Here is a 72,089-nt window from a genome sequence, read left to right as displayed (position 1 = left end):
CTAAGAGCACCATAGTGAGAACCATATTCCATGGAGATCTTTCTATCAGCAACCAGCTCATTTCTTCCAAAATAAAGATTTGAATTAAATGGAGACTCATCAGACATATTCAAAGACAGGAGTGTACAATGTAAAGAAACAGCACTCTCAATGCTGCGGCTCTCTACTTCTAAATGGCACATGGAATATAAACACAATGCTTCAGGCTTGGTTCATTGTTTTAGTGGTCACTGGAATTCCCTGAAGACTATATGAAGAGACAGAAATAATCCTATTTCATCTGGTAATTAGAGAGGAGATAATCACTTACTCAGAGATAAAAGTTCCCTGAGACATTTCAGGAAGGAGGAAAAATAGCATGTTATTCCCTATCTCAGCAGAAATCTTATTTAGCCATCCTCGACAGGCATGTACGCAGTGCCAAACGGCTTTAAAAAAAACGAGGCCTTAAGAATAAGGCAAAAGAAGAATCACATTTTAAGTTATTTATTTCTAGGGGGGGTGCAATTTAATATCTTTATACCCAACAAAATATCATATACAGTGCCATTCATCAGACACATTTGAAACTTTTGAATAATGTTTTCCAATATCTTTATTATTCCTATTATTATTTATTAAATTTGTTTACCACCCTTCATCCAAAAATCCCAGGGCGGTTCACAAAAGAAAAGTACAAAATTCAAATACATAATAAAGCAGAAACCAAACCAAACAAACCAATAACCACCCCTCCAACAAACACATTAAAAAGTCATAGAGTGTTAATTGGCCGAAAGTCTGGTTGAAGGCAAACATTTTCACCTGGTGCCTAAATATATCTTCTTCTTTGGTGATCCTTCATAGCCGATTAAGATTGTCTTCCATAAACATGGTTTGAACAATGAGTTCGTAAGTGACTGTGGAGGCCAATTCTGGACCCGCACGTCTTTCCACAGTGGGGACATTGGTTCCCGGGCGGGAGTTGATCACGGTGTGGATTTGCCAAGTGTGCCTTCCTCTTAGCACATTTCTCCCTTGTGTTCTGATTGTCTTCAAAGTCCATGACACCTGGAGAACATCCTAAATATATATAATGAACATGTTAGGTGGGCCTCCACAACTGGGTAGCACCACAGAAGAGGCCCATTCTTGTGAGCCTCTCATGGAGGAAGCACTCAAAGAAGGGTCTCAGATGATGATTGTCAGATCCAGGTCACTTCATATACAGTAGAGAGAGGCAGTCCTTGATGCATTGTGGTCCGGAGCTGTTTAAGGTAATATAGGTCAAGACTAGCACTTTCAACTGGGCCCAGAGCATAATTGGCAGCCAGTGCAGTCAGGCTAGTATAGGTGCAATATGCTCAAATCATCTTGCCCCAGTGAGCAACCTGGGCGCTGAATTCTGCATCATCTCCAGAACCGAATTCAGAGGCAACCCTGTGTATAATGCATTTGTCACCTACGTTCCTTCACTGACAGGGAATAAGAACGCTGGCATAGACAGAGAGAGCAGATAAGAATGGAATGCAGAGGGAAGGGAGAAGTGGCAGGGAGCAGCCGTAACTTGATCTCTGGGCACAGGGATAATGGAAGGGAGAACCAGAGTGAAAGAATGCAGCTTGTCAGCCCAGACAGTGACTCAGACCCAGGAATACCAGCAGTGCCCTCTCCAAAATCTTGTACAATCACGAGACTTTATGAGAAGCCCCTTTTCCTGTTGGGGGAAAAGGGGACCGAGCTTAGTTCCGACAACTGTGCTACCTGAGAATGAAGAAGATTAGATGAGCTCCGACCGGGGCTTGTTATTTGGCTAATAAATCCAAAATAATTAACGGACGGGGCTTGTTATTTGGCTAATAAATCCAAAATAATTAAATGACGGAGTTGTCTTGCATGTGTAGGAGAGACCCAAGCCATTACAGCATTACAGTAATCTAACATATAGGTTGCCAGAGCACAGCCAATCTTAGTTAGGCTATCTCTGTCCAGAAAGAGGAGCAACTGCCCACCAACCTAAGTTTATGTAAGGCACTCTGTGCCACTAAGGCCACCTGAGCAAAGGATCCAGAAGTACCCCCAAGCTACATATTCTCTCCTTCTTATGGAGTGTAACCCCATCAAGAGCATGTAACCTCCCAAACATCTAGTCTAGGGACACACTCACTAGCAGTTCCTCAGTTTTATCTGGATTGCGTTTATTGGATCTCATCCAGTCCATTACTCAAACACGACTTTGGTCCAGCACTTCCACTGCCTCACCTGCAGATGTAAAGGAAAAGTAGAGTTGTGGATCACCAGCATATTGCTGACAATGTACTCCAAAACTCTAGATGACTCCACTCAGTGGTTTCATGTAGATGTTAAACAGTCTGGGAGATAAAATTGAACCCTGAGGAACCCCACATGGAAGGCTCCACAGGGCTGAAGAGTAGTCCTCAAGCATTAACCTATGGAAATGACCCTCCAAGTAGGCCCAGAACAACTGCAAAGTGGCACCACCTGCTCCTAACTCGGACAGCTGCTCCAGAAGGATACCAAGGTCACTGTTATCAGAAGCTACTAAGAGGTCAAGGGGTATTAACAGGGACACATTTTCCCTGTCTGTCTCTGGACAGAGGTCATCATGCAGGGCAACCAAAGATGTTTCTGTGACAAAATCAGAGATTGATCTGGAAAACCAGTTTCCTCCAAGTCACCTGGATCCGGTCCATGACACCGACTCAAGAACCTTGCCCAAGAAATGGAGATTGGCAACTGGCTGGTAGTTACTTAGATTTTCTAACTCCATGGCCACAGGTTGTACACCCCTGGCCTGGAAGTATGCCCTGCAATCCTGTACCTCACTATGCCCTGAAATAAGTACCATCAGGCTGTGACCTAAACCAGTCAATGGATATACTTTTCTTTTATTAAATCCCAAACCTTATTCAGATCCACCTGGAGGAGGAAGAGGAGGAGTTTGGATATGATACCCTGGTTTATCACTACCCTGAGGAATCTCAAAGCGGCTAACAATCTCCTTTTCCCTTCCTCCCCCACAACAAACACTCTGTGAGGTGAGTGAGGCTGAGAGACTTCAAAGAAGTGTGACTAGCCCAAGGTCGCCCAGCAGCTGCATGTGGAGAAGCAGGGAATCAAACCCAGGTCAGCAGATTATGAGTCCTCTGCTCTTAACCACTACACCACACTGGAGAGTTCCTTGACCAAACAAAAAATATTTGACAGAAGTCCCTCTTCTCTGATTCATGCAGATCAATTGAAGAAGATTATTAATCCCTCTCCATTCATCAAATGACTGACCAGATGACTGGGGAAGGAGAAGCTGTGTGCATCCCAGGGTTGTCTTATTTAAGCTGGTGTCAAAATGGTGGGTTCTTGGAAGAGGGGGGGATTAAAATACTGTGGGCTGGGTAGGCAGGTACTGAGCTAACAATGAAAGAAAGATCAGGAAGAAAGGGCCATGCTTATAAGCCACTCTGTTCATCACCCTCTTCTCCCGTATTATGGGCTCCCAGGACCAGTTCGTCTATGAGGCACTGTGAGGTGGTTGCCTCAGGGCAGCAGGCTCCCAAATATGCCAGGTGCTTTGTTCCTCTGCTAGAGCAGTGGTGCCCCCCTACCATGGCCATGTCTTACATTGCAGCTTGCCTGTTGCTTGCCTGTTGCCTGTAGCAAATTGGCGATGGCAGGCAGGCCATGGTGCAGCCTGCAGGAGTGATAAGGCCTAGAAGCAGTGGGTGTGGGGTTCCACAATGGCCGAAGAGCAGAAAGAGGTGGCAAGCACTAGGTAGAGGCAAAGACCCACTAGTGGTGGGTGTTGGAGACTCAGAAGCAGGTGTCTGCTGGAGGCAAGGAAGCAGACGTGGCAGCAGAATCAGGGGTTGGGGGCACTGCCACAAGTTTTGTCTCAAGTGGCAAAATGCCCCTGCCTGACACTGCATACTCCTATACAAGGGGATAGCTGCCCCTGCTCCATGACAACTGAAGTTCCCATTTGGATTTGGATTCTTTCTCACTTTTTAAATTCAGCCCAAGATCGAAAAAACTAATGATCTAACAATTCTTTCCCTCCCTTCCTTCTTGCCTTATTTTTCTGTTGACCACATCTTGCTCTTTCTTAGCTCACCTGTCTCTTGACCACAGGTGGCTTCTATTGAGCTGTAATAACTACATTTTCCTCTGTACTAGCCCAGAGAAACTACAACAGTATTGACTCATGCGGCCCATAATCATCAAAATTGCCATGGTTAATGCTACTTCTTCTCAAGTCCCTATAGATTTCCTGTGAACATGGAAAAACAATGAAGTCTGAATAATGTTGTTAATATTTCTTGCTCACTCTGGAGCTGGGTCTTCAGACAGATTTATAGCCTTCCACCCACCTGATTTTTTTTACAGACAGGGCTTCCAAGCCAACCTATGGTGTGATTGTTCCTGCCACTTCAGTAATCATGTTAGAAGAATCAAATTGGTGGCTGGAAGGTAGATTTTCATTCAGTGTGGTACTGTTTGTGCTCTCATTATTTGTGTTCCTGCCCGATTTGGTATGTGACACTCCTATTGCCACATGCACTGTTGGTACTCCTCTTTCTATTACGCACAAGTATTATCATTCTGGAGATCTCATCATTGCTGGAATTATTTCTCAGATCTACATGACATTTGATGAAATGGATTTCATAGGACATCCATCTGAGGCACTGATTGCTGCTCTCTTGTATGAAGTAGCTGTTTTTAACCCTATTGTAATATCCACAGGCATGGTGATCTGATGTCTTTGGGCTTATATGGGTAGGAAGTGATTGTTGAAAAGACAGCCGATCTGCTCTTAGAGTCTTGTTGGATGAGGCTGTATCTCAATTTTTTATGTTAGCTCTTTCCATGCAATTTCATTGTAGGGCTCAGGATTTCCATGCCACATGTTATAGTTGATGGAGGTTGACTGGAATGATACATTAGTGAGGTGTAGATAGGCAAAACTTTGATCAGATTTTATTGCTGTTTGAAGTATTTAATTTAACAATGGAATTCTGTTGTTGTTGTTGTTAAATTAATTTATACACTGCCCTATACCCAGAAGTATTAGTAGTAGCAGTAACAGGAGTAGCAGTAGCTCAGCAGCAGCAACAGCTGATATAATATTCAATTTGATAGCAAAATCAAAAGCAAAAATTCTTACTAGTCATCTACCCTTACCCCAAGGCTCTTCCCAGCACAGGAACTCTGACGGTTCATCATTCCATTACCAATGACAATTTTCTTGCTTTCTGTTGGAGTGCTGTCCTTTGCTACACAATACGCTATAAATCCTTCTCAAACTTTTAGAAAAATCTGGATGCAATAAGCTACCCTTGTACCAAATTAAATATTTAAAGTAAAAAAAAGTACAGGTGCTAGCGAATTAAAATTATTAAAACATTACCTGTTCCAGTAAACTGGAAATTTCAGGCTTGTTTGCATTTGACCCAATATTATTCACGGAGGCCTAGAGTGTACTGTGTTCCTTATATTTAATGAATTGTGTGATATACAGCATATGTAAACCCTATAGGTACAGTAGGTAGGCAACTATATAAATATATATGTATATATGAATAGCACTTTCTAAAATTACAGCAAGATGAATCTCCAATACAGGATTGATTACGAATGGTATCTTCACAATTCTCTTCACTGGAAATATATTATCTTTGTTTGTGTTTCTTTGTGTCTGAACCTGCAAGCAATGTTATTAGCAAGCATATATTGAAATTGAATGTTACACGTTTCATATTCAGAAGCAGACACACTTTGACACAGAATACCAATCTCATTGCAGACCATTCTTCCAAAACTATCAGCATATCATGGCTTTGGTATATGCTGTAAAGGAGATAAATGAAAATCCACAAATGTTGCCTAATGTTACCCTGGGCACGCACATCTATAATAGCTATTTCAGAGCAAGCTGGACCTACCTTGCTTCAATGGACCTTCTCTCCACCCAGGGAAGATTTATCCCTAACTTCAAGTGTGATGCCCAAGACAATGCAATAGCTGTTATCACAGGACCAAATTCTCACATCTGTCATTTCATGGCGCACATTCTTAACATCTACAAGATGCCACAGGTATGATATGCATATAAAACTAGGATTTATGAATAATTTACTCCTCAGTGCTCTTGTACATGAATTTTTGTGTTTGGAGATAGAAAGCACCAGGATTGAAGGGAATAAAGACATCACCTTGCCAGCTGTTCAGAGGTCAAAATGAATGTAATCAAGGAAAATGATTCTTCTCATTATTTCATTGGGGTGTGTGTGTGTGTGTTGATATTATAATTGATGAATATTTATTCCTCTTGATTAGGTAGTTCCTAACCAGCTCCAGACACTCGTGGATATGATTAATTTTCTAGATCTTAGTTAAGGGTTCAGATGCAGTTGTGATACTGAAATTGTATATTAGACACAAACGCTCCTATCTCCCAATTTTCTTTATTGTTCTAAGCTTGTATATGGCTCTGCTCCAATGACCAATGGCAACCCTGAAGCTGTTTTCTTCAACCGGATGTTCCCAAATGAGGACCATCAAACCTGGGGAATTCTTCAGTTGCTGTTGCATTTTAAGTGGACATGGATTGGGGTGGCTTATATAAGCACTGAGAGTGGAGAGAAATTTATACAGAGTGTGCTCCCCGTGTTTTCACAAAGAGGTATATGCTTTGATTTCATAGAAGAACTGCCAAAAGAATCCTTTTCCAGCAAGTTTGATGAAATAATGAATGGCTTTTCTCGAGTATTCAGAATTATGCTGAGGAGCAGTGCCAGCATTGTAATCGCACATGGTGATGTTCAGCTCATAGTAATTCTTAGATCAAGTCTAATGTTTGCTGAATGTGAGGGAATACAAATGAATAGTAAAGGTAAAGTGTGGATTATGACAGCCCAGATGGAATTCACATCAGTTCCCTTTCAAAAAACGATGGGTTTAGAGGTCTTCCATGGAGCTTTATCCTTTGCAGTTCCTTCCAAGCAGGTAATAGGATTCCTGGAATATCTTCAGATGAAAAACCCTACCTTGGAAAAGGAAGATGGTTTTATCAGGGTCTTTTGGGAAAATGCATTTGACTGTTCTTTCCCCATGAATGACACCACAGATGAAGAAATGTGTACTGGAGAAGAGAAGTTGGAGACTCTTCCTACCTCTGTTTTTGAAATGAGCATGACTGGGCATAGCTACAGTGTCTACAGTGCTGTCTATGCTGTGGCGCATGCTTTGCAAGCCATGCATTCATCCAAATTTGGACACAGAGCAATGGCATATGATGGGAGAGGGATTCTTCTGAAGCAGCAGTTGGGGCAGGTAATATTCTGAGAGCCTTTCAGTGTTGTTCCCCAACACCACAATATTTGTTAAAAAAATACAGAAGTCAGCACTGGGAAGGTTAAGCTTGAGAATCGGCATACTGTTTGAAATGAGGATGACTGGGCAAAGCCACAATGTCAGTAATGCTGTCTACACCCTGGCGTATGATTTGTCAGCCATACCTTTATTTATCAAAATTCTAAAGAACAGTAATGGATGGGAAGAGGTGGATACTTCTGACTCTACAGCCATGGCAGCTAATGTCCTGAGTACATTACTACAGAGGAATCCATCATAAATCCATCTTCAACAGAAGGCCATTAAATGTCTATCTATGTCTTAAAGCTAGAGTGTTGACATCTAAATGCTATTTTTTATGCCATAGTTTTCCTTCTGAGCCAATTTGATACTGCTCCCCTGCATTCAGTTCCTAGTGAAGACTATGAAACCAATCACCATTGTCAGACTTATAATCTTATTTGCCAGTGATGTGTAAAAGAGAGCTGTATTTTCCATTCTTCCAATTCACTTTGCTTGTTCCTTAGATTTGTTTTCTATTGCCAAGACCACTAACCATAGTTTCCAAAAGGTCATTTGTTATCAGTATATTTGCCTATCATTGTGCATTCTTGATGGTGTTCCTGTGCTTCCATTTAGATCCACCACTATCTGAGAAGTGTCTCGTTTAACAACAGTGCTGGGGAACAAGTTACTTTTGATCAAAGTGGACAAGCTGTCGCTGGGTTTGATATTGTAAACTGGGTCACATTCCCAAACCAGTCCTTTCTCAGAGTCAAAGTTGGAAAAGTAGACTCATTGTCTGCCAATGACAAAGGGTTCACAATTTCTGCAGATGACATTGTTTGGCCAAGCATGTTTAACCAGGTACGTCAGAAACATTTCCTCAACCTGGGGGAAAAGAACCAGGATCACTTTTTTTGGGGGGGAAATACATGGGTCTAACCGTGGCTTTAACAGTGGAGTCAAAGCACAGGAATCATGGCTAGTAGTCACTGCTAGCTTTATCCTCCTTTAATTTGTCTTATCCTCTTTTAAAGCCATCATTGTGTCCTGTACAAATGAGTGTCACATGTTTAGCTAGCAATGCAGATAGACAGACTTCCTTCTCTGTGTCCTGAATGTTTCAACATTCAGCTCCACTGAATATTCCTGAGCTCTAGTGTTATGAGAGCAATGGATTTGAAAATTATTTGAAATGGTAATTTGTTATTTTATTTATACAACTCTCTTGCTTTTATTATAGATCCAGTTGTTCTTGATCTGTTTTTATAGTATAGCAAATTTCTCCATGAAGCCTCATGAGAAGCAATTCATAAATAAAAAAGATAAATAAATAATGACAATTCATTGTGTCTTTATCTGCACTGGTGCGTATTAAGAGGTGTTAGCTGTCCTGGGATGAGAAATAGTGAGAAACAGGATGCAGAACTTCTTTAGTAAAGCAAATCAGTAATAAAATATTTGGTCAAACCATTTGTAACTGTGAAGAAACCACCGAAATATAAAACTCCCAAAATAGAATTTCTGGACGTGAGAACATTTCTGCTTTTATTTATTGACAGGCACAACCCCTTTCTGTGTGTAATGACAATTGCCATCCAGGGTATAGTAAGATAAAGTTGGAAGGGAAGCCATTTTGCAGCTATGGTTGCCTCCCATGTCCTGAAGGGAAGATTTCAAATCAGAGTGGTAAGAAATGCAATGTAGAGCATTTGTTCAAATGTAATGGGCAGTATCCAACTATTTAGATGTGCCAGGACAATGACTTTTAACCTAACTCTGCCTCGTCTCTCTATTATTATTATTATTATTATTATTATTATTATTATTATTATTATTATTATTTCTATACTGCCCTATACCCATAGATCTGTTCAAGAACAGGCCTGGAACCTCCTAAATCTACTCTGGGTTTTCCCCTCTGCTCTCCAGAGCAGGTAAGAGGTAGATGTGGAGAGAACACACAGAGAGAAGAGATCCTTGCATTTCATTGCACAACTAGAAATTCTTGTGCCACTGCATCTAATTTGATGTTGACTGCCCATTGGAATTAATCCAAAATATTGATGTATATATCAGGCTCCTTTGGCATTGATTGATTATTTATTTATTTATTTATTTATTATTGCTAATTCAAAGGTGATATAACCATTGCTGATATAACAAGTCACGGCACTGTATCTTTTTCTAACAATTTTTGTAAGGGCTTTATGTGGGTGGGTTTTTTTTTTAAAGTTGTTAACTTTTAAAAATGTTTTTAAATGTAGTGCTTTATTTAGTTGTATGGCATCTGAAACTTAGGGGGAAGAGTTGGTAATAAAGTGAAATAAAACTAATCAATTCTAATATAGCACATGATTTTAGATAAATATGGTGGATTTAATCATATCCAATCTGGTGACTGAGGGCATTCCTGGATCACTGCTAATTTGAGGTTTTTGGTAGACATAATTCTGGGTAATGCGATCATCCATAACTCAGTGTTATGGCAACTGATCTGCATACAGAAGGTCCCAGATTCAATCCCAGCATCATCTGTCTGAAATGCTGGAGAGCCATGGACAGTCTGCGGAGAGAATTATGAGCCAGAGAGATCAATAGTCTAATCTGGTGTAAGGCAGCCTCCTGTGTTCCTTTGAGAAGATTTCCCCAATATAAAGACACTTTCTTAGTATAAGGAAGATCCTTCTTCCACCAAATTAAACAGCTTCCTCCAAGGTAGATAGTGGGGCTGTTTGGAGGAAACTCCACTCAATGTAACACTTAATTTTTTTGAAGAAAAAAGCATGGCTTTTAGATTTATGTGAGCTTCCTTGATTCAGGATTTATACTATTACTGCTTAAATACTTTAGTGCACTATGTATTGCTGTTTTTATTTTAAAGAAAACCATGTTTTCCTTTCCAGACATGGATGAGTGTTTTCAATGTCCAGAAGACCAGTATCCAAATGACCAACGTGATTCCTGCATTCCAAAATATATAAGTTACTTATCTTATGAAGAACCTTTGGGAATATGTTTTGCTGTTTCTGCTCATTCTTTATCTGTTATCACGTTCTTTGTACTCAGAGTCTTCATTAAGTACTGGCACACTCCCATAGTCAAAGCCAACAACAGGGACCTCACCTTCGCACTCCTAATATCCCTCCTGCTCTCTTTCCTTTGCGCTCTGCTCTTCATTGGCAAGCCTAATAAGGTGACCTGCCTCCTTCGACAAATTACTTTTGGTCTCATCTTCTCAGTGGCGGTTTCTTGCATATTGGCCAAAACCACCATAGTGATTTTAGCTTTCATGGCTACCAGGCCAGAGTCCAGTATCAGAAGATGGGTGGGGAATAAATTGGCCATTACCGTTGTTCTTTCCTGCTCCCTAATTCAGGCCAGTCTTTGTTGTGTGTGGCTGGCAACATCTCCCCCTTTCCCAGATCTAGATATGCACACGATGACTGAAGAGATTGTGCTTGTATGCAACGAAGGTTCAGTCACCATGTTCTACTGTGTCCTGGGCTTCATGGGCTTCCAGGCCATAATCTGCTTCATTGTGGCTTTCCTGGCTAGGAGGTTGCCTGACACATTCAATGAAGCCAAGTTCATCACCTTCAGCATGTTGGTCTTCTGCAGTGTATGGTTGACCTTTATCCCAACCTACCTGAGCACAAAAGGGAAATACATGGTGGCTGTGGAGATCTTCTCCATTTTGACTTCTGGTGCTGGGTTACTGATCTGCATCTTTTCCCCCAAATGCTACATTATTCTGATGAGGCCTGACTTGAATAAAAGAGAACAGCTGATAAAGAGGCCAAACTGAAGGAACTTAATTTTTCTTTCCAAACCTGTGTCTCCATCAACCTCTGAAAATAGTAAATCATGTTTAGATAATAAGCCCATCTGGGGCATGTTGATTAGTCAGGGATCTTCACTGTCTTGAGTTCGGTGACCAGTAAACAATGAAGCCTACTCAGACATGGAATTTTAAGGTTTTATGTTTATTCTAAAAATGCTGTTTTTGTTCATATCTTGATAAATTTCCTGTCAATTGGCTTTTAATGTGGGTTTTTTGGTGTAGTTTTTAATGCAAATTTTATATTATATGCAAACTGCTTAGAAATGTTAGTGAACAATCAATAAATACATTTTTGCTAAATGAATGGTTTACTGATTGATTGGTAGCATCTGAACTCTAATGATAAAGGGTACTTATTCATAGCATAGTCATAGTGTGTGTGTTTTCAGAGGATCGGGTGTTTTCATTCTGCAGAGGTAGCCTCAATACAAGAATGTTTTACCAAGATATGCAGCAGCAGGATGCTCTTCAGTGAATATTGTCACCAAACTTTAGTTGGGTGTATATTTTCCACGACCCAAGAGCAGGGAGTTAGAGCAGCACAAGACGTGTCATGCAACAAGAAATGGACTCATGAAAGTGGATTGCCAGGAAAAGACTTCCCCACCCTTTGTTTGGTGCCAAACAGGGAGAAGATCTGGCCAAACAGAACGAACCCCTCAGCATGTACCCCCTCCCCCTGTTAATGGATTTACAGCAATAAGATAAAGTGGAGACATTAAATGAAATTTATTGCTTCTAGGTATGAGAGTGTTAATCCAGAATGCGGCAGCTAGACGGATGACTGGGAGTGGCCACCAAGACCATATAACAACCTTCCTGAAAGACCTGCATTGGCTCCCAGTATGTTTCCAACCACAAATCAAAGTGTTGGTGCTGACCTTTAAAGCCCTAATCGGTCTCAGCTCAGTATACCTGAAGGAGTGTCTCCACTCACATTGTTCAGCCTAGACATTGAGGTCCAGTGCCGAGGGCCTTCTAGTGGTTCCCTCCCTATGAGAAGTGAGGGAACCAGGCAGAGGGCCTTCTTGGTAGTGGTGCCCACCCTGTGGAACGCCCTCCCATCAGATATCAAGAAATAAACAACTATCTGACTTTTAGAAGACATCTGAAGGCTGCCCTGTTTAGGGAAGTTTTTAATATTTGATGTTTTTGTGTTTTTTATATTCTGTTGGGAGCCACTCTGTTGGGTATAAATAATTTTTTTTTTATTAGACTACAGAGGATAAAAAAGCAAGTACAGAGTTTACAGGGGGGGCATTTTAAGAGAAAGATCTGCAATGGTTGGAGTCGAAGTGGGAAAGAAACAGCTCACTAAACTATCTTTCGCTTGTTGTGTGCTGAGGTCCCCCAAAACACCCCTACCCCAATAACTCACACATCACACATAATTTTTGTTTAAGGTTTTTGGCATAATTTTGGCCACAACTTTATTATCATACAAATTGTGAGTGGTTGCTTAGGCATTGGTCATGACTAGCTATCCCCCCCGCCTTGGGGGATAGCACTGACTCCCGGATTCCAGCGAGAGTCAGTGTGGAGGAACAAGATCAGGGAAAACTGGAGCTGTGACACAGACCCTACAGTTACTCCCCACATGCTCCTTGGGGCTTACGCGGCCCGCACCCGATTCCAGGGGTTTGGACAAGGGGATGGTAAGCCCCAGAATTCCTTTAACGGAATTCCCGTGCAGCAGCAGCATTGGAGGGGCAGGCACAGCCAATCCATACCCCTCCACCAACCAATTTAACCAATGCCTAACCGCCACTCGAGCCCTTACGCTCGCCTCCAACCACCCACAAATCAAACCACACCCTCAACTTGGACACCACTGAATCCAACCAAACATCATTTCCAACCAAGGAAAGATGAACCCCATCAGCCCTATATAATTCAGCAGCCTTGAATGAAATAAGAGGGTGAGGAATCACGTATCCGCCCAAGCCCACCACCAACTTGCCTGCCGCGGAATTAATCCGCTTTCTAGCATGCTCGGCGGCCGCTGGGTAGGGGCTGCCCCGCCAAATGCGGCGTTGAAGCAACTGTGACCAGATCAATTTAGCATTAGGCACCATAGCCGCCAAATCCCTTAGGTCTTGTAAAATAGCCATACGCAACCCATAGCAAGAAGAGGAAACCAGATCATTTTCCCCAAGCTGCACCACGATTGCCGAAGGAGGGCCAACCAGGAGGACACGCCTTTGCATGAGTGGTAATAATTCCCTCCACTGCATCCCCCTTCTGGAAATCCAGGACACCTGCACGTGCCGCGGAAGGCCCAGGCCATCTCCCAATCCAGACTGGCGAGCTCTGACAGCAGCCCAATGCACAATACTGTGCCCCACTATCCAGATACGGATAGTGTCCAGACCTAGGGTTAAAACAGAAATGTAAGTACACAACACCACATTATTTCCGCACATATGCTGTGAATGCATCCGACTTCCACCGACCCAGGTCTTTTATCCTTTTCACAGATAAACTCCAATGGGCAGCTGTCGTTGCAGCACCAATCCGGAAGGAGTGAGGAGTGAACTCAGATGCCTCAAGGCCACATGCTGCAACAACTTTACGCAACACTATAGTGAATTGATGCTGCACCAATGGGTGCCCATTTTCGTGAAGAAACAGGGGCCCTTCACCCGCTGGTCACAGGGCCAGATACTTCCTAAGATCCTTTACCGGACAAGGGCCACTTTCCCCGGTCACCAGGAGCCTAATCACGGCTCCTCTACCTAGCTGATCCGTCTTTGAGTTTCTGATATTAACCTGCAGGTCTGTCGTAGACATACTCACGTCCTGCAGCAACAAGCCCCTAGAACCCCCATCCCGTTTAGGCTCAAGGACCACCTCTCCTACTCTCAGGGCCCCAAACAAAGTCAATGAGAAGGCTGCAGAAAATAGACGAGCCTCGAACTTAGACCAACAGATGCTACGTAGTTTACTGTGCATCTGTGCTAGCAGCTCAAATGTGATGGGCCGTCTGGAAACAGGCCTAGACGGAGTGAGTCGCCCCCATCCCTCCAAAGCTCTGCGCACCACAAACTTCCCACACGGATCCTTGTTAAAAAATGCCTTACTAAAAAAGGAAATTGCTGCCGAATGAAGTCGCAGCGTCCTGGCCGCCCGGCGCATCTGGAATAGATGTGCCAAATACTGGAGCACCTGAGAGGTGGAATGGGGGGTGGTAACCTCCCCCACAACAGACTGCCCATTAAATAATAAAAAATCAGCCCAGGCCTTTTTATAGGACCTCAAAGTGGAGGGGGCAACAGATGCAGCTACTCCCTGTAAAACTAAGTGCTGCCAAGGTTCCAGAGATGATCCGGGAAAATTTCCGGACGGTCTCGATCCACTGGCGCCAGGGACCTGAATCGCTCCATCTGAAAACGGGACAGAGCATCAGCAATCTCATTAGATATGCCCGGAACAAAACGAGCAGAAAATACAATATTAAAACGCAGACAATGCAAAACAAAAGCCCTCAGCAGGGCCGATACCCTAGGAGATCGTGAAGACTGTCTGGCTAGTATATTCACCACCGCCTGGTTATTGGACCAAAAACAAACTCGATGGTCCTTGAAATGCTCAACCCACAAGTGCACGGCCACTACAATGGGAAAAAACTCAAGAAAAGTTAGGTCCCGAGTTATAGCTTTCCCACGCCATGCAGGAGGCCAGCGCTCAGCACACCATCTACCGTCCCAGAACAGACCAAACCCCAGGGACCCCGCTGCATCAGAGTGCACCTGGAAGTCATTGTGGAGGTTCAAAGTGTCCTGCCACAAAGACACCCCGTTGAATTCCTCCAGGAATTCCAACCAGATACAAACGTCTGCCCGCACCTGACGAGTAAGGTGCACCCTATTCTGCGGGGCCTGCAAGCCCGAGGTGAGTCTGGCCAAACGGGAGCAGAATGGTCGCCCAGGGGCCACGGTATCCAACCAGATACCCAAATAAGTCAGTTGCGTAGAGGGACCCTCCGTCTTCTCTGCTGCCAACGGGACACCCAATTCTTCCGTTAAGGAAGCAAAGGCCTGCAACAATAAAACGCAGTCCCCCGTATTGTTCGCTGAGGCCAATAAAAAATCATCCAAATAATGTGTGACTCCGCCCAAACCAGTTCTATCACGCAAAGCCCACTCCAAAAATGAACTAAAACACTCAAAAGCCGCACAGGCCACAGAACAGCCCATGGGCATGGCCTTGTCGAAGTAAAATCCTCCTTCAAACTGAAAACCAAGCAACCAGAAATCATCGGGGTGAATTGGAAGCAGCCGAAATGCCGACTCAATGTCGCATTTTGCTAGTAGGGCACCGGGCCCAAACTTCCGTATCATCTTGATCGCGTGATCAAGAGAAGCATATTTCACCGAACAGAGCTCCGGGGGAATCACGTCATTTACTGACGTGCCTCTAGGATGAGAGAGATTATGAATGAGGCAGAATTCCCCCGGAGCTTTCTTAGGAACTATACCCAAGGGTGAAATATGCAAGTTGGGAAAAGGGGGACGGCAAAAGGACCGGCCATACGATGTAAAGCCAGTTCTTTTTTGATTTTCTTACGCGGCCACCTCTGGCATATCCTTAACAGATTTCTGGTTAGCAGGATTCCCAGCTATAAGGGTCGATGCCACAGGAATCCTGAAGCCTAAAGAAAAACCATCACGCAAATAGGATGCCGATTCCCTGTCAGGGTACGAGTTCAATAAAGACAGCAACGGCTGTAGCCGTACCAGGGTATAGGCTAAGGAGGATAGGATACTACTTTCCTGCTCCAGTGGCTGGCACTTGGGGAGCAGCTTTTGGGGGCTGTTGAGGGCCCCCTCCTTTACGAAAGGGCCGCCGCCCCCCCGAACACACTGATGCCGAATGGTTCCCTGAGCACTTCTCACACAAGTGTGAGTACCTGCAGGGTTGGCGTTGGCAGATGCCCTTATTGAAGTCCCAACAAAACAACTTACGACCCGCCCTTTGCGGGAGGACCTTGAACTTCTGCGGCTCAGGGGCCTTCTTGTCAATACGTGGGGCCACATAAGTGGTCCAGACATCCAAGTCTTTTCGGTCCCAGCGGGCAGTAGGGATCTTGGCTGCTCTACGTCTAAAATTCTGATCATAAGACAACGCAGCAGTCTCTCCAGCCATTGTGAAGGCCGAACGGACTATAGACAAATACACCCATAAGTGCAAAGACCTTCTAGGATAGGCTGCTGAAACCACGCCAGCGAAAACTTGAAAACTATCTAACCAGCGTTCAAAAGTCCTATCCGCTTTGGCAATAACCGCCCGCTTTTTAGAGGCAGCAAAGCCCTTTTCTAAAGGCTCCTGATCGTCGATCGGAGGGGCCAGGCTAAAGATATCCACATAACGACCATTCAGAATCCTGGACCGCAATTTGTTAGACAAGTGGGCACCATGAATAAGATCCCTTGCCGAATTGGTGGAGACTTTTACGTCAGGCACCAAGACCCCTTCCTGACACTCTTGGACCGCCCCATACTTTACCCTGTGGGAATTTGCCCTCCGCTCCCAAACCCACTTAGGGAGCCCTGAGGTCTCACCAAAGCCCCAATAAAGTTTCAGTGAAGCTTCCTCGTCACTGCTAGAGCTCTGGGAAGAAGTACCTGTAGAAGATGACGAAGTGTTCTTCCGTCTCCTCTTGGCGTGCCTCCTGGAGCTCCGTTTGTGACGGCGGTGCCCACCAGAAGAAGCCTTTGGTGGTGGAGGAAGGCTGTCCTCAACCGAATACTCCGATATATCGCCTTGCTGCACAGTTCCTGGAACTGACTGAAAGGAGACAACCTGTGAATGACCCGGAATTGAACTGCCAGCTCCTGAAGACTGCGCGGGTGAAGCCCGCACAGCTCGACCCCGAGTTGATGCCCTTCTCCTGGCCCCACCCCTGGCATGACTCCGACCCCTTGGCGCAGCAACCTGCGACACAGGTGAGACCGGGGACTGGGCCAGTTGTGTGTCAGGTAAGAAAACCCCGGCTGATAATGGTTCTCTCTCTTCTTCACTAGATGATGACGCCGAAGAAGGAGCAACCACCGTAGGAGCTGGTCGCACAGCGGAGGTTGACGGAGTTGAGCAGCGTTGCATCACGCCTTCCATCTCAGCCTCGACCCGTGCCAGCACCACTGGGTCACCAACCAAACCCGAAACCATGGATTGGAGACGTTGCAGCGACTGGCTAGACTCAGGCGAATGTAAGGCCTGGGACGGGCCTTTAATAAGACGCTTTGTGGAAGGGGCAGGTCCAGGCCTCCTAGCTGCCTTCTTTGGAGCCATCCCTACTATTGGCAGGAAAACAGAAAATTATTTCAAATCAATAAGTGAAAATATATATAATTAAATTAATAATCAACAGATAAGCAACAACCACACTAATTTACAATAGCTTGGCAAACAATACAGGTGGCTAAATAATAGCCACACCACCAAATGGTAAGGCAGGCAGTTAACCATCCCGCAGTTACCCCAACAGCCACTAGAGGCCACCACTTAGACTTTTTAAATGTGCCTGCGCTTGCTCAGCACGGCCACTAGAGGCTCCCACTCAAACCAGGCAAACCCTGCAATTACGCGGCCTGGCCACTAGAGGCCGCCGCGTGGCCAGAAGAAGACAGGCAAAATGGCGCTCCCGCCAAAGTTGCCTCAAAATGTAGGGGCCTCTGGCCACCCTCCCACCAGTGCCCGAAGCCCAGAGGTGGAAGGGGGCTGAAATTAGAGCCGGAAGCGCGAAGGCGCAAACCGGCTTGCTAATGGGCCCATGCGCCGCGCCTCCGGCCCGCTACCGATGATCGTGGCGGCAGCGCAACCCACGCGGGCCCACAGGCGCCACCAACTGCGGCGCCGGAAAAGACGTCCTGGGAGGCCCACCGCGGAGTAAGGTAGGCCACCCTGTCCTTCGCCCCGGACCCCCACCCGCTTGCGGGGAACGGGTCTCAGCGGTCCGCGCCGCCGCTGTGCCGCCGCACCGCCGTGCTGCGTCCCAGGGCCGGCCCCTCGGCCGGGACCCCGCAGGCGGGCAGGCGGACTTACGGGAGCAGAGCCACCCCGGCTCCCCAGGCAGGGAGCAGCCAAAGGGAGCCCATGACCCGAACCGGATGGGCCCCTGGCCGGCACCCACGGAGGCCTAGGAAAAGCGAGGGGGGGAGGAGAAAGGACCAGCTAGGCCAGTCAATGCCTACCGCGAGGGCAGGGAAGGAGGCCGATCCCCTGGCCCGCCCTTCAAGCTCGGCCGAGAATCGGGCCGTAAGCTACCCGGGACCAGGCCCCTCCCCACCAAAGGAAGCCAGCAACGATTAACCAAGACCAATAATAGAGGTAAGAAAAAACAAAGGACAACTAAAGAAGAACAATAGCAATAAATAATAAGGGGAAGGAAGACAATAGAAGGGAAGAGAAAGAGAAGAATAAGAGAAAAGAAAGGGGAAAAGTTATACAACCACTCTCTCGCTGAATTCACTCCGGTGCTGATCCGGTGTCCACAGTGAAAGAGAAAGGAACGAGCTGTGGACCTTCCCTAAATAACCTCTGATCCCACCCCTAAATTGGCAACATCAAATTTACCCCAGTAACACCATCCACCAATCTGATCCAAGCCCTTTGAACCAACCTGGCTGGCAACTGTGGGTGTTTTGTTCGGCCCCATCCGAGAACACGCTAATGTTTTAATGAGAACACGCTATGTCAACTCCTTTGAGATTTATGTGGCAGCTAGCTTTCTTTACATCCAAAAGTGCTGAATCATCCTGATAGCACATGACAACTCCATGAAATTCATATTTAGCTTTGATTACCACTTTGCAACTGAAGTTTTCATTTGGATCGTAAAGTATTCTAGCTTCGGAGGAAACAACACCTATTCTCCTTTTAGAAGTTGTGCAAAATATATTCCACCTCTACAAGCCTTTGGCTAATTAAGCTATCTAAGGCCTTTAAACTGGGGTGGGGGTATTGTTTCTGCTTGCTACTATGTTATGTATTAGTGTTTTTATATTGTAAACTGGCCTCTGCGGTATAGAAATTTAATAATAAAAATAATAATGGAACATCAAAACTTTTCTTTTTTTTCTGAGAGGTGTGTATTTAAAAGAAGTTAGCAATATGATACACGTTTTTGTTCCCCTTTTGAAGTGCTGTTTAAAACTTAAACCCAAAGCAGTCAATTATCTCACATGTAATTACCAAATTAACCACAATCTCTTCTGCTTCTGCTTCCCATCCTTGGGGGTGGGCGGTGTTCCAGAAGGCGCCACTTGCAAAATGATGAACCAAGTTTGGAAGATGTTGTTAACATCCCCTGTGATATTCAGAGCTCGGGCTATAGATAACAGAGAACTCTGCCCATCTGATCAACAATTCCTTTTGCATTACAAATCTGGTGTTGAATGAGTTGTCATTCAGGTTAGGCAGTAGAAATTAGGAATTCTTGAATGGCAATGTTTGAAGATCTGAACTGTGGTCTGAACTTCAGAATTTCCTGCAAGATGGCAGTATTTGCAATGTTGGTATTAGTGCTGTTGCCCTGGGCTGTATGCAAGGTTCCTATTCTTCAATGTTCCATCAGAGACCCCCTTCCCTTTCTTCACAAATATGATCGGTCAGGAGACGTCATCATTGCTGGCATTATGTCACAGGTGTATATAACTTCTAATATACTAACTTTCCATAGACTTCCCTCTTCTGACCTCTTTGGAGAAATTCTGTAAGGAGCTGTATTTCTTTGAATCATAATGTGCATCTGTACTGAATGTATAGCTATATTTGGTGTATCATTGTCACCATCACCCTTTACCTTCTCAAAATTCTCTTTTTCTAGGGGAGCAGATCTAATCCTGAAACCCACTTCTCTGTCTTCTAAGTCATTGTTTTCTATTGCCCCTTGTTCAAAGAGACATTAGCAGCATTTTTGTTTGTTTTCGCATTATTATTATTATTCCACTGTTCTTCTTTCGAGTCGATATATTTATGGGGGACTGGGAGATCTGATGACTTACATTGCTTTCTGAAGGGAGTGTCATTTATACTATCAGTATTTATTGTTATAAGGTAGGGTGTATTCCATGGTTTTCAGTTAAATTTAATATTTAATAATTACATTTAACGATTTACCATTTAGCACATCCATTTTCAGTTTCTTTTGCTTCAGAATATTTTATCAACTCCTGTAGTTCATAGTAACAAGTATTCTACAATATGCATGACTTGAGATTCTAGCAACAGTTTAAGCAGGATGTTCATATTCAACCCCAGTTCTCCAGAAGTTATATATGAGAAAATAGATGGTTTCAGACTTCTGTTCATAGGAATGAAGTCTGATCTACTGCCAGTGACTGGTCTTTCCATTGTAGTTTTAATCAGCATTAAACCAACATATAGTCACGACAAAACCATTATGAGGCAAAGTAAGATTACAAAAAATAATAATTCACAATTAATAAATCACAATTAATAAATGGCCAAGGGGGGCAGGGGGTGGTTTCTGTTAAACTCATCATTATAAAAGTAGAATAGCATGGGTTTTTTTCCCTTTTTAAGAAAATAACAATTTTCCTAGCATTACTGACAATTCTGTTTCCTATATGGTAGACACCATATTGATATCTAGCAACATACATCTAAAGTCACAGGAGCATCACTTTGTATCAGTAGCTCTCTTCTTCTCTTAAACTAAAATGCCATGCACTTAGTACAGCTGGGATTGTGTAGCAAACTTTTTAACTAGAGAGCTGAGTGTTGCATTCAAGTAAAGTTAAATTGACTAATACTATATCTTGCATACAGAAACCCTTGCATATGATAACAACCTTATTGTTTCTTAGATTTGTCTTTCCACAAGAATTGTTTTTTGCTTTTGGATTCTCTTTGATAAACTAAAATGTTTCACTTGCCTTATACCAATGTATTTAAAATAATTGATTGTAGTCTCTTGGGTCTTATCTGATCACTCAAATCTCAACCACTGGAAGAAATTAGGAACCTCAACTTTACATGGAACTTCTATATACATTGTACATGTATCTGTGTATAAATGGTATTAGTTAATAACATCATTCAAAACCAGGGCAGGAATTGACTCAAGGAATACAAATGCCCAGGTTTGTGTGACAATATGCACACATTTCCCTGGACACTGGGCATACAATCTATTTTTTATGAAGGTGCACTATTATCTAACATATAACTCTCTTTGCAGGCCAATGACACAACTCTATCAGCATATCCTGGCCATGGCATTTGCTGTAAAGGAGATAAATGAAAACCCCCAAATCTTACCCAATATAACTCTGGGATTCCACATCTATAATAGCCATTTCAGTGCAAGATGGACCTACCAAGCCTCCATGGAACTTCTCTCCAGGAGAGGCAGATTCATTCCAAATTACAAGTGTGGTGTCAAGAACATTCCAACAGCAGTCATTGGGGGACCAAACTCTGGTTTATGTCTCGACATGGCAACAATCCTCTGCACATACAAGATGCCACAAGTAAGACATGTGCATGAAGCCTGGATGATTATGAAAATATTTACATTTGTTTTGGAATATAGGGGTCTCCCCACTTACATGGGGGTTGTGTTCTGTGGCCCCGTGTGTATAAGTAAAAGGGTGTAAAGTGGGGAACACACCACTTTAGAGGGAGGGCATGTGGAGGGGAGAGAGAGGGAGAGGGAGAGGGAGAGGGAGAGGGAGAGGGAGAGAGAGAGAGAGAGAGAGAGAGAGAGAGAGAGAGATGGCACTAGAGTAGGGTACACAACTCTCCCCCAGAGTGTGGAGAAGCAGTAGTGGGGTGGGGGTTGGGGATGTGAGGTGGACCAGGCAAGTGTCAGGGGGACAAGGCTGGTCTAGGCAGGTTGACCTTTCTGCCCTCACTTTCCATCCTCCCCCTTCCCAAGCCCAAACCCAAGCAAGTTCTGGGAGAGGCAGAGCCACGGTGTCCAGCTGCAAGCAAGTGCCTGTATATCCATTCAGGCTGAGAATTGGTGCTTGAATATTGGTGTATTTCACCATCTTTAAGAACTGGAGGGGCATGGAACATGGGTGATTAACAAGCCATTTGCTTGCCTTTGACTCTCTCTCTCTTTTTTTCCAACAGAGAAAAGTTGGCAGGAGAAGCTTAGGAGAGCAATGGCGGGTATATACTTGTAATAAATGCTAAACATGTCCCTAAGTGACAAAACTTTTTTTATTTATTTCTCATGTAAAAGGACAAACTATTTTTTTATCAGATAATGTATTTTAAATGAATATAAATGGCAAAATATTCCCATTCGCTGAAAACATAAACCAGGCTTCAGATAATGTTATTGCCCCTCCCCATATAGTCAAATCAGTTCCAAATCTCAGAATCCACTAAATTTAATGTAAAAAGCAAACAAAAACTGTGACAACTATTATTTGATCAAATAGAAATTTGAGGTAAGATTAGACTGTTTCTTTTGTATGTGTCCAGCACATTTGTGTATTTCTAACTGACTCTCTGGTGGATGGGAAACATGTTGAACTGTATGGATTCTTGTTGATTCACTAGACTTGTTTGGTCCTATGGAGCATCAACAACACAGGATGTGATATGAACACAGGCGCATGGTCCCCTCTTGATGGTTGTTGGCATCCATCTGTCTTGAAAGACAAAGCGGGTGAAGTCAAACTGCATTGTTTTTGCTGTGTTAGCAGCAACAAAGTGACCGCTCTGGGGCACAAACCTGGGCAGTGTACGTGGAAATCCTGGGTTGCCCAGGTGACAAGACCTCTCAGCCTCACTGCTATGGTCCAAAAGAAAGCAGAGCAATATATCTGGCACCAGTTGGGCTGGATTTGTGTAGAGTTTAGTCCTTAGCCTTTTCTTCTCTTGGTTTATATATATATATTAGTAACTGTACTGATGTAACAGTTTTTTACATAACTGTATTTTTTGTAATATTTTAAGTTGTGTTTCAGTACTTCAGTTTTTTACATGTCACTTAGAGATAGTTTTAATATCCTAAGCAGTGCCGGATTTACGTATAAACTAAACAAGCTATAGCTTAGGGTCCCACTTTCTTGGGGGTCCCCCCAAAATATACTTCTTTATTGTATCTCACTTTGATAAAATACATATTTTGTTATGTGCAAATGGTTTTAGATACCTATTAGGTCCATAAATTACCATATAGCATATATTCAACACAAAAAAACAGTGACAATTTGTTGTTGACAAAGGACAGCTGGACATATAATGGACCCCATTACCTTCAGTAGTTTAGGGCCTCATCAAATCTAAATCCGACCCTGATCCTAAGCGGTATAAAAATTAACTAATAATTTAATCCATCAATCAAATCCTGATCTGAGTTTAACTATTGTTCAAAATCAATAAAGGGATTCATTTTTTCCCCTTCCTTCTTTTGTAAATTATTACCCGCAGCTTGTCTTTGGCTCTTCTCCCATGCTGAATATAAATATGCAAGCTGTTTTCATTCACCGAATGTTCCCAGACCAGGCTCAGCAATATGAGGGGATTCTTCAATTACTGCAGCATTTCAATTGGATATGGATTGGGGTGATTTGTCAGGATGACAAAAATTCAGAGAGATTTGTACATAATGTTCTACCCATGTTTGAGCAGAAGGGTATCTGCTTTGATTTTGTAAAGAGATTCACTAAATTGAATGTTTTTCAAGGGATCACTGCAATGATGGCTGCAGGACTTGAAATAATCGATGTTATTGTGCGAAGCACGGCCAATGTTGTGATTGTGCATGGTGAAATTCATACGATAATGGAAATGAGAGTGTACTTCAAGATGCAAGGGACACAGGATATGCCAAGGCAAAGCCTAGGAAAGGTTTGGATTATGACAGCCCAGATGGATTTCACTTCATATCCCTTTCAAAGCTGTTGGGACATAGGTTTCCTCCATGGTGCTCTATCTTTTGCCATTGACTCAGAGGGTATCATAGGATTCCAGAAATTTATTCAGAGACGACGCCCTGCCTCAGAAAAAGAAGATGGCTTCATCAGAGTTTTCTGGGAAGAGGCATTTAACTGTTCTTTTCACAAACCATCTTTAGATAAGAGACATGAGGAGTCCTGCACTGGGGAGGAGAGGGTTGACACGCTTCCTGCGTCTGTTTTTGAAATGAGCATGACTGCCCACAGCTATAGCATCTACAACGCTCTATATGCTGTGGCACATGCTGTGCATTCCATGCATTCCTCCAAATTCAAACATGGGACTATGGCAGGTGGAATAAGATCAGCATACGTGGACCAGCAGCCATGGCAGGTAATGCTCTAATCCAGACACATTCGACTCCCAAGAGACTGTGATCTACTCCCTGTATTAAAAAAGCTGGCAGTGATCTACCCATTGTCGTTGGAGGGAGGAGGAGTGGGTGGGTGGTGGGTGGGTGGAAGGGGAGAATTCCCCAGAGTTGTTGAGCTCTAATGCAGAAGTTTGTAGTAAACTCTGAAACTGCGTGAAAGGGGAATAGCTCCTGACAACATGGGGGGGAAAACACCTTTCTTCTTTGATTGATTTTTTGGAGAAAATATGATTATCCAGTGGGGTTCAGAGCAGGGGAGATCACAAAACAGCAAATTAAAATAAATGATGGACCATAGTCAGAGAAACATCTACAAACAGCCTTTCATTTCTATAGGCCTTTGGCTGATTCACATTCTGTGTCCTTTTAAATGTGTTTGTGGGAGGGGGATTACTGATTTGTTTTTGTTCTTGTTTTTATTATGTCTTTTGTGTTCTCATTTTGAGTTTTGTATAATTATTTTGTTAATAATAATAATAATAATACAGGGTATGTGATAGCAGAGCAGGCAGCAACAGCAGTAGGAGTAGGTATGTTGTGGTGGCAGCCGCAGCAGCAGCAACAGGACATGGTGGCATTCTCATTTCTCCTCAACAGCAAAATGGGATGTGCCATCTCTGACAAGAACCATGCTGACTTCCTGCCCTTTTCTCACGTGAGCCACTCCACCAGCACCAGCCATCTCACTAGTGCAACTTCGGCGCCACTAAGGGACTTTAAGCTACTATGACATTCTCCATAAGTATTTAAAGCAACCATTCCTCACTATGATACACTATCACCCTGTCCCATACTTGCATTTCTTTATTCATCCTTAGGGGAAAAGATAATATTTGGTTCTACCCAGTACCTAATTCAAAAAGTACAAAAATAAAACTTCATACTGTTATGAAGGAGTGATTCTGTAAACAAGTATCGCTGGGTAAGGCCCCTCAGGCAGGTGTTATTTAGTCCCCAAAGTGGGAGCAAGTGATCGAGCTGACAGCACATCTCAGCCCCTATAAATCTTTGAGTTAACCTGCTAAGAGGGGGAGAGAACACGCCATAGATTAGACTGCTGTTTGATGTCTGTAGCTGGTGCCAGAGAAGACTCCAATAAAGCCTGATAACCCGTTCAGTGCTTACGTGTGAGTTATTAGAAGCTTGGAGGGAGGACTTTGGGAAGCGACCCCCTCCTTGGCACATACTGCTTTTAAGTACCGTAGGTGATTATCCAAAACCTTCAAATGTAACCAACAACCACCATTTTGTAATATTTCAATTCTTTGGATACTATATTAATTCCTTCCCTCCTCCCACAATTTAGCTCCACGAATTTCTGAGAAGGGTCTCCTTTAACAATAGTGCTGGGAAAGAGGTTTCTTTTGACCAGAATGGGGAATTAAAAACTGAATTTGATATTGTCAACTGGGTCACCTTCCCAAATGAGTCATTTCTTAGAGTCAAAGTTGGAATGATGGACCCAATGGCTCCTCTCAAAAAAGGGTTGACCATTTATGATAATGCCATTGTGTGGCCTAGCCGGTTCAACCAGGTAAGGTCTGCTTCATGTGAACTTCAGATGTGTATGCAAAACTGCTTCAGTGAGATTATGATGTGAAAGGCGTGATCCCAGGCCTGCCTTGATGTAGAGCAAAAGAAGCTATTTCTTTCGGTGATGGGAACATATAGGGGCAAATATTCAGATATAGCCAACTGAGGTGGTAGAGGATTTAGACTGGGGAAAAGGTAACATTCAAAAAAGTTCTATAGGTCAGCCATTAGTTCATTACAATTATCTTAATAAATAAAGAAGAGTACAGTAGATCCATATCACTCATTTCTGGTACAGTGGAACCTCGGTTTTCAACCATAATAAGTTCCAGAAGACCGTTCAACTTCTGAAATGTTCAAAAACTGAGGAGCAATGGGTGGTTGGCAAAATCTATTGAGAAAAAAGAAAAACATGCAGTGGAAGCTGTTTGACTTCCGAGGTGCGTACGAAAACGGATGTAATTACTTTCAGGTTTTCGTCATTCAGCTTCAGAAGTGTTCGGCTTCCAAGATGCTCGAAAACCCACTGTATTATGGAAAGGGTGCAAGCAACATTGTTTCCCACTGTTTTGGTCTCTGAACTAATAACATTCTAAGTCGATAATATCAGGACCCCTAGTTGCAAACTAATATGTTGAGAAACTGACCAAGCAAAGGTTGTAGCTGAAAATAAAACTAAATTGAAAAATATAAAGATAGTAAAGCAGAGGCTAATTGTGCAAGGATGCAATATGGAGAGATTGCATGAAGGGCAGAGAATTTTGGAAAATATCATTCAGATGTGACTGATAATACACTGTGGTAGCTTTGAGGGAGTTGTTGTATAATCAATATGATTATGATAACGGTTTTTATGAGGGCACAGTTGCTGGAGAAATGACAAAGATTCCAATACGGCGGCTTTTACTGGAGGTGAAAGGGATCACAGGGCAGCCTACAACAAAACACACAACACAATAACAAACAAAAGCAATAACTCTAGCCTCCACAGTATCAACCAATAAACTGTAGTTATCTAAAGATGGGTCAATGAGTGACACACTTCAACATTATTTCCTCTTTCATTTATGGACAGGTACAACCCCTTTCTGTGTGTAATGAGAATTGCCTTTTAGGTTATAGTCGGACCAAAAAGGAAGGAGAGCCATTTTGCTGCTATGGTTGCCTTCCATGTCCAGAAGGGAGAATTTCTAACCAGAAGGGTAAGATTTGTTGTGTACACTATTTATAAATTATGCCAGATATGATCTAGTAAATTTACACCAGAAACTAGTTTCCTTGATGTTTTAAGTGTAAGAACAGGGGAGATAAGATGCTGTTGTCTCATATTACTCTTGACGTGGGTCCACTTTGGTGCTGAAGTTTTCAGTTTCATGATAGGTCTGGGGGAAGGATTTCAGCAAAACTAGAGATGAGAAAGGAATTGATACCTTTTGTTTAGTTATATCTTGGGAAAGAATCTTTATTGTAAGACCAGTTGGTCTCAATAGGTGCATTACTGCAAGGGCTGCAGCTTGTTAAGGTTCTCTTGAACACAATGTCCTGAGAAGAAATCAGTCATGTATTTCAATAGCACTATAGAAGCAGTCATTTAAAGCTATCATAATGTTATGCTTGCTTTTAACCAGAGTTTCCATGCATAAAAATGACTCTTTTCTTTTCCAGATATAGATGACTGTTTTGAATGCCCTGAAGATCAATATCCAAACAATGGCCAGTATGAATGCATTGTGAAAGCAATAACCTTCTTGTCTTATGGAGAACCTTTGGGGGTTAGTTTGGCTGTTTGTACTCTACTCTTGTCATTCGTCACTGCTTGGGTGCTCTGGATCTTCATTAAGCACAAAGAAACTCCCATAGTCAAAGCCAATAACCGGAACCTCACCCATACTCTCCTCATCTCACTCCTGCTCTCATTCCTTTGCCCTTTGCTTTTCATAGGCCAGCCTGAGAAGTTTACATGCCTCTTTCGACAAATTGCTTTTGGCATGATCTTCTCAGTGGCCATTTCTTCTATTCTGGCCAAAACCACCATAGTGGTTCTAGCTTTCATGGCCAACAAACCAGGATCTAGAGTAAGGAAATTGGTGGGGAAACGATTGGCTACCTCCATTGTTCTTTCCTGCTCCCTTATTCAAGCTACAATTTGTAGTGTGTGGCTGACAACCTCTCCCCCATTTCCAGTCCTTGACATGCACTCGATGACTGAAGAAATTGTGCTTGAATGTAATGAGGGTTCAACTATCATGTTTTACTGTGTCTTGGGATTTATGGGTGTCCTTGCCGCTGTCAGTTTCACAGTGGCCTTTTTAGCTAGGAAGCTGCCGGACAGTTTTAATGAAGCCAAGTTCATCACCTTCAGCATGTTGGTCTTTTGCAGTGTGTGGTTATCCTTTGTTCCAACCTACTTGAGCACAAAGGGAAAATACATGGTGGCAGTGGAGATCTTCTCCATCTTGTCCTCCAGTTTTGGGTTACTGGGCTGCATATTTTCTCCTAAATGCTATGTCATTTTGATGAGACCTGAGTTGAACAATAAGGGGCAGCTAATTAGAAGAAATGACTAGAAAATCAATGGGTCCAATGTTAACTAAATATTTTTCTACTCAAAAGTATGCAATTAATAATGAGTGATACATATAAGGAGATCACACACATACTGTTCTGTAGAAAATAAACAATTTATTATTAAATAAACAAATAAATAAATAATCATAAGAGCTTGTCTGTCCATTTATGTCAACATCCTCCCCGAAAGTATTATATTCTCTCTGATTACAAGCCTAACCTGTGAGCTACATTGCAGTTTTCCTACCCTGGCATTTTCTATATTTTCTCCAATATGAGAGGCAATATGTCCTCCTTGAGGGCTTTTGAGGAGTAACTGGTTGGCCACTCTGAAAACAAAATGTTGGACAACATAGGCTCTTGGTCTTATCCAGCAGCCCTTCCCTTCCCTTCCCTTCCCTTCCCTTCCCTTCCCTTCCCTTCCCTTCCCTTCCCTTCCCTTCCCTTCCCTTCCTTCAAAACACTTGGAGATTATTTTGGGTTTTATCAGGGTATTCTAGAGCTGGCCAATAGACTTTTAATTTAGTATTGTCCATTGATCATCAGTGGGTCTGATCTGTGAATGACTTAGGATACATCTTATCTTTAATGAAAAACAGATTGCTCACCCAAAAGCTTTTCTCTTAAAGTTTGATTATCCCCTGAAAGTTGGTGATATTCTTCTATAAATACTTTATTAGGGGAAAGATGATCCAAGCAACGCAGGGGAGCAGAACTGAGTCATTAACATCAAATATGGAGAAATGTATATTAGTATCCTAGCCAATACTTGGCTTGAATGTGGCATCAAATAAATTTTGGGGGTGGGGTAAAAAAAAAGTCATTGAAGTTTAATGATTCCTGTGAGCTTAAAATGCATTAGAAAACTTTTATGTTCGCTCTTCACTGAGCTGCCCCTATTGTGCTCATTTTTGAGAGTTTTTATTTTTCTGGACTGAAACTTTTGTGATGGATATGTAAAAATAATTACAATTATTTTACTATATTAGAAAAACAGGACACAGAAAACAATGAATTTCTGAAACTGTAGCTTATTGGGAAACTGATTACTTGAAGACAATAGAAGTTTTCATTTGAATAGCTGATGTATTTTCAGTCTTGATAAGCTGGCAATGTTCATAAGTTGCACACGAGTTTTTACATCAATAGTTACCAGTGAAGTTGCTATTCTATAAGATATATTTCCTTTCTAAGATATCAGCTTTCTGAGTTATTTTCTAGTTTATGTGCTGATGCACATTAGAGCTTTCTCCATACTTAGGAGGACCAGCTGAAACTTTTGCCGGGATGTGACAAATACTTTTCTTTTGCCATGTTATATGGAGTAATTACTAGGAATTATATTTTCTGTAATCATCAAATTAATCACAATCACTACTTCTCTGTATCTCTAGAGGGTTCCAGTAGCAACATGGAAAACTATGAGCTAAGACTGGAAGATTAATATGCCCAGTGATATTCAAGCTTAGGCAGACAGACACTCAGTGCTCTGTCAGTCTGATCAATGAATCTTTACACTCAGGAGATCTGGCTTTTGTGGCCATTCTAGTGACTTGTTACTGCTCAGGAACACTCAAATGGCAGTGTGCAAAGAGAGGAATTATTTCTTCCCCAAATCCTGCAAGCTGGTACTCTATGCAGTATTGAAATTAATGCTATTTTCTCTAAATGAGGGCAACATTCCGATTGCTCAATGTTCCATCAGGCATCCTCTTCCTATTCTTCATGAATATTATCAGTCTGGAGACATCGTTATTGCTGGCATTATTTCTCAAATCTATATAACTTCAAGTGTAGCCTTCAATATACCACCCTCTCCTGAGTTCCTTGAGGACATTATGTAAGGAATTGTTTGTGTGAACATGTGAGCATGTGAGTTTAAAACCATAGGATCTTTCTGTAATGAATATATATCTGCATTCGCCATATGATGAGGGTGATGATCATTATGATAATTGCCAGGAGTCTTTTCTTTCAGTCCTGATTTTTATGAAGGGTGGGGGTGGAATTTAGGCAGGGTCGGTTCATCTTAGTTTAAGAATTTCTGGTTATAATGAGATCTAAAACTAGCATTTCATCATCATTAAATGATCATGAGGCAGAAAAAACCATAGCACCCACATCCAGTTTCTTAAGGCTTTCTTGTGATTTACCGTGGTAATATTTGTATTTCTAGATTTCACACTTAACCTTTATCATTGCAAAGCGATTAACCACTCAAACCTGGAGGTGATTTCATGATCAGCTTTGAACAATACTCAGAAGACAGGATAATCTGACACTTTCTACTCATTTCAAAAATCTGATATTAGTAGTAATGGCCGCAAATATAATAGCAGCAGTACTGTCAACAACTGCTTACATTTTGCAAAGAGGAGCACAAAATAGGGGTATATGGCAAATTCAGTTGTGTGATAAATCTGTGGAACTTCTAGCCACCAACATAATATCTCAGTGGCTTATTTGCCTTCTAATTTGATAATGATAATTATATTGTCCCTTACACCTATGAAATATTCCAAAGAATCAGGCACAGATTCTTCCATCAGAGGAATCTTCCCTGGCTACAACCTAAGTTTATTTTGAGGTTCAACCTGTAAAAAAATACATTCCCCTTTCTGAGTTTTCTGGAAGCTGATAGTGAGGGATGGTTCTGGTTATCAGAATTAAAAGTAATGCCATGAGCTGGCTGTTCAGGAAAGCAAAATGTGCAGGTTTGTGTTTCAATATATTCTCACATACTTCCCTGTACTATGGACAAATAATAGGGTGTTGTTGCTGATAATGCCAAAGTGGCAGGTTTGATCCCTTTATACGACAGCTGCATATTCCTGCATTGCAGGTGATGGGGCTAAATGAGTGGTTCTCAGACAATGGTCTCCATCTGTTTTGGGGCTACAACACCCATCATCCCTAGTTAGCAGGACCAGTTTTCAGGGATGATGGGAATTGTGGTTCAGAAACAGATGGAGACTCAAGTTTGAGAAGCACTGGGCTAAATGATTCTCAGGGTCCCTTCCAACTCTACAATTCTACAATTCGTGAAGATGCGCTGTTGTTTAATATGTAGTTCTCATTACAGGCCAATGACACATCTCTACCAGCATATCCTGGCCATGGCATTTGCTGTAAAAGAGATCAGTGGAAATCCCCAAATCTTACCCAACGTCACTCTAGGATTTCACATTTATAATAGCCATTTCAGTGCAAGCTGGACCTATCAAGCCTCCATGGAACTTCTCTCTAGACAAGGACGACTCATCCCTAACTACAAGTGCGATGTGGTGAACACCCCAGTTGCAGTCATTGGAGGATCGAACTCTGAAGTAGGCCTTGACATGGCAACAATCCTCTGCATCTACAAGATGCCACAAGTAAGATGTGTACTTGGGTTTATTACTGATGGGTCATAAGCAAGCCAATTACAAATATAATCAGACTGAATGTGGGTACTTGAATGAATGAGTGATTCACCATGTTTGAGATTTAGAGGACCGGCAAATGAAGGCACAGTCAAATCTCAGTTGTCAAACATAACCCATTCTGGAAGCCCGTTCAGCTTCTGAAATCTTTGAAAGCCGAGGCGCAGCTTCCAGTTGGTTGCAAGAGAAATTGGCAAAAGTCAGAGTACAGGCAAAAAATAGGCAGTGGGAGATTTTTCTAACTTGGCTCCATAAATTATTGAAGGACATGCAAATACTGAAGCATCCCCATGTAGACACAACATATGGAATCGTTCCTCACTGAACATTATAATGAAGAATCATATGAACTGTGGAGACATTATATGGACTAAACATGTAGATCTAGCATGAAACAATTCCACAGTGGTTTGCCGTTACAGGCACATAACAGTTGTGGCAGCTCCAGGGAGAGCCACAAGAATGGACACAGTAGACTGGTATTGGGTTGCATTAGGCCACAGCTTTATTGATTCCAGGACAGAGTAGGTTTGGCCAAGGCATTGGGCGTGTGTCCAGCATCAGGCAGTCCACCTGCTACCTGATATGAATCTGGTGGCATTGACCTTGTGTTAGAGAGTCGATTGCAACGTGGTTTAGGTGCCACAACCCCACACAGACTGCCATTGGGAGAGGTGTATTGGCCCATCAGTCTCCCAGTGGACTCCCGGGCAGAGTCACCACTCCTAGACCCCTCTAATGGGATATCCCTGTGACTAAGAATCCAGCCCAGTGCCTTCTCTGCCAAAGTTGTGATGATTGTTATGAAGTAGGTGAAATCCTGCAAGCTGGCCAATTTGCTGGCAGGGGGAAATTCCTCCATAGCCTTCAATATGGTGATTGAGTAAACCATAGCAAGGTCCATATGCAACTCTCCTGCTCACCCACACAGTGAACCCCTAACAGACTAGGTAGGTGAAAAATCCAGAGACGATCAGCCAAGAGGGTGCCCTACATCCGGCTGCTCCCTTAAATAGGCCAGGGGCGGGCTGGGTGCAGCTCCTAAGCCCCTGCCACTGATTGGCCGTGTGGGCACTGCCCACCCATATTGGCAGAACTGTTGCGGCCAGCAGTGGGGTGGCACCAGGTGACCAACCCCTCCCCTGGACATGCCAGAAGATGGTGGCCTCTCTGAACCCACCATGGCTGTGCCATGCTGCCATCACCCACCCAGAGCCCCAGATATGAAATTTTGATGTTGTCCCACTAAATTCCATATAGCAACCTGTTTTTATTTATTCTTGCAAATTCATTCATCTATATCCAGTGCTTTTTTTCTGGGAGGACACAGGTGTATGCATGTCCCTAAACATTTTGTGAATCTAATGGGAGAAGAAATTGTTGTTGTTGTTGTTATTTTTAAAAAGTTAGTTTCTTTTCTAATACGTTGAATCATCAGTTCCGTTGCTACCCCCAATGGTGGCATCTTTTCCTGTCATGGTATTTCCTGAGTCTCAGATGAAATTGAGAGTTTAATATGTGAAGTGGGAGTTGTAAGTAGGGCAGATGTTAGTGCACACAACCTCTTGCCAATGTGGAAGTTACTGTCAGCTGTCAGCTGTGTAACATGAGGTGATGCATGTTCTTTATACTTTTGCCCATTAACAGTATTTATTTTCCCCCAAATTGAACTATAAAATGGTGATTTTCTTGAGTCAAAATGAGAGTACCCCTAAACATTTATTAAGAAATAAAGCACTGTCTATATCTGCAGATTCCAAATCAACATAAATAAATAACAAATTGAATAGCCCCTGTCAATCGATACTCATTAACTGAAAGTTGAAATCTTGTTTTGAGTTTATTTGGTATTTGGATCTCAACATTTGGTATCTCCTTTCCCTATCTCTTTATAAAAATGATCGTCTTTAGCTCATCTATGGCTCTTCTCCTATTTTGAATAAAGACATGCAAGCGGTTTTCTTCCATAAAATATTTCCAGATGGGGTTCAACAATATGAGGGGATCGTTCAGCTACTGCTGCATTTCAGTTGGATGTGGATTGGCGTGCTTTTTCTCTACGATGACACTGGAGACAGATTTGTACAAAACGTTCTTCCCATGTTTGCCGAGAAGGGCATCTGCTTTGATTTTATAGAAAATTTTCCTAAGGTATCTTTTTCTGATGATTTGGATGACCTGGTGGAGGAAGGTTCTAAAACAATCAGCACTGTTGTGGGAAGCACCACAAATGTTGTAGTTGTGAATGGTGAAATTCATACAATTATGGTAATGAGAATGATGCCCAGTCTTGCAGAAGCAAATGGCATAAAAATAGAAGGCAAGGCAAAAGTCTGGATTATGACAGCTCAGATGGACTTTACATCCTTTCCCATTCAAAGAGGTTGGGACATAGCTTTCCTCCACGGTGCTCTAGCCTTTGCAGTTCATTCTAGGGATCTTCTAAGATTCCAGAAATTTATTCAGATGAGAAACCCAATCTTGGAAAAAGAAGATGGCTTTGTCAGGCTTTTCTGGGAAGAGGCATTTCATTGTCATTTTACTGATCCTACTTTGGAGGAGGAAGACGAACAGATCTGCACTGGGGAGGAGAATATCGAGAGCCTTCCTGGGTCTGTTTTTGAAATGAGCATGACAGCCCACAGCTACAGCATCTACAATTCTGTATATGTTGTGGCACATGCTTTGCACAACATGCTTTCCACCAAATTAAAATACAGAGGAATGGCAGGTACAGTAAGGTGGGAACTTTTGAATCAACAGCCATGGCAGGTAAAGTTCTATTCCAAATAATACAGATGTTTGTTGCTAAATCTGGCTAGTTATAGGGTACCGTGATATCATAATTCATATGAAGTCAGCCCTGGTTTCTTGAAAACAATCCAGGAAAGTGAAGAAGCCCTAAATATTGTGCTAAAGGATTATTATTATTATTATTATTATTATTATTAATTAATTAATTAATTAATTAATTAATTAAAATTGCCAACAACTCTATCAAGCTCAAGGCAACCCAAAGCAACTTACAACCAAACAAATATCCAATAAACCCCACATAGACACGTTAAAACCAAGAGGAAAAAGTAATACATTAAAAATATCTCACCCACTTCTAAAAGGCCACAGATAGTTCAAGGCCCAATGTGTGGTTACAGAGCACAGTTTTCTGCTGGCTCCTAAAGATATATAGTGATGGTGCCAGGTGAGCAAAACTGGGGAGATTGTTCCATAGACAGGGAATGCTGCAGAAAACTCTTGTTCTTCTGTTGCCATCCTCTGGACCTCTCATAGAGTGGGCACAAGAAGTAGGGTCTCCCATGATGAGTGCAGGGTCTGGGTTGGTTCATATGTGAAGAGGTGGTCCTTGAGATATTGAGATCTCTGAACCATTTACAGCTTTATAGGAAACTAATGCAGTGGTACCTTGTTTCTCGAACTTAATCTATTCCAGGAGTCTGTTCGACTCCCAAAACTGTTCAAAAACCAAGGTGTGGCTTCCATTTGGCTGCAGGAGCTTCCTGCACTCAAGCCGTCGGATGTTCGGCTTCCGAAAAATATTCACAAACATTTTACTTACTTCTGGTCATATCCAGAGAGTAGCACCCTAAAAAGCTTAAGGCCCATCTATCTGAAAGAATGTCCTGTTTGACCTTTGAGGTTCGTTTGGGAAACAAAAACAAATGAACATTCAAGTAGATCATATTGCTTAAAAGAATCAGCACTATCACCCTTTTTATATGCCCATAAATATCTCCCCCTCTTTCAGCAACCTCAATTATCTAAGAAGGGCCTCATTAAGAGAGAGAGGGGGCAGCTTTTAAACAGACCACAAAGCATTATATCAATCATGAAATATAACCACAATGTTATTGTGTTTGGGCACATATTCGTGAATTCTCTCCCACTTCCTATATAGCTCCACCACTTTCTGAGAAGTGTATCGTTTAATAATAGTGCTGGGGAAGAAGTTTCATTTGACCAAAACGGACAATTAGTATCTGGATTTGATATTATCAACTGGATCACATTCCCAAATGAGTCATTTCTTAGAGTCAAAGTTGGAAGGCTGGATTCCCAGGCTCCTCTGGACAAGGGGTTAACCATTCATGATGATGCCATCATGTGGCCAGACAGATTTAACCAGGTAAGTTCCATTTCAGAAAGTCCGCTGATATTTTTTTCCAGTGGGCCATAACAATTTCACTGTAATATATTAAAGCATCCATTCTCAGATCAAACTAGATGTAACTATGGAAATAGAAAGCCATTACACTAATCAAAATTACCACCAAAATAAGATATTATAATAGTGTTGGGGGCATAGGAGGACCAACATGGTATAGGTATGGGGCAGAAATCCAGTGAAAACAAATCATGATGGGAGGACCTATAGGTATGCAGGATCAGACCAATGGCCTATCTAATCCAGCATCTTGTTGTCACAGTGGCCAACCAGATGCTTATGAATCATAGAATCATAGAATGATAGAGTTGGAAGAGACCACAAGGGCCATCGAGTCCAACCCCCTGCCAAGCAGGAAACACCATCAGAGCACTCCTGTCATATGGTTGTCAAGCCTCTGCTTAAAGACCTCCAAAGTAGGAGACTCCACCACACTCCTTGGCAGCAAATTCCACTGTCGAACAGCTCTTACTGTCAGGAAGTTCTTCCTAATGTTTAGGTGGAATCTTCTTTCTTGTAGTTTGGATCCATTGCTCCGTGTCCGCTTCTCTGGAGCAGCAGAAAACAACCTTTCTCCCTCCTCTATGTGACATCCTTTTATATATTTGAACATGGCTATCATATCACCCCTTAACCTCCTCTTCTCCAGGCTAAACATGCCCAGCTCCCTTAGCCGTTCCTCATATGGGAAGCTAGAAGGAGGACTTGCACATAATAACACTCTCCCTTCCTGTAGTTTCCAGCAACTGGTCTTCAGAATACCCAGATGAACCACTTACCTTATGTCTCACATATGATGTTGGATAACTGCCTGTATTTCTTTTCTTTTTCTTTCTAAAAAGCAGTTACAGTCACCAGCATGTGACTGCCTAATGCATGGCAGTTCTGCTGCCCCATGTCTTGAGAAGAAAGCAAATCTTCAGGAACTTGCAGATCCTGATGACATCCCATGACTGATAGAGGGAATTATACATAGCTATGTATATAAAATACATTGTAAGTTGAAATCAAATAACTTATAAATGGCTGTAAATAATTTTTAAAGCAAACAAGAGAAACCATGAGCGAATTTTTAAACAGTTTCACACAGATTTGTGCAGATTCTTTCTAAAATAGTTTCACACTATAAATATCTAGGAGTGGCGGTCCAGGCCTCAGGAACCAACAAAATTCATATTAATTCCATCGGGAGTGCTAGGGAAAGATCTGCTAACTGTACCCTCAAATTTCTTAGAACTAAAATTACGTATATAAGGCCCTAAAATTATATAAGGCCAAAACACTGGCACAGCTCCTTTATGGATCCTTTTTGGGCCCACCACCCTCTTCTTTCACTCTGAGAGAACTGAGAGAGTTCAATCTAAATTTCTCAGAGCCCTCTTACAAGTCCCCAGATGCGTTTCAAATGCATGGGTTAGATTAGAAATGGGGATGATGAGAGTCAAGGCTCATATGAACGTAACATCAGTCTATAAGTGGTTGACATTGAAATTGCTCCCCCAAGGTATAGCTTCACTGATTCATTGTGATCATTTCCAGTCTGGCTGGCAGATAGCGGTCCTGAACTCTCTGCAGAAATTGGGTCTTGCGCCTCAAGCCATCTTAAATTTGGGATTGGCTCAAGTAAGATCCATAGTCAGACAAAGAATTATGGACATAGAGAGACAGCAGGACTGCTTGAGGTCCGCTGATTACATAATTGCAGAACACGAGAGATATGTTGCTGTCCCGGCAGCATACCTCCATTTCCTTGTATCCAGAAATGCAAGAGGGGCCTTTATCTCACCGGTTCTGGAAGGATCTTTTGGAAAAGTCCCGTACACCCAGAGATTTTGCGCCTGCCCATTAGGGAAAATGGGAAGCCCTGAACACTTATTTTTTAGATGTCCTTTTTACGATGAGGCAGTAGATACCATCAACCCCCATCTGGTAAGGCTTACTGACTTTCTGGACAAGCCAAAACTCAATTTTCTCCTTTTAGGCAAAAATCACAAGACGACCTGGATGGTTGCCAGATTTGTAGATGCAGAACACCCCCTGGAAAACTGCCATAGCTGACCTCCTGGGTGTCCCAGGGTCAATCTGCATGTTAGTCTAATCTTAAGTCTTTTCGTGTACATGCGACTATTTCAATTTTAATCTATAAGTTGTTATTGTATACTGTTTTAAATGTCTATTTCACTTTTGTGAAAGTAGTCTCAATTGTGCTTCTTGAACTGGTCTTTGACCATAATAAATTATTATTATTATTATTATTATTATTATTATTATTATTACCCACATGGAACCAGGAACTGGGTAGGCTTTAATAGTATTGTGTAAAAATAGCTAGAGGGATATTTATATTGCAGGAAAGGTATAGAATGTGTTGAGTTGACCCCTAATATACAGAGAAGACCCCAAAGCTCTGCTAATTAGTATATCCATATAATGACAGCAGCAGATCATTGCCATGGATCCACCATGTTACAAAAACATTCAAAGACTATTATAGTAGTTTTGCCTAAGTTTTGTCTGGTCCGCTTCCTAAGACTAATTGCATAGATGTCACAATTGCAAAATATAGCTCACTGGTTCTATGAGATTCAAACAAGCCAAAAAGACAGTTGATTAGAATATTTATAAAATGTTTTTTAAAAAATTCAGAAGATCCTTCTCACTGTTACCCTATGTTACGACCAACATTCAAGTCTCATTCCTTTACATCAGTCTCTCAGTTACCGTGATCCAAAGCCAGTGTTCAAAGAAGCCTCAGTTGAAAACTCAAGTGTTTCCTAAGAGATTGCATAAAGGGCAATGAATAATGTACATAAACAAAACAAAACAAACCTTAATGGTTTCTCTATATATAATACATTGAACTCAGTGCTTTTTTTCTAGAAAAAATGGTTCTGGTACTGCGTACCCTTGAATACCTCCAGGAAAAAAGGATTAGCTGAACTATTAAGCTTTCACTTGAATGTTTTCTAGTTCATAAGACTCTGGACTTCTAAAAGTGGTGCTGTTGAAACATTTGCCAAAATGGTTTTCATGAAAACAAAGGTGTAGGAGAAACAGTAGCGGTACTGATTCCAGTACTGGAGTTTGTTGCAAATAAAGCGCTCTCACATTGCCATATGGCAAGCTACCTATGGCATAAATGTACCGTGTTTTTTTGCTCTATAAGACTCACTTTTCCCCTCCTAAAAAGTAAGGGGAAATGTGTGTGCGTCTTATGGAGCGAATGCAGGCTGCGCGGCTATCCCAGAAGCCAGAACAGCAAGAGGAATTGCTGCTTTCACTGCGCAGTGATCCCTCTTGCTGTTCTGGCTTCTGAGATTCAGAATATTTTTTTTCTTGTTTTCCTCCTCCAAAAACTAGGTGCATCTTGTGGTCTGGTGCGTCTTATAAAGCGAAAAATATGGTAGATTTCCTATCATGGGGTTGTTATGTGAGCTGCAGATTACCAACCCTTCTTTTCTTTCATTTATGGACAGGTAGAGCCCCTTTCTGAGTGCAATGAGAAGTGCCTTTCAGGTTATAGTAGAACCAAGAAGGAAGGGCAACCATCTTGCTGCTATGATTGCCTCCCATGTCCAGAAGAGAAGATCTCAAACCAGACAGGTAGGAGATTTATTTTATGCTATGTAGCTATGTTACTCTTTCTTAGGTGCACACCAGAACTTAATTTCCATAATGTGTACAGTGTATGGAGGTGGATTATATACTGTCTGATATTACCATTGAGAAGTATGCCATTTACTTTTTAAGCCAAAGTTTGCTGGGTGGGCCAGATAGCACTTACTTGTATAGAGAACGACAATTTCTTTTTCAGACATGGATGACTGTTTTGAATGCCCTGGAGACCAGTATTCAAACATTTACCGGAATGGATGCCTTCCGAAACAAATAACCTTCTTGTCTTATGAAGAACCTCTGGGAATCAGTTTGGGTACTCTTGATCTCACCTTTTCTTTCATCACAGCTTTGGTGCTTCAAATCTTCATTAAGTACAGGGATACTCCCATAGTCAAGGCCAACAACCGGAACCTCACCTATGCTCTCCTCATCTCCCTCTTGCTCGCTTTCTCTTCTGCTTTGTTGTTCATTGGCCAGCCTGTACAGCTAACGTGCCTCCTTCAACAAACTGCTTTTGCCATGATTTTCTCAGTGGCAGTTTCTTGCATATTGGCCAAAACCGCCATTGTGGTTCTAGCATTCACAGCCAGCAAGCCAGGGTCTAGGATGAGGAAATGGGTAGGCAATCAACTATCTAGCTGCATTGTCTTTTGCTGCTCCCTTATTCAGGCTGGTATTTGTATGATTTGGCTGATAACTTCTCCCCCATTCCCAGATTTTGACATGCACTCAATGACTGAAGAAATTGTACTAAAATGTAACGAAGCTTCAACTATGATGTTTTGCTGTGCCCTGGGATTCATGGGTTTCCTGGCTATTGTCAGCTTCACGGTGGCTTTTCTGGCTAGGAAGTTGCCTGACAGTTTCAATGAAGCAAAGTTCATCACCTTCAGCATGCTGGTCTTTTGCAGTGTTTGGTTGTCCTTTATTCCAACCTACCTGAGTACCAAGGGGAAATATATGGTGGCAGTGGAGGTCTTCTCCATCTTGTCCTCTAGTTTTGGATTACTGGGCTGTATCTTTTTCCCTAAATGCTTCGTTATTTTGCTGAGGCCAGAGTTGAACAGCAAAGAGAAACTGATAAGAAGAAAGAATTGAAGAATCAACATGTCTCTGTCATGCTGAGGTGTTATGTACTGTTTTTATTCCCAGTAAAGAATCATATATAACTGTGATGTGGAACATCAGTTTGGGGACCAAAACAATCCTCCAGGATTCTTTACCTGCCTTGTGGATCTCTGCCCAGACTATTTCCGTGTCCTGCCACACACCACTCAGTGACCTTGCTTGACCCTCCTTGACTTTTTTTGCTAGGTTGCAGTGTGTCCTTGAGGTCTAATAATGCTTCTCAGTGTTCTAGATAGAGGAAAGAAAGGGTTGCATGAGCATGTGTATAAACCACAGTTCTGTAGAAAAGTAAAATTTAGATTTGCACCTCTTTCCACTTTTTTGAAAATATTTTTATCATTCAAACAGTTTGTATAATCATTTTGTGAGATTCTCTGAATCTCGTGACTCCCCCCCCCCCCATCCCCTACATGGGTCCTTAAAACAGAATCTAAAACTACATATCAGTACATTCTCCACAATTTTCATTTTTCTAAATTATCCATAATCTTTGTTACTTTACATGTGTTTCTTAGAGTCCAGTTGGGGTTTAAATTGGCTTACAGTGGTCTCCTAGGCAAGCTATAAATAGTTCTTCCCACTTTTGCCCTTGGCCCTGTCCACAACTGCAATTTGGCTCCTAGGAGGTTGTCCGATGGTTATGTGGCCTATCCCTGCTTTACAACTTTAAAACAACAACAACGGTATTTGATGAAATTAGCTGTAAGATTGGCTGCAGTGGTTTTCCTGTTTGAGGGGAGAGAGGTTGATTGCTGTTTGAGGAGGTTTTCCTATTCTGTTCAAATGAAAAAATATTTTAATTAAAGGTAAAGGTACACCTGACCATTAGGTCCAGTCATGAATAACTCTGGGGTTGCGCACTCATCTCACTTTAATGGCCAAGGGAGCCGGCGTTTGTCCGCAGACAGCTTCTGGGTCATGTAGCCAGCATGACTAACCTGCTTCTGGCAAACCAGAGCAGCGCACAGAAACGCTGTTTACCTTCCTGCCGGAGTGGTACCTATTTATCTACTTGCATTTTGACATGCATTCAAACTGCTAGGTGGGCAGAAGCTGGAACTGAACAATGGAAGCTCACCCCATCGCGGAGATTTGAACCACCGACCATCTGATCGGCAAGCCCTAGGCTCTGTGGTTTAGACCACAGCGCCACCCGCATCCCTATTTTCCCTCATACTGACTACCAAAGATCATTTAAAGAACCTGCAGAGTTAATTGGCAAAACGGCTGGCTAAAAGTAAGCTTGTGTAAATTAAACTGGTTTATATTCATACAAGATCTAAAACCCATTTATTAGCATTGCTACTGCTCTGACTATCCCAGGAGGAGGGAAAACAAGCCTTTGAAATAAAGTTGGAGTAGATTACTCTTGTTGGTTCCTTCCAACTCTACAATTCTATGATTCTAAGTTTTACACAGAGTTCCCAGATCACCAAACCAAGCTGAGCAAGCTATAACAACAAATAGAGAAAACCAAGAATGCCCTCGTATAACAGATACATTTAATTTCATAGAATAGAGTGGGGAAGGGGAATCTTTTACAGCTCAGGGCCAGATGAAAAACCATCTGATCTTCCATAGGTAATTTTTGATATGAGGCAGTTTGAGAAATTGGCCCCATTTAGGAATGTGTGCAAAACTTTATCCAGCCATTTTTAATAACTTCTGACACATTTTATTTAAGGCCTGTTATCTGGAACCTGACACACACATGTTCATGCATGTGCAATACTCTGTAGTTCATTGTTATTTTCTTGCTCTTTCACTAAGAATTACCAAGACAAGTTTAGCTCAGGTGTGATAAACATCTTTTGTTTTTCGCCTGCAACGTTGTCAAGAACCAAGAACTAATAGTAGGTGGTGATCTCTCGTTTAATTGTCCAATTAACCATAATAATAACTTCAATACATTCTCCCCATCCCTAGGGAGTTCCAGTAGCTACAAGCAAAACTATGAAGAGAAAAAATTGCTACTAAAACCTGTTGCTAATATATTCTATTCAGAACCTGTAGGTTAACAGAACTCTGTCAGTCTAAACATTGATTCTTTACGTTTAATATTTCTGACTTTACATCTGCTGAATGAGCAGTCATTCCACTGCAGCTTTGCTAATCACGGTCCCTCTAACAACAGTATGGAAAACAATGAATTTTTTTGAAAAATGAAGGCTTTCTGCAAGATGGTACTATTTGTTATCTTGGTATTAGCGTTGCTGCCACAGGCTATGTGCAAGGCTTCTATTGCTCTGTGCTCCATCTTAGACCCTCTTCCTATTCTTCACCAATATTATCAATCAGGAGACCTCATAATTGCTGGCATTACATCTCAGGTTTTTATATTATCAAACAGCATCAGCTTTAAAATACATCCATCTCAGAAACTTTCTGATGACCGTATGTATGTAACTGGGTTTTAAAACAATTTGAAACTGTAATCAATATATTCCCCATCTTTGCATCATTCGTTTTATTGCTTACTTCTACTAAACTTTTTCTTCCTATTGTTCTGAATTTGTTGTTTTTAGGTGTGTGTGTGGTGGGGGGAGATATGTTCTTGGTTCTTTCCTGTGAGGAGTTGTATCCATCCTTAAAGGGTTTATTGGTTTTATAGCTTCACCCACTCTATTGAATGGGAACAATTGCAACATAGTCCCCTATTTGCATTACTTTTTCTAGGCTGGTTTTGACATATTACAAAGTGATATTTAAAACCTATGGCTTGGTTGTGTCACTTAGTCATTCATTCCCTTTGTTCTCCAACACAAAACTCTAAATACCAGGATGTTTGTAACGATTGCTTGGGAATGAACATTCAGTTAGCAGTCCCTTCTGCAACATTACTGGATAATCATTTTAAACCATGGTTAAATCAAACTATGGTTTAAATGTGAATGTACAGTGTGATAGTACATGCTACTGAAATGGTGAGTTCTAGAACAATTCCCGTAGGCATCTGGCTGTTTACTGCGTAACCATGGGTAGGCAAACTAAGGCCCGGGGCTGGATCTGGCCCAATCGCCTTCTCAATCCAACCCGTGGACAGTCCAGGAATCAACATGTTTTTACATGAGTAGAATGTGTCCTTTTATTTAAAATGCATCTCTGGGTTATTCGTGGGGCATAGGAGTTCATTCATCCCCCCCAAAAAAATATAGTCTGCCCCCCCCAAGGTCTGAGGGACAGTGGACTGGCCCCCTGCTGAAAAAGTTAGCTGACCCCTGGTGTAAACTGAAATCTGGTCTGGATGGGACTGTGACTTTAGTCCTATTTTATTCCTGCTGCTGCCACAATGCTGGGAACTAAGTTATAGCCTGGCTTTGCTTTACTTCTGAACTTGGGTTGCTCCCAAATGAGCCATGAATGGCAGGGATTTCTCTTTGCTTGCTCTTAAACCACCAAGCAGGTTCAGAAAGAAGCCACACCTGTCCAGATCACGATTTCACTCTGAGCAGAACAGCTATAGCTGGAGCAGGAAATAAGCAAATAGCCCACCAGCAGCTGTGCATCCATAGTTTAGTTTAAGTATTATGTGTATCTTGCCTGTACCTGGCAAGATAGCCTGTATCTGAGAGGGCAAATGTCATTCACTGGCTGGGGGAGGTACCAGCTGGGGATTCCCCAAGGGAACCTCCAGGGGAAGAAGGCTCAGAGCTAGGAGATTGGTGGTGGGGTGACAATGAGTGGTCAGAGGGAGAAGAGGAAGCAGACTGGGAGGAGGAGGTGTAGGAAACTGAAGTGGTAACAGGGTTTAGTGAGCACGAAGACACCGTGGCAGAGAGCAGTCCAGAATCAGGGGTAGAAATGGAAGCTGGAAAGGAGGGGGACCAAGAGACAGAGATCAGGTGGGCTGCTGACGAAGCCAGAGGGTCTCCCCCTCCGGTGACCAGTTCCTCTCCCTCCTGGTCTCCCAGAACTGGAAGACGTATGAAGAGGGAGCAGCAACAAGAGACGAGACAAATGAACCTGAGATTGCTTGGGAAAGAAGGAAGGGGAAGAGGAGTCTTGGGGAGCGTTGGGAAGGCAGGGACCATCAGTCCTTGCAATTGCCTCATTTGGACAAGGCCTACTAGGAAGAGTTGCTGTGAGCACTAGGCCTGATCTGTTTTGTTTCTTTGAATAAAGAGTTAACTTCACTGACAACTTGTGAGTTATTGCTGAGCTGCTCCCGACTCCCACCTTGGCAGCGAGGAAGTCAGCATTTGCATTTCTGTGGGATGCCCTCACCAGGAAGATGTACCTAGTGTCATCCCTGTCAGTCTTTTCATTTACGTAGACCTTTGCAATCATTAATGCTGCCTCCTATTCTTGTGCTCATATTTTAGCGGGGTTAGTAGAGCTTGCGCTTATTAATATGTTGCTGGATGAGCATTTTATGTCTTTTGTACAGCTAATTTGCTATGGCTTTAAATTGCTTTTATGTGTTGCATTTTACCTTGTCAAGTCACTTTGAGACTTTTTATTGTATAAAGAGAATGATAAATGTAAATACTTCTAAGGATGGTTATGAATATGTTGTTGTTGTTGTTGTTGTTGTTGTTGTTGTTGTTGTTGTTGTTAAATATAATATTATCCCTAATTTAATATTGTGTTTTCAACACATGTATGAATCAAATGACATTCTAATGTAGCAATATCTATATACATAATAAACATCCTAATCTGAATGTCATGAATATTTTGCACCATGTAACCCTTCTTGCAGTGTTCTACCTCAGACCTACCAGCACATCCTGGCCTTGGCATTTGCTGTAAAACAGATAAATGAAAATGGGCAGATCTTACCCAATGTCACCTTGGGCTTCCATATCTATAATACCCAGTTCAGTGAAACATGGACCTATCTGGCATCAATGGAACTTCTCTCCAGGAGAGGCAGATTCATCCCCAACTACAAGTGTGATGCTGAGAACACTCCAGTCGCAGTTATTGGGGGACCAAACTCAAATGTCTGTCTCCACATGGCAACCATCCTCTGTATGTACAAGATGCCTCAAGTAAGGGCAAACTCTAGGGAAAGAATCCTTAAGATTCATGTGAGATTTTGAAGGGACATTGCGGGGAGCATATGGTGGTATGCATATTGTTCATGGGTAGGCAAACTAAGGGCCAGGGGCTGGATCCAGCCCAATCGCCTTCTAAATCCAGCCCACGGACGGTCTGGGAATCAGCATGTTTTTACATGAATAGAATGTGCCCTTTTATTTAAAATGCATCTCTGGGTTATTTGTGGGGCATAGGAATTCATTCTCCCCCCCCTCCAAAATATAGTCCAGCCCCCCACAAGGTCTGAGGGACAGTGGACCAGCCCCCTGCTGAAAAAGTTTGCTGGCCCCTGATATTGTCACTCCCAACCTTTAGTTGTGGGTAGGTTTACTCAACTCTATGAAAGAGGAACTCCTGTATTGCCTTCTCCTGAGGAGAGGAGCATTTTCTCACCATTATATAGCCTGTTGTGGTAAATAGGCTTAAAGTAGGAGGTTGCCCCTCACCCAAGTCCTCCTTCTGCTTTTTAATAGCATCTCACCCTCTCACCATTGAGTAGTGTGGGATTAGCCACTTGCCAATTTAGGGGTGAACAGGAATTTTTGGTTGGCTTTTGAGTGCTCTCTTTTTCACCTACTTCGCACTGTTCTGACTTATGGCTTGCAGTGGATTTGGCCATTTGGTTTAGCTGGCTTTTAGTGTAGACAGGTAAGGGATTCAAATAATGGCCTTCACTGAGGCATGTTAGGTGAAGGTTACCCCAATAACAATCCCCGATTGCCATCTGGTTTGAAGAGCTGCTTGGACTGGCAATATCTCGGGTTCTTAATCTTAAATGATTATTTTAGAACTATCTCTTTCCTCCTACCCCTCCCCTTTTCCCCCTTAGTTCATATATGGCTCTGCTCCAGTAATGAATGAGAAAACTCAAGCTTTTTTCTTCCACCGGATGTTCCCAAATGGGACACATCATTTCATGGGTATACTCCACTTACTGCTGCACTTCAGGTGGATGTGGATTGGAGTGGTTTCTCAGGATGAGGAGAATACAGAGAAATTTGTTGAAAAGGTGCTTCCCATTTTTTCCAGAAAAGGTATATGCTTTGACTTCATAGAAAGATTTCCCAAACTTAAATTTTCAAATGAATTTGAGGATGCAGTGAGGGAGGGCTTTGAATCATTCATTGTTGCGATGCGAAGCACTGCCAATGTTGTGGTTGTACATGGAGAAATTCAGGACATGATAACGTTGAGAATTATACCTCAGGCTGCAGAATTCGAAGAAATACCGATACAAGCTGCGGCGAAAGTTTGGGTGATGACAGCACAGATGGAGTTCACATCGCTTCGCTTACAAAGAAATTGGAGCTTACAGTTCATCCATGGTGCTCTATCCTTCACTACTCATTCAAAGGAGGTGTTGGGATTCCACACTTTTCTTCAGAGGAAGAGTCCTTCAGAAAAGGAAGATGGCTTCATTGAGGACTTCTGGGAAGAGGCATTTAACTGTTCATTCCACAAGTTTGTGGTGGATGAGATGGAAAGGAAAGTCTGCACAGGGGCAGAGAGTCTGGAGACTCTTCCTACATCTGTTTTTCAAATGAGCATGACTGGCCACAGTTACAGCATTTACAATGCAGTCCATGCTATAGCTCATGCATTGCATGCTATGCAGTCATTCCAGTTTAAACAACAAACATGGGCCAGTAGGGAGAGGCAGACATTTCTGAATCAACAACAGCATAAGGTAATATCTGGAATGGTATTATAAATGAGAATGCATTATAACTGTTTAGAAAATGCTCTCTCCTAGAGCTTTTTACCCCCAAAAATTTAAGTCAGGAACAGCCAATGTTGTGCCTTCATGATGTTTTGTCCATGTGATGTTCAGTCCTAGTGAGCATGGTCAATGGATAGATATGATGGAGTTGTACTTTACATCAGCTTTAATTATAATAGTATTTTATATGTGTTATTGTTGCTGCTTCAAATACTACCGCTAATATATTTAATCTGCATTCAGCTTTTAAATGGAACCGCAGCCCTCAAGTGTGAAAGATGCCATGTTGAATCCATTTGTGCATATTTATGAATTGCTTTGTTCCTCCCCTCAATCTAGCTACAACACTTTCTAAGAAGTGTCTCATTTAACAACAGTGCAGGTGAAAAGGTTACATTTGATCAAAATGGTGAAATCGTAGCCGGCTTCGATATTTTGAACTGGATTGTATTCCCAAACCAGTCCTTTCAGAGAATCAAAGTTGGAAAGATGAATGCCCATTCTCTGGGTCCTCCAGAAAATGTGTTCTCTATCCAAGAGGATATCATCATGTGGCCCACGAGGTTTAACCAGGTAGGATCCAAGAATATTTAGGGTGTCTCCAATCATTTTCTCAGTGTTTAAAAGCTGGCACATTGTTGGACTACAGAAGTGACTCAGTCTGAAGGAATGTTCTACAATGTTATCACATGTGATCACAATGTTATCTGTGATCAGTGGCTGTGTAAAAAATGATCTCTGTAAATAATATCATGATTCCACTATGGCATTGGCCAGTTTCTTAACTTATAATCCTTAATTGTTGATTGAACTGTCAGCTACCAACTAATAAAACTTAATTTTTTTGAATTGTAGTATATTGTCCTCTTTCATTTTTGGACAGGCACTTCCCCATTCACTGTGTAATGGCAATTGTCAACCTGGTTATAGGAGAGCCAAGAGGGAAGGGGAACCATTTTGCTGCTATGATTGCCTTCCATGTTCAGAAGGGAAGATCTCCAACCAGAATGGTAATAAATGTCATGTACAATGCTTTCTGCCACCCTGTGGCTGAAAGGAAGACATGAGACACATATTTGTATTGAAACACAGTCATTAAAAACAATTTAACTTGTAACATATTTGATGCTAGTTACTGTTTCTGTCAAGGTGAGAGTTGAGAAAAAGTTTCTCCAGCTAAGGGAGATGTTCAGAAAACACAATACAGTGGTACCTTGGTTTTTGAATGTAATCCATTCTGGAAGACTGTGCGAGTTCTGAAACATTCAAAACCCGAAAACTCAGTATGGAAGCCTCAATACGGAAGTTGCATGGCATGTTCAACTTCCAAGGCATATTCGAAAACTGAAGCATTTGCTTCTGGGTTTATGGCATTTGAAAACTGAAATGTTCGTCAACAGAGACATTCGAAAACCAAGGTACTACTGTACTGCCTATAAGTATTGTCATTCAAATAAACTACACTCTCCTCTAACTTGCTCAAACAATTTTAAAATGTGTTGACAGAGTTCTACCAGCATTCTCTTGCCCCTTCCCCAATACCTGGCAAGAAGAACCTTGCTGGATCAGACCCAAAGTGCATCTAGTCTAGCATCCTACATGCAGACCCTTATCAGCACAAGTAGTAGAAAAGAAGAACTGTTGTTCCCCCAAAGCATTGTAGGTATAATTATAAACAATGTCATTCATGGATAGCAAATGGAGCAACTTCCCTATAAGAAAAAGGTTACAAGATAAAAGTAGAGGACATGGTGATATTATAGAAGTGGGATCATCTTTAGAATGGTCCTGGTTGCGAGCAGGCCCCCAACCTTGTTCCTCCCCCTGGCATGGGCAGAGTAACGCCTTCATGCCAGGGTGGCACCATGATCACCCCAGGCCTATTGGCCAATCATTTTGAGCGGGGTGATCATGGGGGCTTTAAAAGCGGCAGCGCGATGTGTGCTGAGCACCTGCTTCGCGCTGCCGAACACACACCCCACACCCTGTATTTTATGTGTCCTCTGGCCTTGCTTTGGACTTTGGTTGGTTACCTGTCTTGGACCGGGGGCCAGGGAGGAATTTTCCCATTTGACAAATTGGCACTGGCCACTTGGTTTTCACCTACCTCTTAGCAATCGTCACAACTTTGTAAGGTTTGGCAGTTAGGCATTGGCTCATTGATTTTTTTTTTGGGGGGGGAGGTCAGACATCGCCTGCCCCTCCATTGTCCAAGGGTATTCCATTAAAGGAATCCAGGGCCTGGATCCTGTCCGAAGTCCGCTTGAGGGGCTAGGGCCATGCCAGGCCTCTGGATACTTAGGAGAACTGCAGGCTGGTTCCCCCGATGTGTCTTCCTCTTTGGGTGGTTTACCCTTATTGACTTCCTACAAAGGGGGCAGGAGTCTGATACACTCTATGCCAAGGCCTAAACCAATACCGCTCACATTTCTGTAATTCAATAAAGTTGTGGCCTAAAATTTTGCCCAATAAGCTTAAACTAAAAATTCTGTGTCCGTGTGAATTTATTTTAATGAGGGGCTGGTCTGGAGGCCTTGCCATGTAACTATATAAAATTATACCTGGAGAAAATGGAGAGTCCAAAGAAGATTAGACAATTCATAGAGACTATACCGTATTTTTTGCTCTATAAGACTCACTTTTTCCCTCCTAAAAAGTAAGGGGAAATGTGTGTGCGTCTTATGGAGCGAATGCAGGCTGCACAGCTATCCCAGAAGCCAGAACAGCAAGAGGGATTGCTGCTTTCACTGCGCAGCAATCCCTCTTGCTGTTCTGGCTTCTGAGAGTCAGAATATTTTTCCTTGTTTTCCTCCTCCAAAAAATAGGTGCGTCTTGTGGTCTGGTGCATTTTATAGAGCAAAAAATACGGTAGCTATCAATGGCTTCTAACTCTCACGGCTGTGGTCTGCCTTCACTGTCAGAGGCTTTTAACTGCAGCAGAGAGGAGTGCCATTGCACTTACGTCCTGTTTTTAAGATTCTCATGGGCTTCTGCTTGGCCACTGTTAGAACAGGATTCCTGACAGTAAGAGCTGTTCGACAGTGGAATTTGCTGCCAAGGAGTGTGGTGGAGTCTCCTTCTTTGGAGGTCTTTAAGCAGAGGCTTGACAACCATATGTCAGGAGTGCTCTGATGGTGTTTCCTGCTTGGCAGGGGGTTGGACTCGATGGCCCTTGTGGTCTATTCCAACTCTATGATTCTATGATTCTAGGATGCTGTGCTAGAAAGGCCACTGGCCTGATTCAAGCAGGCTCTTCATACGTTCTTAAAATTATCGAATCCCACTTTTAAAGTTGTTTTGCTTAGTCTTGTGGCAGGTAATTCCATACTCTGGGGTTATGCTGCATGAGGAAGTGATTCCTTTCATATGCCCTTAATATCCTACCATTCACTTCATTGTATGACTTAAAGTTGTACTATTACTCTCACAGGAAGAACACTTCTCTCTATCAACGTGCTTCATTTTATTTTACAGCTCTATCATCTACCTCTCCCATTAGTCAAATTGATTTTCTAACCTTCTCCAAATGTTTATTTACCCAGAGAAGGTTGTGGTCTCATTTTAGAAACCATTGCTGCAAGTGTGTTGTATATATCTCACCCAAGGCAAATGAAACAAAAAGAAACAGGATTTCATCATATCCAGATAACGTGGAAGTAGGGATGATGCCTACTTTGTGATTTCTCAACTGAAAAGTCAACTTTGGTTGTTTAGGTTGAGACCATCATCCCTGACAATGATATCTTAAAATAGGATGATATTAGAAGGGTCCAATTGTCTCTTTTAGGTACAGTGGTACCTCGGGTTAAGTACTTAATTTGTTCCGGAGTTCCGTTCTTAACCTGAAACTGTTCTTAACCAGAAGCACCACTTTAGCTAATGGGGTCTCCTGCTTCCACTGCGCTGCCGGAGCACAATTTCTCTTCTCATCCTGAAGCAAAGTTCTTAACCTGAGCTAATATTTCTGGGTTAGCGGAGTCTGTAACCTGAAGCGTATGTAACCTGAAGCATATGTAACCCGAGGTACCACTGTACTGACTTGCAGCTCCCATTCAGAAAATGTAACTGTACTGGGAAGTATTCAATAATAGTCCTACTCAGAGTACACCAGTTGAAGACATGACTACTTCAGGCTCATTACTTTTAATAGGTCTTCTCTGAGTAGGACTTAGCTGAACACAATGCGTTATATCTACCAGGGGTTTTATATGTACAGAGAACCATGTTTTACTTTTACAGATATGGATGACTGTTTTCAATGTCCAGAAGCTCAGTTTCCAAATCGCAACAAGGATGCATGCATTTCAAAACGTATAAGCTTCCTGTCTTATGAGGAACCTTTGGGGATCACTTTAGCCATATTTGCAGTATTCTTTTCTTTCATCACAGCTCTAGTGTTTGGGATCTTCCTTAAGCACCGGGACACACCCATTGTCAAAGCCAACAACCGGGACCTCACCTACACTCTTCTCGTCTCCCTCCTGCTCTGCTTCCTTTGCACTTTGCTATTTATTGGTCGACCTGAGAAAATGATGTGTCTTCTTCAACAAACTGCTTTTGGCATCATTTTCTCAATGGCTGTTTCTTGTGTTTTGGCCAAAACCACCATTGTGGTTCTCGCTTTTATGACAACAAAGCCAGGGTCAATCATGAGGAAATGGGTTGGGAAAAGACTGTCAGCCTTCATTGTTCTTTCCTGCTCATTTATTCAAAGTACTATTTGTACTGTTTGGCTAGCAACCTCTCCCCCTTTCCCAGATTTTGATGTGTACTCAATGACTGAAGAAATTGTACTACAATGCAATGAAAGGTCCAGTGTCATGTTCTACTGTGTCTTGGGGTTTATGTGTTTCCTGGCTATTGTTAGTTTCACTGTAGCTTTCCTAGCTAGGAAGTTACCAGACAGTTTTAATGAAGCCAAATTCATCACCTTCAGCATGTTGGTTTTTTGCAGTGTGTGGTTGTCTTTTGTTCCAACCTACCTGAGTACTAAGGGCAAATATATGGTAGCTGTGGAGATCTTTTCCATTTTAGCCTCCAGTGCTGGTTTACTGGGCTGCATCTTTTCCCCTAAATGCTATGTCATTTTGCTGAGGCCTGATTTGAACAATAGAGATCAGCTTGCAAGAAGAAATTTTAAATAACAAACTCACTAATGATCAAGTTTATAATTCTGGTCCAGGTTAATTTAGCTGCAATTCTTATTGTTTGCAAGGGGACTTGCTGGTCTGTTTTCAAATTTTCAGCTATTAATTATCTTTTGGGACTGATGTATTTATTTGGAATAGCATGATTTTTTTAGGATGCTGTCACAAAATGACTGTTATAGGGGCATGCCCATTCCCAGATTGGTAGCTTTTTCAATTGCTCAGTCACAAAAAAAACCCCAAGCTGGTTCATCTGTATTCAGATAAACATGATTTATTCAAAATCTTTAGTAATTGATTTGAAATATATACAAAAAACATTGTACATTCTACATTCATTATACAGTAGCGATTTCTCTCATTTTCAAGTAGTAACTCTGTCGCGCTGTGGTGAATTAATCAACACAGAGTCTTCTTCATAAACAGAATAAAAGTTTACTGAAGTAAATAAGCTTGTTCAGAAACAGCATAGTTAAAGAGCATACACAGAGTGCTCATAACAGCTTTCTTAGTCTTCACAGAGGCACAGATCTTAGCTACTGATTAACTGTAGTCCTGGAGCTGCTCTTGTCTGCAACAACACAACATATTGGCTGAGACACACACACTCTACACTGAGGCCCACAGAGATGTCTGGTTACATTTATAGGGAACCCAAGGTGAGTCACGAGTCACAGTGACACAACATTTTACTGCTAACAGCTAGGCTTGAAAGATTTGTGTAGGCCTCGTAGGCCACACTGCCTAGGCCTTGCCTGCTTCTGTTCTCAAGAACCTTTGTCTCATGACAAACTCAGCACTACTACATCCTGGCCTTGGTATTTGCTCTAAAAGAGATAAATGTGCCAAACTGTCCAGTATGATGGCTCAGCCTTGAATGGGTGCCATATAAAGAGTGAGGTGAAACAGGGCTGTGTTCTCATTCCAACTCTATTTGGCATATTCTTCTCCCTATTGCTCTCGCAGGCTAGTGTGTACATCAACTCAAGGAGTGCTTGGGTTCTAGTCAATCTGGCATGATTCCAGACCAAGGCAAAAGTGTGGTGGGTCCTTATCTGAGAGATGTTTTTTGAAAATAATGCAGCCTTGACCTCACACTCTGAGAAAGCTCTATAGAGACACATCAACCATTTCACGCAAGCCTGCATGGAGTTCAGTGTTACCAGCAGCCTGGTGAAGACCAACATCCTGGGTCACCAGCACTCCATGCCTCAGCATTAGTGATCACACACTTGAGGTGGTAGACAATTTTGTATACCTGGGTTCCACTATAATCTTAACGACTCCATCAATACTGAACTGCACAATTTATTGGGGAAGTATTCATTTGCTGAAAAACTAAGCACTGCTTTAGTTTGTACCTTTTGCAAAACATGATGCCACTTTGACAAATAAAGAACTGCCCATTCCTTGGTGTTCCATTTTCTACATTATCTGGGGCTTGCTACAGGTCATTGCAAGCCTTTGTGTCTCTTGTTGACCTGCTGCAGATAAACATTGAAACTTTCTGAAGATGTGTGATAAACATGTTTTCTTCTGCAATGTTCCACACAACCCCTAACTCTGAGCATGCAATTTTCTCCCCTGCAATTATTTCAAATTTACCATTGTTCATTCAACTTCTTCATCATGTCCCAAAGGATTCCTGGTAGCCAAAAACACAACTATAAACCACGAATGAAGGACTAGTTCAGAGCTAAGACTTGGTAAAATTGGGATTCCATGATTCTAGTCACTAAAGCTAAATCCTGACTTCAGATCATGAAATGATACACTAAATGTGTGGTCATGCAAGTTGAGATGTGTTATACTCAAGGACAATTGAAGGACAATGTGTGAACAGTTGATAATTTCAAGAAGGAATGTTGGTGTGCAAAATGTTGGCTTTAATGGTGCTGCAATTTCTGCTTCTGCTTCAGACAGTGAGTGGCATTCCTACAGCCAAATGTGTGATTGGTAAACCTGCTGCTATTCTTCACAGGTATTATCAGTCAGGGGAGTTCACCATTGGTGTTATAATGTCTCAGATCTTCGTCATTTACGACCTTATAACATTCAGAAGACATCCCTCTCAGGAGTTGATTGATGACTTTATGTAAGGAGCTGAGTATGTTAACCATACCATACTTCTGTCCAAGTATTTTTGGATAGGGTGGGTTTGTTTAATTACAAAAATATATATAAATGATGTTTTTGTGTGTGTGTGTATTTTTAAAAAATATCTAAAAGGTGTATAGAAAATAGTATAATTATATTTTTTTTAAAATCAACACATTATATATAAATAACTTATGATGTCTATATAGGTTATTTCTAAAAAAGAAAAAATGCTTTCTAGCAAGCATCTAAAACAACCACAACAACAACAAGAACAACATATGCCACCCATCTGCCTAGGTTTCCCAGTCACTCTGGGAGGCTCCCAACAAAAAATAATAAAAACATGGCACAACATCACACTAAAAACTTCACTGAACAAGGCTGCCTTCAGAAGTCTTTTAGAAATCATGTAGCTGTTTATCTTCTTGACATCTGCTGGGAGGGTGTTCCACAGGGCAGGCGTGACTACTGAAAAGGCCCTCTGCCTGCTTATTGAGGTGGCCTGCTTAATGTAAATAAGGGAGTTCCAAAGTATAGCTGCTGCCGGACTGACTCCTCACAAATGTGACACTTGTAAATGTGCATGTTCAGTAGTAGTTGATATATGTATTGGGAAACTAAAGAAACGGGCAGTTCACCATTTACTCCAAAACCATAAAATAACACTCCTACCCAGAATATACACACAAGTAGGCAATAGATTATCCACAGCCAAGCACTTTATCTCTGAAGGTAGTTTTTCTAGATTGCCTTTGCTTCACAAATAAAATGTCATATTGCAAGTTTTCTGTAGGATGGAGGACTACTCCCATAAGGAGTAAACAAAATTACATTTAGGTTGTAATGGCTGACTATGGATATTCAATTGCCTTCTCAAAGAACAGGATGTATATGCATCCATGCCTGCAGAATGAATTGAACATGAACTTTGTGCAGCATCTAAAAACAAGAATTTCCTGTTTTTCATTCTTTGAAAAATCATCTTTATGTGCACCAAAACAGTCTTATATGTCATATGGAGGGAACCTATCTATGCTATTAACACAATTGAGTCAGTGAGTATGAGTTGTTTTGAACACTGAGCATGTGTGCCCATGTGATATTGACTTCTAAACAAGCTATGTCATTGAGCTAATATTTCTAGAAGTCAAATGCCCAGCTCTGTGGATCAGGGTTCCATCACATAAACTGGAGGATACAATTTGCCTTAATGTAACATCCTTAGGAAACACATCTTGAACCAAAAAATAATAAGTATTGGTCTCTGAAACTGCTGCATTCTAATATTTCACATGATTCACATTGCAGGATAGTGACACAAAACTACCAGCACATCTTGGCCTTAGTATTTGCAGTGAAGGAGATTAATGGAAACCCCCAAATCTTGCCCAACATCACTCTGGGTTTTGATGTCTATAATAATCATTTTAATACAAAATTCACATACGAGGCCTCATTGAAAGTTCTTTCCACACATGACAAATTCATCCCTAACTACAAATGTGATAACCAGAACAAACTGGTAATGCTTATTGAAGGTCCTAGTTCCAGCATCATTGGACGGGCCGCAACAATACTGGGCATCTACAAGATTCCACAGGTAAATTGTGTTTATGGAAACTATTTTTAAGATGCAGGTTTTGAGTTGGGAAGTAGAATGTGATATGACTGAAATTAAGAAAACCACTATGCATGCTGCTTAAAGGTCAAATTCTGAGTGAGGCATCTCAATTTGAGTGTGATTTCTTTCACACATGCATATGAAATGAGAGACCATATCTGATGAACAATCTTCATTTTGCTGGACACCAAAATGACAATATACAAAATGCAGCAAAATACAATTGTAGTTTACTCAGTGCAGACCCACTGTAGTTAATGGATATGACTAATGTAGATCCATTTCTCATTGTTGCTCTGCTTTAACTTAAACGTTAGGATTAGGGGTTCCTTCTGCAGAATCACCCCAACATAAATAGTCAAGTAGCCAATTTACCTAAGATCTCCCCACCTTCTTCCATTTAGGCTTGCCAGTGTCAACTTCCTCAACTTTCTCCTTGTCGTGCTTAACAAACTCCCTATAGAACAGGGAGAAGGCATTGACATATCCCCCTTTCCAAATTCTCTCTTTAGTGGCCTGTAGAAGGTGAAAACCCAGAGGTTTCTGCAAAGGAAATTGCCTCTCTGCTAAATAATCCATGGGGGTTAGAGGGAGTGCAGATGGTCCTGCATCAATGACCCTAAGGTGGTGGGCAGGGCAGCCAGGAAGGGCCTGATAGCTGAGGCTTGGTCTGATTCAGTGTAAGGCAGCTTTCAGTGTTCCTAAATACAGCTTTACTTCATAGCCCCTGCTGTTTTGCTTTTTAGATCGCATATGCTCCTGCTCCAGATACAAACAGCAAGCCCCAAGATGCTTTCTTCCACTGGATGTTCCCAAATGGGGCCCATCAGTACAGGGGGATCCTCAAGTTGTTGCTGCACTTCAGATGGATCTGGATTGGAGTGCTTTACCTCGATGTGCACAGTTCAAAGATTTTTGTACAGAATCTGCTATCCATGTTTTCCCACAATGGCGTTTGCTTGGACTTTGTCAAAACCATACCAGATATAGGATTTTCTAATCAACTCCATGAAATGGCAGAGGAGGCATGTGGGATTATAAATATCACCATGGAAAGCACAGCCAATGCAGTGATCTTTCATGGTGACTATCAGGCCATAAATAACTTAAGAATTTTGCTCGAGCTCTCGAAGTTCGAAGGTCAATCAGTGAGAACAAAGGTCTGGATTATGACAGCAGATGTGGATTTCACATCAATTCCCGTTCAAAGAAGCTGGGACATTCATTTCATCCATGGATCTGTATCCCTTGCAATCTCCTCAAAGGAGGTGGCAGGATTCCAGGAATTTCTGCAAATGAGGAACCCAACACTGGAAAAAGAGGATGGTTTCCTGTGGGACTTCTGGCAAAAGGTATTTGATTGCTCACTCCCTAGCTCTGATGAAGACAAGAGGGATGGAAATATCTGCACTGGGGAAGAGAAACTGGAGTCTCTTCCTGGATCTGTTTTTGAAATGAGCATGACTGCCCACAGCTACAGCGTCTACAATGCCATCTATGCTGTGGCACATGCTTTGCATGCCATGTATTCTTCCATATCAAAGTGTAGGACAGTGATGAATGGAGATAGATGGAAGTACCAGAATAAGAAGCCACAACAGGTAATCCAACTCACTGAGTTCTGCAACTTGAGATTCCAATTTCTATGGCATTTCCCTCATCAGACAAAACAGGGGTGTGCAACCCATTCCGTCACAAACAATTAGCATCCAAAGATGGCAGTTTATATCTCTTTCTTTTTTTCAGCTCCCTCACTTTCTGAGAAGCACCCCATTTAACAACAGTGCTGGAGATGAGGTTTCCTTTGACCTTAATGGGGAATTAGTAGCTGCATTTGATATTATCAACTGGGTGACATTCACAAACCAGTCCTTCCTTAGAGCAAAAGTTGGGAGGATAGATCCTCAGGCACACTCAGAGAATCTGTTCACCATTTCTGATGATGCCATCATATGGCCCAGCAGGTTCAACCAGGTAGGACCCATTTGCATTTAAACATATATTTAATTCCCTTCCCAACATCATGAGTGGTTCAGTCTTTAGAAAGTGAAATTTGTTGGCCCTGCCTGCTTCGATCAAATTTGGGATCCTTTGGGAGGTAATGTATGATGTTTAGAATGAATGGACAAATGAACCTCAAATTCCAGTTCAAGATTTGATTTCACATTTGAGGCATCTATCTTCACAATAATACCATGTGCAATTGTTAAGCTTAGCAACCACCAAACCAAAAGGCCAATCAGAAAACAAAAGTTAAAGTAGCCTTCATCATCTGCTGTGATCCAGATGGCTTGGTCTACAACTCCTGTCAGTCCCAGGCAACAAGATTGCACTGGTGCTCTGAGTGAGTTGCAGTCCAAAAAGTCTGGTGGGCAACAGGTTGGCAAATGCAAATAAAGGAAACCAATTACAAATGGGTAGAAACATTGAAATGGCCCAATGTTGAGGTGCTGAAATAAAAGAGGGGGGAACTATATTGATTCTCATATTTTCACATTTTTGATGTATGATAAACATTTCATTTGTTGACAGGCACACCCTCTTTCAGTGTGTAATGACAATTGCCTTCCTGGTTATCACAAGACAAAGAAGGAAGGGAAACCATTTTGATGTTATGATTGTCATCCCTGTCCAGAGGGGAAGGTTGCAAACCAGAAGGGTAAGAAATGCTGTGTAAACATTATATCCGGAATTTACCATATTTTTTGCACCATAACACTCACTTTTTTCCTCCTAAAAAGTAAGGGGAAATGCCTGTGCATGTTATGGAGGGAATGCCTACGGGTGGCATGCCTACGGATTTTCCTCCTCTAAAAACTACGTGCGTGTTATGGTTGGGTGCGTGTTATAGAGCAAAAAACTTGCTTAGACAAGTTACCATAACATTTCAAGTTATTCATGCTTCTGGCGATGACTGAATAAATGCCACATATTGTTAAAAAGGATGCATGCCATTATGGGTAGTATGAGTAGGTACCATTGCTGAGAGCAAGGACCATTTGCCTTTTGAGAAATCTGATGGCTCACGGGCCAGTGGGGGGGAAGGCTAGAAGTAATTGTGGGGTGGAACAAGTGTATGAAGAAAAGTTATTGTAGCACATCCAGACAAAATAGGGTATGACAACTCTGACTATGTGAAAGCTACTGCTGACACAGGAATGGAGTTATTAGTGCTCTGAATCTATTATGATCATATGAAAGCTTAAATGCATGAAAATAATGCAGCATTATATTTCAGCTTTTGGTTCAAACTATGTACAGTTGAGCACTGATCACTGAGATTATCTATCTATCTATCTATCTATCTATCTGGAATTTCATATGTATTTCTTCCAGATATGGATAGCTGCTTCCTGTGTCCAGAGGGCCATTATTCAAATATTAACAGAGATTTCTGCCTCCCCAAAACGATAACCTTCTTGTCTTATGAAGAACCTTTGGGAATAGGTTTGGCCATTGCTGCTCTCTCCCTTTCTTTCATTACAGCTCTGGTGCTGGGAACCTTTATGAAACACCACAAGACGCCCATTGTCAAAGCCAATAACCGTAGCCTTTCCTACACTCTCCTCGTCTCCCTCCTGCTTTCTTTCCTTTGTGCTTTTTTATTTGTTGGTCGACCCAATGCAGTGACATGCCTCCTTCGACAAACCGCTTTTGGTATCATCTTCTCAGTGGCTGTTTCTTGCATGTTGGCCAAAACTATCACCGTGATTCTAGCTTTCATGGCCACCAAGCCAGGATCCAAAATGAGGAAATGGATGGGGTGGAAAGTGGCTGCCTCTATTGTTCTTTCGTGCTTCCTTATTCAAGTCACTCTTTGCACTATCTGGCTGGCAACCTCTCCACCATTCCCAGAACTGGACATGCATTCAGATATCAGTGAGACCATTGTACAATGTAATGAAGGGTCAGATGTAATGTTTTATTGTGTATTGGGCTTCATGGGTTTCTTGGCTACTGTCAGTTTCACTGTGGCTTTCCTAGCCAGGAAGTTACCAGACACTTTCCAGGAAACTAAATCAATCACCTTCAGCATGTTATTGTTTTGCAGTGTTTGGCTATCCTTCTTCCCTACCCACCTGAGCACCAAAGGCAAATACATGGTGGCTGTTGAGATCTTCTCCATCTTGGCTTCCAGTGCAGGATTATTAGGTTGTATCTTTTTCCCTAAATGCTACATCATTTTGCTGAGACCTGATTTGAACAAAAAGGCACATCTAATAAAGAGAATGATTTGACCATCTTTTGCTTTGGCCTGTGCTTGAGCTTACTTTCCATTATTCTTGTTTGAGTTTCTCTTTCTGCAGGGGTGGTAATAAGTATTAGGAATTCTGTAGCCGATCTCCTCAGCACATTTTAGGGGTTCATTGGAGAGAAGAAAATGGTCAATTGTTATATTTTCATGATGATAATAATGACAATGGTTATTATATTTAGGGTGATGATGATGATGATGATTGTGTTGATTTGGAGCTGTCTACAACTACCTCAGGCAAAGCAAGAATCCCACCAAACTGGCATAATTTGGTTTCTGTTTCAGGCTGTGGCTGAATCCTGTGCACAGCCCTGTCAGTCTACACCGTGGGCAAAACATTATGCCATTTCAACATTCCAATCTGCCACATCTTTTCTGAAATTTTTCCTTGCATCTTTGTTTTCTGGCATTGTTTATTGTTTATGGGTCATTGCAAGCTTTTGTGTCTCTTGCTATTCCACTGCAGTGAATCAGTAAAACTTTCTATGGACACACAGTAAACATATTTTGTTCTGCTTTGTTCCATACAGTATCTAACTCTGAGCATGCAGTTATCTCCCCTGTAATTATTCCAAATTAACCATTATTGATTTGACTTCGTCCTCATGTCCCAATGGAGTTACTGTTGCCAGCTGTAAAAAAATATGAAGCAAGATAGAAGAATGTAATTAACACACCCTGGTGTATTCAGAACCTGGACTTAGTGAAGTCAGGACTCCATTATTCTGATAACTGATACTTCATCCCAACTTCAAACTATAGCATAAAACACTGATTTTGTGGTTGTTAGTGAGGACTATGCTCAGGGGCACTCAAAGGACAATGTGGGAACAGGTGAAGGATTGCCATTGTACAAGATGCTGACATTTGTGGTGTTGGGATTACTGTTCCTCCCTCAAACAGTAAGCAGGATATCTGCTGTTAAATGCGCAACGAGTGAGCCTATTCCTATTCTTCACAAGTATTTTCAATCAGGGGAGCTCACTATTGCTGGCATAATTTCTCAGATCTACATCCTTTATGATCCAATCACATTTGAAAGACATCCCTATCAGGAGCTGATTGACGATTTCATGTAAGGAACCGAGTCTGTTAGCCTTCCCATGCCTTTTTCCAAGTAATATTTTGGACTAGTGTGGTTTGGCATTTACTGCAGTAGAGTGGAGGTTTTCTTAAACAAATTCATTTATGTGTTGGAGCTTTAAACTACTTAATGAAAAGTTCTGTAATACTGTACATAATAAAAATCAGCATAACTAAATAATATTGTGAGGGCCATATGCAAGAGCTGTGGTGACCTTGCTATCTCTGAATAAGCAGAAAGAATATGTTTCGTAAGCATATAAAACAGTGCAATGAAGATGTCTGCCTAATATCAAAAGGCAGCACATTCTAAAGCACAGTTGCTATCACATGGAAGATAAACTCCTACTCAGAAACGCAGAACAAATATTATATGACATTTGCAAATTTGCAGGTTCCTACCATTGCATCCTTCTTTGTTCAAAAAGGTTTCCAAACTCTGCTTGTGCTACATGGCATTGTAGAAACAGTCAGTACACCTAGCACCCCACACATATAGAAGTATATATCTACCTGATATTGACACATAATCTTGTGTGAGCAGAACGAGAATATCCACCGCCAAACACTGTGTGCTCATTAATGAAACTGACCCACTTCACAGAGAAAGTGCCATGTCAGTTGTGAACACATCCCTTTTTTTTCACTCAACCCAAAATCAGCTGCATCTGCTTTCTATCTAATAAGTAAGAACCATATCTATGCCAGTACCCCTGTGAGCTAGTGAGTAGTAATTGTATTGAACATATGGGTCAATATGCTTCCAAACTAGTGCCTCTGGGCCAATGTTATTTCCATTGAGCTGAGGCCCACAATCTTTCTTAATGCAATTATGCTTAGCAAAAGTATGTTGAATAGAAATGCAGCTACTATTTCCCCCCTGAAATTGCAGCACTCTTTGATTTCATGTGATCCTCGTTTCAGGCTACTGTCACAGAACTACCAGCACGTTTTGGCCTTGGTATTTGCAGTGAAGGAGATCAACGACAACCCCCGAATCTTACCCAACATCACTCTTGGCTTTGACATCTATAATCATTACTTTAATCCACAATTCACAAGTCAGGCAGCATTAAAAGTTCTCTCCACACATGACAAATTCATCCCTAACTACAAATGTGATGTCGAGAACAATCTGGTAACTGTCATTGGGGGACCCAATTCCAACATCATTGGACATATTGCAACCATACTGGGCATGTACAAGTTTCCACAAGTAAGGCATGTGCATGGGGATTATTTTAAGATGAAGGTTTTGAATTTGGAAGTGGAAAACGATGTGATTGAAATTAAGAAAGACACTATGCATGCTTCTTAAACATCAAATTCTGTGAGGAATCTCAATTTGGCAATTTGATTTCTTTCTCATATGTATAGCCTCTGATACAACATGTGACATCATCTCAGAACACATGGTAAATAGCCTAGTTGGCTGGATTCTAAAAACTTCCAACAGTAACATAATAGAACAATATGATAGATTGTGATTCCACAAAATGCAAAGGATGAAAGCAATTCAAGTTTACACAGAGTAGATTCATCATAATTAATGAAAGTCACTAATGCAGATTTATTTATTTCTATGGAACTGCCCTGAGTAAAACATAACTGTATACAACTCTAGTTACTTATTTACAAATGAAATGTCAGAACAACAGGCTTGGAGTGAGGATGGCAGAAGAGAGAAATAAATTCTACCTGACAGAAACTCCTGGGAGCCAGACTGATATCCTTTGGATCTGCATGCAGTTGCCCCACCTAATAAGTCACAGGACTGCAGTTTACAGGATCTACTTTGTCAGTGACTTCTCTCAGTCTATGGAATGAATCTGTCCACCATGACTGTCTAGTGAATCAGTCTGTGGTCATTAGTGCTTTGAGCAAAAAGAGTATTGATCAGCTTCACTGTGTTCCTGTACCTCTCACAGTCATGAGTTACATTCATTTCAGGGATAGATTGAGATAATTAGAGAAAGGAAGGTTTGCATACTCTTTTTGTCCATTAAATAGATCCCATACATGGCCTCTGGGCACAATCTTGGTCTCCTTTTAAGTCACCCACACTCGTCCGGCAGCATATCAGTCTCCCAACGCAGGCAGTGGGTTTTTTAGAGCATCAAAGGTCAATACAGTGGTACCTCGGGTTACATATGCTTCAGGTTACAGACTCTGCTAACCCAGAAACAGTACCTCAGATTAAGAACTTTGCTTCAGGATGAGTACAGAAATCGTGCGGTGGCGGCAGGGCAGCAGTGGGATGCCCCATTAGCTAAAGTGGTGTCTCAGGTTAAGAACAGTTTCAGGTTAAGAACGGACCTCCGAAACGAATTAAGTACGTAACCAGAGGTACCAATGTACTCTTATTGCTAGAGTGAATTTTTATAGCTAAAATTTATGCCTTGGCTATAACCAAGCAACATGTAATCACCTCACTCGGGGAACTGCTAATAAAAGACACTCAGTCTGACATGATATCCTCTCCAGAACTATGACTTGCCCTCCAGTTGTGGCTTCCTTCCTCCACTTTGATCCCCAAGGATAACTCTTGGTTCCTTTTTCCTGCCCTGACTCAGTCTTATTGACTCCGACCTGCCATGTCTCTAGCCTTTCCTCCTGTATCTCTATTTTAGTTCTCTATTCATACAACCAGGCTCAATGCTTCATGATGGCTAATGAAACCTTCCTGAGGAATACTTCAGTCAGTAGAGCAAGAAACTCTTAATCGCGGGGTTGTGGGTTCTAGTCCCACATTGGGCAACATATCCCTGAATTGCAGGGGGTTGGACTAGATGTTCCTCGTAGTCCCTTCCAACTGTAAAATTCCAGGGTTCTTTGATTCTATGAATATATACTGAAGACAGAAATAAATCTTTGGGAACTGACCTGATGCTTTCAAGATAGGACAGTGGTACCTTGGGTTAAGAACTTTATTTGTTCTGGAGGTCCGTTTGTAACCTGAAACTGTTCTTAACCTGAGGTACCACTTTAGCTAATGGGGCCTCCCGCTGCTGCCATGCCGCGGCATGATTTCTGTTCTCATCCTGAAGCAAAGTTCTTAACCCGAGGTACTATTTCTGCAGTCTGTAACCTGAAGCGTCTGTAACCTGAAGCGTCTGTAACACGAGATACCACTGTACCAGATTTTGATAATACACATACACAGAAGGGCTGTGGCTCAGTCACAGAGCATCTTTCTTGCATGTGGAAGATCCCGGGTTCAGTCCCCCAGCTTCTCCCTGTAGGGCAGTGAGAGACCTTTGTCCATAGCCCTACACATCTGCTGCCTCTCATTGTAGATAAAGCTAAGTGAAATGGACCAGTGGTATGATTCAACAGAAGGCAGCTTCCTATGTTCCTAAATAGCACCACTTCCTACCTGCTCCTTTTTTTATTTCTTGTCTTTAGCTGATATATGCCTCTGCTTCAGAGACAAATAACAATGCTGAAGATGCTTTCTTCCACTGGATGTTCCCAAATGGGGCCCATCAATACAGGGGGATCCTCCAGTTATTGTTGCATTTCAGGTGGACATGGATTGGGGTGCTTTACCTTGATGTGGATAGTTCTAAGATATTTGTACAGAAGGTGCTTTCCACATTTGCCGATAATGGTATTTGCTTTGATTTCATCAAAACCATACCAGATATAGGATTTTCTAATCAACTCCATGAAATGGCAGAGAGGGCATGTGATATTATAAATATTACCATGGAAAGCACAGTCAATACCGTGATCTTCCATGGTGACTTTCAGGCAATGTTAAACTTAAGAATCCTGCTCAGGTTCTCACAATTTGGGGATGTACCAGTGAAGATGAAGGTCTGGATTATGACAGCAGATGTGGATTTCACATCAATTCCCTTTCAAAGAAGCTGGGACATTCATTTCATCCATGGCTCTCTAACCCTTGCAGTCTCCTCAAAGGAGGTGGCAGGATTCCAGGAATTTCTGCAAATGAGGAACCCAACACTGGAAAAAGAGGATGGTTTCCTATGGGACTTCTGGCAAAAGGTATTTGATTGCTCGCTCCCCAGCTCTGATGAAGACAAGAGGGATGGAAATATCTGCACTGGGGAAGAGAAACTGGAGTCTCTTCCTGGATCTGTTTTTGAAATGAGCATGACTGCCCACAGCTACAGCATCTACAATGCCATCTATGCTGTGGCACATGCTTTGCATGCCATGTATTCTTCCATATCAAAGTGCAGGGCAGTGTTGAATGGAGACAGATGGAAGGACCAGAATAAGAAGTCATGGCAGGTAATCCTATTCAGTGTGATCCAATAACCTGAGATTTCAACTTGCATGATATTTCCCTCCTCGGAACAGGGACATGCAAACATATCTCAAATGACAACAACTTGCATCTAAATATGTATGTTTGCATCTCTTACTTTTCTTTTCAGCTCCCCCACTTTCTGAGAAGCACCCCATTTAACAACAGTGCTGGAGATGAGGTTTCCTTTGACCTTAATGGGGAATTAGTAGCTGGATTTGATATTATCAACTGGGTGACATTCACAAACCAGTCCTTCCTTAGAGCAAAAGTTGGGAGGATAGATCCTCAGGCCCACTCAGAGAATCTGTTCACCATTTCTGATGATGCCATCATATGGCCCAGCAGGTTCAATCAGGTAGGACATGTGTACTTAAACACATAATTAAATACCTGTGCAATATTCAAAAAATGTTTCAGTCTTCAGACACGAAAATAGGTCTGTTTTGTGTATAGCGCTTCCTGCTTTCTATCACATGGGCTCCTTTGGAAGGAAGGGGAAAATATTGATTAAATAAATAATTAAGCAAATCATCCTTAATTTCCATCTACAGATTCAATTTGGTATCTAAGGCACCTGTTTTTTTCAGAAACACCATGGAAACAGGTACATATTTAGAAACCACCAATGTCAAAGGACAAATCTGAAAACAAAATTGTACAGCAGCCTTCACCAATTGATGCCTTCTCAAGATGGTGCAGATGAAACGATGAGAATTGACATCTAAAGTATCTGGAGGCCACCGGGTTGGTGAAGGTTGCTGTAAAGCATAATGTTATAATGCTGAAAATAAAAAAATTCCTCCCAGTAGCACCTTAAAGACCAACTAAGTTTGTTCTTGGTATGAGCTTTCGTGTGCATGCACACTTCTTCAGATACTTCACTTCTTCTTTATCTGAAGAAGTGTGCATGCACACGAAAACTCTTCTTCAGATACTTCACTTCTTCTTTATCTGAAGAAGTGTGCACACACACTTTATCTTCTTTATACTTCACTTCTTCTTTATCTGAAGAAGTGTGCATGCACACGAAAGCTCATACCAAGAACTAACTTAGTTGGTCTTTAAGGTGCTACTGGAAGGAATTTTTTTATTTTGACTATGGCAGACCAACACGGCTACCTATCTGTAACTGTTATAATGCTGAGTAAGAAAAAACATAACCAATTAAAGATAAGTCAAAAGATTGGGGAAAATGGTTCATTTTTCATGTTCTGAAATAAATTTTAAAAATCAGTATCCTCAGTTTCATATATTTTGCCTTTGATAAATGTCATCTTAATTTATTGGCAGACACACCCTCTTTCAGTGTGCAATGACAATTGCCTTCCTGGTTATCACAAGACAAAGAAGGAAGGGAAACCATTTTGCTGTTATGATTGTCATCCCTGTCCAGAGGGGAAGATTGCAAACCAGAAGGGTAAGAAATGCCATTATATCCATCATTTATACTTCAAGGTGTATGGGCATTTTTGGCTCAGCAACAGCAGTTCCATACTATGTACAACTTAGCCTTTATTTACTCAGATGCTATATACAGGATGTGTGGGTGAGTGTACACATAAGTACATATTTATTCAGGAATTTCACATTAATTTCTTCCAGATATGGGTAGCTGCTTTCAGTGTCCAGAGAGCCATTATCCAAATATTAACAGGGATTTCTGCCTCCACAAAGCTATAACCTTTTTGTCTTATGAAGATTCTTTGGGAATAGGTTTGGCCATTGCTGCTCTCTCCCTTTCTTTCATTACAGCTCTGGTGCTGGGAACCTTTATGAAACACCATGGGACGCCCATTGTCAAAGCCAATAACCGGAGCCTTTCTTACACTCTCCTCGTCTCCCTCCTGCTTTCTTTCCTTTGTGCTTTTTTATTTGTTGGTCGACCCAATGCAGTGACATGCCTCCTTCGACAAACCACTTTTGGTATCATCTTCTCAGTGGCTGTTTCTTGCATGCTGGCCAAAACCATCACCGTGATTCTAGCTTTCATGGCCACCAAGCCAGGATCCAAAATGAGGAAATGGATGGGGTGGAAAGTGGCTGCCTCTATTGTTCTTTCATGCTTCCTTATTCAAGTCACTCTTTGCACTATCTGGCTGGCAACCTCTCCACCGTTTCCAGAAGTGGACATGCATTCAGCTATCAGTGAGACCATTGTACAATGTAATGAAGGGTCAGATGTAATGTTTTATTGTGTATTGGGCTTCATGGGTTTCTTGGCTACTGTCAGTTTCACTGTGGCCTTCCTAGCCAGGAGATTACCAGACACTTTCCAGGAAACTAAGTCAATCACCTTCAGCATGCTGTTATTTTGCAGTGTTTGGTTATCCTTCTTCCCTACCTACCTGAGCACCAAAGGCAAATACATGGTGGCTGTTGAGATCTTCTCCATCTTGGCTTCCAGTGCAGGATTACTGGGTTGTGTCTTTTTCCCCAAATGCTACATTATTTTGCTGAGGCCTGATTTGAACAAAAAGGCACATCTAATAAAAAGAATATGTTGAAATAACAACAACCTGTTGTCTTCTGTGATTGAAAGCTACAGTATGTTATTTAAGCTTTTATAAGATTTCTCATACTGTAGCACTGTGCTACAGTACTTAATTACTGGGTATATGTATATTTCTTTGGGAATGTGTGTGAGAATTGTCTCTTTCTAGTCCAGGGGTCTGCAACCTTTAAGACAAAAAGAGCCACTTGGACCCGTTTCCAAAGGGAAAAAAAACTGGGAGCCACAAAACTCGTCATTATAAAAATAACTTTTTCTCACTTTTTAATTATTTCTTTGTTTGACCCCTCAGAATTACTCCTCCTCATAGAAATAAACGTTAAATTAACAAGTTACCTTTTTGTGTGTGTGTGTTCTTCACTCCCCTTCAAAACAGTGACCAGTGTACCTGCCCCCTTTCAATGCAGTGACCAGCGTACATGCCACTTAGAATGTAGCGGGTGGCCGAGTGGGAAGGTGACATCGGGACGGTGCGTGACTAACGCACGCACCGCCCCCATGCGACGTCACAGCCAGTACAGCGCCCGCCACAGTGGGGAGTGTCTGGGAGCACAATGCGCCTCCTCCCCTCGCTAGTATCCACCCCGGAGCCGCGGCAAAGGTGTAAAAGAGCCACATGTGGCTCCGGAGCCGCGGGTTGCAGACCCCTGTTCTAGTCAAACATGTCTAGCATCAAAGAAGATGCTCACTATTATAAATGTCTATGCTAGACATGAATATCTGCTTCCAATTCTAAACCACCCTGAAGCCATTCCACTGAAGGACATTAAAGATTAATTTGAAATAAGTCAATAAACTAAAGTGAACCCTGAACTGTTATTCATTTTAAATAATTTTATTACTTATTTATTAGATTTATGTATATACCGCCTTTCATCATAAAATCCCAGGGTGATTCACAATAGTAAACTGCCTTTCTTTTCACAATAGTAAATATTAACACTGGAACCACAGTTGTGTGCAAATTAGCAGATGACAATGCCATTTTGCTGGATAATGCTCCAAGAGTTCAGGAATAACCTTTTTCACATCTGATTCCACCTATTAGAAAAGTATGTCTTTTCATGTGATTTGGCTGCACTTCTGAATGCATGTCCTCACTTTCCATATGTTCTAGCTAATCATGTGTAATAACACAGGATGAGAGCAAAGGTGGGAAACTATTTTGGCTGGATGCACAAAAATGTGAAAAAATGGAAGGTGGGCAATTTTGCAGCACCTCTTGCAGCTGGTTTCCAGCCCATTGCCACCTTACTTCCTGTAGAAGCCTTTTGGTCTATATACATATGTATGAAAGCTCCATACATATACATATGTATGAAAGCACCCTTTTTGCAAAAAGATTGACATCAGGTATAATTGGCATGAACCTGGACATGTGTTGACCAACATGGGTGCAAGAATGTCCTAATGAAACCCATGTTTTCTAATTCTAAAACTAGGCCCCAAGCTTAGAAATAAACCCAAAATTGTTTGTTTTACACACATAATAAAAACTTTAAAAATAAAAATGCCATAGCTCTCATATTATGGATTAATTTAATGGCTGTGATCATATACACAACTATTCAGAAGTAAGTCCCACTGAGTTCAATTGTGCTTACTTTCGGGTAAGTGAAAATAGAATAGCAGTCTATGTGTGCTTAACTTTGGCTGGATCATGCCCCTGTTTACTTCACAGTTCTGCTACACCTGATGCCTTACTGAACACAATACTTTGGGGAGTATGATTTATCACTCTGCATAATTATCCACTGCCATAATTATTCACTCACTGCAGCCACAATCCAAATGACATTGGAAATTTTATTTTTAAAATCCTATTATAATAGCCTCTGAACTGGACAGAAAAAGGCTGAGGTACACACAGGGCTGTGTCACCCTTTGTGCAGACTACTTTCCCCTATATATTAAGACAGAAGCCAACAGATCACTTGAGCATCAGACTGTAAAGCCATTGATACGAGGATGTGGTAAACAGATAGTCACTAGAAGATAATGATCAAGATAGGGACAGTGAATTCTTTATCAAGGGACAGCAGTTTTGCCTTCTGGATGACAGGGTACTTTCAGTCCTTGCGACTCATGGTTTTGTTGCTATTGCCTCAAACTGATTGCAAGTTGGCTCCTGTTGTGTGCACCATGAATGACCCCCTCCAGGTGCGATATCAATATTTTCAGCCAGGGGACCTCATCGTCGGTGGGATCACTTCCCAGCTCTTCTCCTTTTCTGAGGGCGCAGACTTCAACACACACCCCACACCAAAGTATGATGTTGAACCTGTGTAAGAAAACCATATATTTGTCTCTAAATTATATATCTGGAGGTTATATACAATCACTGTGCATATAACTGGTAACAAAGGGTAGATTATATAAATAAATGATAGAAACCATGGTTTATATAGAAAATATGCCCCTCATGTTTGTCCATGAGAGAGAATGGTGTTCATGTTTTTGAAGGAAAACACACTTGCAGTTTCCTTGTTCCAACAATTTCTATACAACAATTTGAGAAAGGGTTGTGGCTCCATGGTAGGGCATCTGCTTTGCATGGTGAAGTTTCCAGGTTCCATCCATGGAATCTCTAGTTACAGCTGGTGGAAAATCCCAGTCTAAAACCTGGAGAGCTGCTGCCATCCAGTTTTGACAATACTGATCTCAATGGACCACTGCTCTAGCTTAGTATACGGCAGCAATCTATGTTCCTATGTACATATCAGTACCTCCAGGATTTATAGTATCCTCAAATTTCATCTTCAGTTTCCCACTCTGTGACCTTGAATGCTCTTTTCTCTCTTTTTATCTGAGCTGTCAGACAGTATCTGAGCACTCAGTAAGGGTGTTCATAGCAGAAGGTGAACATATGTGTTGCATGCAAAGGTCCCAGGTTCAATCCCTAACATCTCCACTTAGGTCAGGGAATGATTCCTGCCTGAAACACAGGCAGCTATGGATCTCTCCAGTGGGAAAGAAGTTGAAAATATATTCAGAAGAACAGGAACAGGATTCCCTGATAATACTACAATACAAACAAGCTGTTGGCATTGTCTTAGATGAAGGCAGATAACAGTGAAACACCTCAAAATATCATAACCATGTTTTCCTTTTAATTTCCTTATGATCCCCAGCAATAATAAATATGGGTTGCTGCGGCACTTTATATAATATATTGCAAGAGACACTGAAGCAGACGTTCCCACAGAAGCAGCAGTGTGTGAGGAAGTAGTTCATCATGTAGACCATCACTTCTTACACATTACCTGTCTTTTACATTAGTGCAATGCTGAAAAAATATCAACATGCCCTGTCCTTTGTATTTGCTGTGAAAGAGATCAATGAGAACCACAAGATCTTACCCAACATCA

The 72,089-nt window shown here is 41.8% G+C and overlaps 3 protein-coding genes across 3 annotated transcripts; all 3 read left to right on the top strand.

The window, feature by feature from the left end:
- Positions 1 to 4,433: 4,433 nt before the first annotated feature.
- On the top strand, positions 4,434 to 11,161 carry LOC310691541 (vomeronasal type-2 receptor 26-like; the record flags this gene model as incomplete). The annotated part of the gene is made up of 5 exons (XM_083471403.1): positions 4,434 to 4,727; positions 6,475 to 7,329; positions 7,990 to 8,217; positions 8,916 to 9,042; positions 10,260 to 11,161. 5 exons carry the CDS (start codon positions 4,434 to 4,436, stop codon positions 11,159 to 11,161), a joined length of 2,406 nt encoding a protein of 801 aa, XP_083327529.1.
- A 10,496-nt stretch (positions 11,162 to 21,657) lies between these two features.
- On the top strand, positions 21,658 to 28,612 carry LOC310692621 (vomeronasal type-2 receptor 26-like; the record flags this gene model as incomplete). Its single annotated transcript, XM_083473566.1, has 5 exons — positions 21,658 to 21,693; positions 23,612 to 24,472; positions 25,819 to 26,046; positions 27,121 to 27,247; positions 27,711 to 28,612. 5 exons carry the CDS (start codon positions 21,658 to 21,660, stop codon positions 28,610 to 28,612), a joined length of 2,154 nt encoding a protein of 717 aa, XP_083329692.1.
- An 11,422-nt stretch (positions 28,613 to 40,034) lies between these two features.
- Positions 40,035 to 40,934, top strand: LOC310692620 (vomeronasal type-2 receptor 26-like; the record flags this gene model as incomplete). Its single annotated transcript, XM_083473565.1, has 1 exon — positions 40,035 to 40,934. One exon carries the CDS (start codon positions 40,035 to 40,037, stop codon positions 40,932 to 40,934), a length of 900 nt encoding a protein of 299 aa, XP_083329691.1.
- Between the last annotated feature and the right edge of the window lie 31,155 nt (positions 40,935 to 72,089).

The sequence above is a fragment of the Podarcis liolepis genome, assembly GCF_965112155.1.
Source record: "Podarcis liolepis genome assembly, chromosome: 13".
Classification (NCBI taxonomy): Eukaryota; Metazoa; Chordata; class Lepidosauria; order Squamata; family Lacertidae; genus Podarcis; species Podarcis liolepis.
This window is presented reverse-complemented; position numbering and strand designations above follow the sequence as displayed.